At 40.7% G+C, this 72,089-nt stretch overlaps 1 protein-coding gene across 1 annotated transcript; it reads left to right on the top strand.

Annotated features, from left to right (window-relative positions):
* The first annotated feature begins 17,677 nt into the window (after positions 1-17,677).
* On the top strand, positions 17,678-36,100 carry LOC124169346 (zinc finger protein ush-like). Its single transcript, XM_046547932.1, has 10 exons — positions 17,678-18,035; positions 18,971-19,252; positions 20,420-20,587; positions 22,349-22,558; positions 22,771-23,651; positions 26,992-27,642; positions 28,290-28,823; positions 30,067-31,093; positions 33,168-33,391; positions 34,371-36,100. The coding sequence occupies exons 1-8, from the start codon at positions 17,735-17,737 to the stop codon at positions 31,087-31,089; spliced, it is 4,050 nt and encodes a 1,349-aa protein (XP_046403888.1). The 5' UTR covers positions 17,678-17,734; the 3' UTR covers positions 31,090-31,093; positions 33,168-33,391; positions 34,371-36,100.
* The last annotated feature ends 35,989 nt before the right edge of the window (positions 36,101-72,089 follow it).

Here is a 72,089-nt window from a genome sequence, read left to right as displayed (position 1 = left end):
TGTAAGGGAGCAGGGGGGGGGGTCAGAGGAGGGGACCGGACGCCCCCACCATAAACAAAGTGATGCTCAGTGAGTGAGCGGCAACAGGTGATCCATTCATCTTAAACAAAGATTCGAATCGCTGCTCTTCCATTTGTGTGTTAGCTTAAACTCGCTTCTCTCTACACCTGTATTCATCGCATGGAGAGAGAGAAAGAGAGGCAAGCCTCGCCCCTTCCTGTTTTCTCCTCCCGCATTTACTGATGAGTTGGTACTTGTAGTGGAAGATGGGCAATGTATGTAAGGAGCTGTGAGTTGAGGCCACTGGCAGCGACCTTATCTCGAAGATCTCCAGCGACGCGCTTTCTATCATGGCTAATTAATGAGAAGAAGATTAATGCTAAACGTTCAGGTGCCGCATTGTTGCTGAAACCGGGTGATCAGGCTGATCACCAGCCAACGTATTCTCTGCACTGGTGTTATTATCAATTAATTTATATGAAGATTCGTTTATAATGGCACTACTGCACAATTTTGCTCCATAACAGGCGGGAAATTAAGCAAGAACAGAAGTGCCCTACGTTGCCATTTGGAGAAAGTTTTTTTTTCACAATATTATAATAAGACGTATGATAATTCACACCTCAGATGTGTTCTTTGTCGTTTGCCTTTGTGATGTGTTCTTGGTTAAATAGATATGTTTATAAATTTGTCAATTCCACACATCTTAATTCGTTATAACCGCGGCCTGTTCCAACATTACACTGTCAATATTGAATTCGATGAGGCAATGCCAAAAATATGATGACCTTTACTTTCTACGCATCTTTGAAGATTGGGCTATTGAAATCAATACAAAGCTGATATTCGAGAGGTATGGCTGCTATCTTTAAAAACTATTTTACGTCGACTACGATGTGTCAATGGCTAACCTTGCCCCGTAATTGCATGGATGACTCTAGGGAGCATTGGCCGCCATTCCAAGTGCCGACTTACTCTGAGTTCATCGGCTATGGCATCGGAGTAACACTCCGTCTCTTAAATGTGAATGCACTGAAGGAGCGCCCAAAAGACAGCGGGTTGCTTAAATGGAGCAAACGCCGAAAGATTTTTTTTTAGTTTTTTTATTTATTTTTTTAAATTTAAAGGGCAGATTATTCCAAAGCCACATCTCCCATGGCTAAAACGCCTTTATTCTCCTAATATCTTTATAATCGAACTACTTGAATGTCTGTGAAGATTGTTGTATCCCATGCGTCGTCGGGGAGGCCATTGAAATTAATGAGAATGTCATAGGACACATACTGATCGGCAAGTGAAGACTGCAATACGTAGGTTCAATTCAACTCAAATGAGATTAAGTATAGAACGCGGAGCGTTTATTTCACAATGTGGTTGATGGCAGGGGATGCTGCCTCTGCTTTATACGATGAAATATTCATATTTGGGAATTGGGATCACTTGAATGGCAAAGCGAGAGGGGATAGCCGAATGACGCTGATGGCCAATGCGTCAGTGCAATACCCATAGTGCAACGCGGCGAAGCATGGTGCAATGAGTGCCCCCCAGACAGCGCTGATGTCGCACGCGGGTCCCATCAAAGTTTATTCCTGTGGGCGCAGATATGATTGCATGCTATTCGTTTACTTACGTCTTCCATGTTACGTCTTATGTTTGTGCATGCAGATTTCAGGGTCATTTTTCATGAATATAATAAGTTCACAGGTATATTTATCTCTATAAGTAGTTGTAATAAGGCTTGATTACGCTATGCACTATTTGCACTGCGAGTGACAAAGGAAACCTTTTTACGTATGTACCTTGGACGGCTCATCTAAACACATAGAGCTCTTGAACCGAAAATCTCTTTGTATTTTACTGTTCTGTTGCAGTTCATAACAATCCGGCCGAAGGCATCATTTGAAGAGGCGGCGTGCCACGGTCTTCGGATTAGCACTTGGGTATTTTGAAAGCCGTCTATTTTATAAGATATGCAAGCGTATTCATTCCAATCTTACACTTTTTATACCTCAATAACAACCCGTCTTCGTTATTGAATTGTGGAAACATAGTTATTTGTTAAAATGGAAAATATATTTGTTAACCGTAGTTCTCCAGTCTGCTTGAATTGAGAAAACATTTTAATCGCTAATGAAACTATTTCGGAAGATAAATTTACTTTTTAATTCATCGGTCGCACACCCTCCGAGTAGACGTTGAAGGCTTAAGTTGGTTGGTTGGATTGGTTGAAGGGATTAAGTCATCGAGCAAAATATACCAATATATGGCTTTTCGCATTCACTGGCTTATTTTCTTTAATTAATGACGAATAGCACCTCTTTTTCGAATAACTGATTTAAGCCGGAGTTAAATCTCCGCGTGGAATGAATAGCAGAGGTTTGATTCTCTTGTTTCTGCGATAGATATCAGATTCATTATTTTAAAAGAACAATCGAAGAATAACTGGCGAGCGTTGCGTGTTTTGGGGCAATTTTCATCGGCTAACTGCGTGCGAATCTTCGGTTAGCAAACATTTCGTCGCCGCTGTTTGGAAATGACGGCGCGGGAGTTGTTTGAAGTTCAGTTTTGGAGGAATGTGGGGTGTTTTGAGAGGCAATATCAGTGTCTGATGTATTTGCAGAGGTGAGTGTTTGGAGTCACAGAGGAGAGAGCAAACAACAGTCGTGTGTTGGAATGAAATGCGACTTTTGAATGGCTATCTCGCTCTCGGGGAGGCGTACTCAGTCGAACACGCCGACTCCCGAAAAGCAAATAATCACTGTGGGAATTAATCACGCGGGCGCAGCCCCTGCCACCTGGTGGCCATCGGTGAATTATAGCGAGACTTGAGGCTAATGTAGCGAAGTTTGGAAATTGTCCTTAATTTTATGTCTTCCCTTATTATTTTTTCTTCCCAGGGAGAGCAAGTGCTGACATCAAGTGAGCCGAGTGCTTTTGTGGACTGCGCCTTTTATGAGGTTAACATGGTTATCACTGCGTATTAAGGTATCATTTTTAGTCCCTGGCACGAAATATGTTGTCTTGCCAGATAATCTGACGGTTGCTCTTTCATATTTTACAAATATTATTCCCACTTTCATGTTTTTTTGTATCTTCCAAGTTCATGCGCGCTGCGTTTGTTTGTGCGACTCCAAAAAACCGATGACTGCTCGTACCGAGAGATGGGTAGAGGTATTTAACAGTTTGCCTCGTATGGTTCATTTTTAGCGGGGAAAAGTAGTATTCCTCTGCATTAGAATAAATCTTTATGCATTGATTTACTTATGTGCCTTTTGAAACCTAAGCAGATGTTTGCGTCACCCATAGGCATTTGCCTCCCGTCAAGATCTTGCATTTCCTCTGGTGATTCAATTGATCTTTCCATGCCCTCAAACACAATGCTTACCGATTCTCAAAGCCAGACTAATTCGGGAAAACGAGAATCGAGGCTCAGGAGCTGCGATCGTCCTATCAACTGTGCCATGCAAGAAGAATTTCAGAAAAAGGGGGAATGTTATGGCTGTTTCACACGGGGCACGTAAATGCGCAATCTGACATGTGTATGGAGGCACATTTAAAATTTCGACGTGCATAGCGGTGAATTGCCAGGACGCATGCGAGAATACATGGACGTGAGATGGGAAAATAGCCCCTATTTTAATTTCGTTCATACATTCGCGCAATTGCACGGAATAAAGGGATATTGATGCTGTTCTAAACTAAGTATTTACATGCCCCTTGTTAAACAGTATTTACAGAATGTGAAGAATTGCGACATGCCGTTCGTTGAATTGGAAGGATGCCAAGACTTTCTCCTTAAACCCCCGACAATTCATTTGCAGAAAGAAGTCAAATGGATCGTACTCTGCAAGATACGAGGCCAGGGCATTGGCAAATTATGCAAGTATAAATACTCAGCCACTTTGAAGCACGGACCAAGTTAACATAAAAATACCCCTAAGTACAATTGAATTTTACGTTTAGTGTAGAAATACATAGAAAAATTGGTATTCAAATGTTTTTTAATTGTTGGATGCTTTCAGGTTCTGCTGTTTTTTAATGGATTTGAATTTTTAGCACGTCTCCAAATACTGTACATAAATATAAAATAAAAAAAATATCTGTGGTTCTGTAAATAATTCTGTTCCTTTTCCAACGACTTGGTATTTAAGTTAAAGTACTCCAACAAGCCGATAATTTCTCCTTTTCTCATATTCTGAGGTGATCCGTTTTCGTTCAATCGAACTGTAAATAATTTAACTATTTTCTTAACAATTCAGGCAAACGATTAAGAGTCGTCATGGATTTTCAGGAGTTGTATAACAGTGATGTCAATCGTAAAAAATGATACGAGAATTGCTTTTTACATTTTCGCCTCCGTTTTCTGTTTTATTTTTTTAGATTGAGCGTGGACTATTATAGGCGAAGCCAATCGAAGTGTCATTTGACGAACGATGGAATTAGAAGCACCAGAGCAGGACATCGATGTCATTAATCCACAATCTCTCACTCGAGACATATCGCTGCGATTCATCGATCGATTAAAGTTCTCGCTCCAACCATTTGCTATCGGACGGTGGTAAAAAAAAACGGTTCCCTGGTGACAACGGATGACCTAACCCACGAAAAATTGCCCATTTCAATTCAATGGCAAAAATCAATGGATGCCGTCCTCTAATGCAATTTCATGGTTCTCATCGGATTCGAGTGAGAGAATTGCCACCACATGTCAGTAGTTGTCACTATCTCCTGGAAGGCAAAACGATGGTGCTGAAGGATTAATTGATTTGGAATGACACTTAATGGCTTGGTACATTTTATCCTGAAACTTATGGTTTTAGAGATCTAACTTAATAATGAAAAGTTTTTTCGGAATAAGACTTTTCTTCGCTTGCAAGGGTGAAACTAAACAAATTGGATGGATAAATTCTTAATTGGTTCTCTTAATTAGTTGATATTTGGGAAACATATTAGAACCCACTAATTTTACTTCATTATGAATCTACATCCCATTTTGTATCATACACGTTAACAAAATATCTTTATCTTGGTTCGAAGTATTGGTAATATATAGAAATTCACCAATAAGCATGTTGAAATTGTCGATGGTTCCTAGCATACTCTGTTCCAGTGACTTGAAATAGCCAATGATTAGTGGGAGAGCCGATAGTTGTGTGCGTGAGGCCGACTAAACTCAAATATGATGTTGAATGTTAATTTTCTTGGGACAGGCGAACATACGGAGGATTCAACCTTCCCTGAATGTCAAAGAAGGCCTTTCGGGCTTCCAACCGGGTTATCTCTCCCCCTCGTTCCTGAAAATGGAACACAACTTGAGTTCCGAAGCGTCGGCAAAATGGACGGAGGCCGCGCGGCTGGCCTTAGCCTCCTTTGACTGCATTCGCCATCACAAAGCATCAGATCTTGCTTCCCTGAATGTATTTGAAGGTTAGGCATTCATTAGGGGGCGTCCGAGAATTAATTACTTGAGGGGATTTTGGCGATTTCCCGACCCCTCTCGACTGCCTCCCCTCTTAATGAGATGTCTGGAGATTTATTTAACCCATCCACTACTCTCACGTGAGATTTTTCTGCGCATTTTTTTAATAATTTGAATGTATTTTATGCATCGTTTTGTTGGATATATATTTGAAAAGAGTATTATTGACTTAATTATTTGAATTTTTTTAGTCGATACGCTGCATCGTTCGTCGAGTTGCGTCTTTTGGTAGTTGAGTGGTGGCTTAACAATATAAATGGGCTACTTAAGGCTTTTGAGCGACCGCGATAAATATTATTGGGTAGGGTTTACAGGTATTTCAGTGTAGAAATACGTTAAATCGAGTTTTCTCTCAATTTTGCACAAGTTTTAGCGGAAAACTATGTAGCGTGATATTTGCTCCCTCACGGATGAGCTTCGGCTTGATCCCCCGCCCCCCCCCCCCCCCCCGAAAACTCCTGAACGTAATTAATGGAATCCCCCCGGTTAAAAATATTTCCGAAATATTCTCACTCTGCTCATGAAACTCGCATTTCCGTTCGTGAGGGTGGTAGCGATATCGCTCGGGTGGAAGATATCAGCGCCGCCGCGTGGGAAAGGAGCGGAAGCAGCTCCCGCTGCTCTGATAAGTAGGTGCGCGGGAGGCGGTCTGCTATGACGACGGGTTCCGGGAATAAAGTGCCATATAGAAAAAAAATGAAAAGCGATATTTTAAAAAGTCCTCAATATATTTTGTCTTGGCTACGTCCTTGATCACTATACCGCATTCCCTTTGAATTCTCATACTACATTGAATGTCAATCGATTGTTGGGAGATAATGATATTGCTATCTGATTCATGTCTCTTCCGGAATAGGGTGCACGTTGTACGATCATCTTGGGCTCAAATGTCATCATTCATTATTCATATCATGGCTACAAGCATCTCCCTCGTACTCATGTACGCAGTCTCCCTTCTTTCCATCATCCACATCCTCCCGAGGAAAAGAACATGATACGTCGGGTTCCATTACGCGTTCTTCTTCCGTTATTTTTTTCAGGCGTAATCGCGCTAAAACCATGATTGGCCTACCCCTTCAAAACTCTCTTCCACAAGACTATTAGCGTGGGTATTCGCCACCACTGACGCACTGAATTTGATTTGGACGATTGATCGAACATCATTAAGGCCCCAATGTTGTTGATAAGTTATTACAAGTATGTATTTTAGAAGTTATAATAAAGCACCAAATGAAGAAGAAGGATTTTATTAATTTATATGACTACCTTTTCTCTTTTCAAACTGTGTGCGATATAAAAAATACGTGATAAGTACCATAATCATTTTTGCCTCACTATTTATTCCTGGCTAGTTGGTTCCAAAATAATCGGTCACCTCATGGTACTTTAGACCACTTTATTATTGATTCCTGCAAATTTATGGAGATCGAAGATTTTCATTGAATTTTAATACGAGCAAATTTAATTGTGAAAAAAGACGGAACACTATCTCTCATTTGTAACAGAAAATTCATAATTTAAAAATGAAATTCACATCGTATATGTCACATCAGGCGGTTTTCCTTGGGAGTGTTGTAATATTTTTCAGAAGTATTCTCCTTTTCACTTGAGGCTTCCTCCTTGATTGAGTCAATTATGCGAAGCAGCGATATCATCCCCAGCCTCCTTCTACCAATGAATATACGACTTCAAATTCTCTTGATTTAGGAAACACTAGTCCCTTTGTCCTTATTCGCTCGGGCTCTTCTGGAAATAGAGCAAAGAATTGCGGGATGTAATTATGCACGTGGTCTGCAATTTCTACCGATAAATTGGTTCCATTATTCCTAGTGGAATCCAATATAAGAAATCGATAGAAAAGGCAAGAGTTTTCACTCATAATAGGTCAGTACAATATGGGATATTTCTCTTAATGAGAAATATAGAATGGGGTGTAATACTGATTTGGAAATAAAAACAGAAACTATTTTTCTCTATCATATTTTTATAAAATACAAATTGCTGCCTTCTCATCACAGGTCGTGAGAGTGGGTGCATCATGAGCAAAGGACTCGATCCCCAATGCCATTCAATTGCAATTCAATGCAATAAACTTTGAGAAACAAATGCATACGTGTTTTTACGTTGCCTTCACTTATCTCTCGTGTCATTCGCGGCGAAAAATCGACGGCATCGAGCCTTTCGCGGACACGCTGATGACGTCACGGGCTTCTTTCGAGCGGGTTGCCTCACCTCGGGTGCTCTTCGACCTCGCGCATCGGTCTCCCGTGGTTCAGAGTGCGATAAGATTCCATCCCTCGCTGAGGTGTTCCTCCGGCACCCGTAAGTGAGCAGTCATTATTATTGGGCGGCAGCTTTCGTGTGTTTTTTATTTTAGCATCGCGAGAAAATTGCTAAATGGGGAGTGTTTTCTTTTCTTCGTAAATTATCTTTTCATCATATTTATCGTTTAGTGAATTGGGATTTTCACTGTAAATTTATCGTCTCATTGTGCATGTCACTCCTTTCGGTCCGCACTTTTCACTATCGTTCCCTTCAGACAACTCTAGAGTTTGGCGTTTGACTACCGATAGTTAAATGTGGTTAAGACAAGATTTGGCGGCTTTTTTTGGATTAGTATGTACGAATATTCACAGTTATGACCACTAACATGGTGGGACGTCGTACACCATTCGGAGAATTTGAAATTCTTATCAAAATCTTTTGATCGATGACAAATGTTTTCTTGGTTGTCAAAACCTCGTCAAGTCTTCGCTATTATCGTCCGGGCTGATTAATTAACACTATAAAGTCATTTTTATATGTAATCGGTTAGATAGGAATATGGATGACTGGAGTTATAACGAAATCATTCATTCAATACCTGTGTTCTTACTCGCCCTTTGATGGGCTTTTGTTTGCGGTGCGAATATTGCGTGGAGCTTTGCCTCTTTCCTTGGACTTGGATGAGTCGTTGAATGGGGACGGTGAGCGTACCTCGTTTGTTCGGATGTAGGGTCGATTTCAGCGCTGCGGGGTGGCCATAGTTGGTGGCGAAGTGATCGCAGATAAGGGAGGAAAATGAAAGGGGAGGATTTTAATCACTTGATTGATAGGTTGTGATGTTTCGCCAAAGTGGATTTGAATTCCTTTCATTGAATCCATCGGTTCGCTTACACAATGGGGGGTTCGCTCGTGGAATGTTAATAATCTCATTTCGATTGATTCCTACCCACAATGCCTCTCCATATAAGATGGGACGCGATGATTCGATACCATCTCCGTACTCCTTCGATTCTTATGCGAGAGAATTTATTTTCTCCGATCCAGCTAAACGTATTCGGAAGAAGTGAAAGCCCTAGGGACGTAAGGAAAGTGGTGATCAGTTCAGTCAGCGCTGATTTTCAGATGAAGCAGGGACATCGTAAGAGTGATATTCGGGATGTGAATGCTTATGTTAATTTATAAAACTCTGCGCGAAAGGTAGAAAAATTCTCACGGCTCTCCTCCCCATAGGCCTGGGTTCGAGGGATAATCGCAAGAAAAGATTTGGGACGGCATCTCTCCCCTCGGGGAAGCACACACTTCCAACAATCGGCGTGGCCAAGTGCCGTGGCGAGCGCGGCTAGCAGCATCTTTTGATTCGACCACCGCTCCTTCAACCCCTTCACAGATTTATGATCTTAGCTCTTTCTTGTCACCGAGTAAACAATACTGACTATCTCCACATTGAGTTTTTAACATTAGTCAACCTAAATTTGTGCAAGAAGTGTGTTTCAAAATCGATTTGATGGTGCGAAAATGTGTTTGTTCCGGTGGAGGCTTTATTAAACGTTCTTGGTTCAAGAAATACTTTTCTTTTAAAGCTTACTTGAAGAATGCCACCCAAAAAGATGAAATGTCACACCATGAATGAATTAATGAGTATCAAGTAGGAAAATAATCGAGTACTATCATAATGTTACTAGGGAATGCCCTTCCGGTCTCATCTATGACATGTCTTCTCGCGTCCTTCAGAAAGAATCCCGCTCCAAGCAACCCATCCTCCATAGCTGACCCTCGCTAACCGCGCAAAGAGGCCCAACCGTGAGAGGACGGGTGCAAAAGATAGATACAGGAGACTTGCCTGAGAGAAAATGCGTGGAGCAGACTACTGCAGCAGCCTCGTGGAGCAGCCTCTCAAAGGGGAAGACGGGGAAGTTAGTAATTGAATGTGAGGATGGGCAGTTGTGTTCATTTGGTGACAAGAATGAGTTGAAATCATAAATACATGAAGGGGTTGAGGGAGCAGCAAACTGTCGCCACCAACGAATCCCACGCGGTGAAACCCAGAAACCATATATCCGCAAATCAACGCCACGGAACACAACGAGTCAACTTAATTCACCAGTTAAGTGTGAAGTGCGTTGAGGGGCGCGGCCGTATCTTTTGCCCCGGGCGAATATCATCGAGTGAATCTACCTTCTTTCCATCGATTCCCTTTTTCTGCTGTGGATTCCCACTTAAGCATGCACATGTCATCAAATCGTTCAAGGTGCAAAATCCCATCTTAACATATGTTCTGCACGAGACGAGGATCTTTATTGACCACTCGCACTATTCTCCACAGTAAAATGTCAAACCTCTCTTTCTTAAGCTTGAAATCTTGATCCCCTTATTCAAAGCTAGTCATGAATTCATAGGCGTACGCGACGCATAATGACACTTAGACGACTCGTGGTACACCTTATCTCCACCTGCCGGCGGCAATATCAACTAGCACTGACCCATCCAGTAAAAGATGAGTGTGTGAATTAATTATTTCCATTTCCAATTATTCCTCATTAGAGAAACCCACAAAACGCGATTTTATTTATTTATTTATTTATCAAATTGTCCACATACAGCATAGTTTGCCATTTTATAGTGGCACAGTATAACAAACATAAAAGCACAAACACAATCAAACATAATTAATTTAAATAAATAACAATACATTGAAGTAAGAAGCTCTTTGACCTTAAGAGCTTACATTAAGGTAGGAAAGAGCGCGGTTTGTAAAGAAGTGGTTTGGAATGGAGAACGGGTCAATGTGATCTGGAAGGGAATTTATGAGGGAAGAGAGGCGGAAGAGGATGGAACGTTTGGTTAGTGACAATCTGGGAATGGGCACATGGAGGAGCGAATGCGTTCGAGTGGGTCTGCATGGAACTTTAAAGTTTAGATTGGAGACGAGATCGGGACAGTCAATGGAAGAGTTTAGAATGCTATGTATTAGTTTTAAATCAGATTTTAAGATTAAATTTGGAATATTAGATATAGAGAGAGTGTGCAAAACAGAATCAGCGGACATATTACGAAGATGAGGGGCTCTGCACTTAACTATATTAGTGAAAAAATTTGTCACACTTTTAAGAGCCAAAACATTGGATGGGGCTGAGATTGTCCAAATGGGGGAGCAATACATTATAACGGGAATGACAATAGTTGAAAAATATGCGCGTAATGCTATCGGGTCTGCAATTTCTGAGAAGCGGTAGAGGAGGCCAAGGAGAGACATAGCTTTGTTTTTAATTTTTGTAATATGCTCACAGTAATTTAATTTTTGATCCATTAAGACACCTAAGTCTTTGATGGTGGAGACTCGTCTTAGGGGAAGGGAGTTTAAACTGTACCTGAAATCATAAGGGAACTTTTTTAGCGAAATGGAAATTATGTTGCATTTATTAGCGTTTAGGCGGAGATTCCAGGTGTTGCACCACTCTGAAACCTTGTTCAATGCATCCTGTAGGCTATGGCAGTCTGCGATATTGTTAATTTGCTTAAAAATTTTGCAGTCATCTGCGTAAAAAAGGGTATGGGCTTGAGAGGGATGTACAAGGGAGGCCAGATCGTCAATGAAAAGATTAAATAAATATGGCCCGAGTACACTTCCCTGAGGTACTCCGGATGTTGTGGGTGACCATTGGGATGAGCAGCCAGGAAGTATTACACGCTGGCATCTATTGTTGAGGAAAGAGTCCACTAGGTTTAGAAAATTTCCATGCAGGTTAAAGCGATGAGAGAGTTTGTGAAGGAGAAGAGAGTGGTCAAGAGAGTCGAAAGCTTTCGAGAAATCTAAGAATATTGCGTCAAGTTGAGCTTTATTGGAGATGGAAACGACTGCATGATGCTGAAAAAGAGCTAAGTTGGTCAGGCAGGAGCGTCCCGGTAGGAAACCATGCTGATTATTTGATAAAAAAGGAGAAGTGAAGTGGTAGAGCCTGTTGAGAATAATCCTTTCACAAACTGAAGACAGTATCGGAAGTATCGATATTGGGCGGTAGTTTGAGACTTCATCTTTAGGGCCATTTTTATGTATGGGAATGATGTTGGCAATTTTCCATTGGGAGGGGAAGGTGCCGAGGGAAAAGCAACGGTTCAGTAGGAGGCTCAATGGAAGAGAGAGGGAGGATGCGCAATGTCTAATTAGTTTGGGGCTCAAACCATCGGGACCAGGGGCACGACGGAGAGGGATTTTGGAGAGATACTCAAATACTTCTTTGGGATCTGTGATAACGTTAGATAGACAATGGTCACGAATGGGCGTGGGGATGTTATCAATTTTATTAGAGAGAGTAGATGAAGGAGCTAAGCAATCAGTAAAGAATTGATTGAATAAGTTTGGTCTATCTGGACCCACAGCCTCGAGATTGTTATAGGTCACGTGAAGGGGGATGCGTGGAGACTTTCGGCGACTATTCACAAAGGACCAGAATTTTCTTGGGTTGGAGGAAATGGATGAACACATGCCCTGAACATACTCCTTGTGATCACGGCGAATTAGCGTTTTGGAACAGTGACGAAGGTTAGTGTATGTAGTTCGAGTTTCCTCGTTCGGGAAAGACTTATAAAGATACCAAGCACGATTCTTGTTTCCAAGTGAGCGAATGGTATCTGTTTTGAACCAAGAGGGGAATTTTTTTGACTTAGGTTTCACAATGGGCACAAAATCTTTGACCGCACTCTCAAGGATTGAGTAAAGAAAGTCCACACCTTCTTCCGGAGACATAGAAGCAAGGATACCCCAGGGTATGAGGTCGAGACAGCGATTTATGTCGTCCCAACATGCCTTCGACCAAGCAGGGAATGGCTTGGGGGGCGGGGTAGGAACCCCGCGGTGCTTCTTGGAACGTTGGACGAGGAACACTGCATCGAGGGAGTCGTGGTCGGAGTCGAAAATCTTTCGCCCGGGGGTGACTGACTCAGGGGCAATGGTCGCAAGAAGTAAGTCCAGCGTTGCCGCATTTCGAGTTCCGTGTAGGCAGTATTGAGGAAGGCCAAGAGCATTTACAAAATTTTGAAGAAAGAAATCGTCATGGGCGTTGGTTGGACAGCCGCTTGTTGGGTTTTTCCATTGAATTGAAAGATTAAAATCACCAACCAGAATTACAGGACCTAGGTTTATAGCTCTGAACACAGAATCTAGGCAATGTTCCAGAATAGTAATGTCACTGTTAGGGGGACGGTAAAAGCAACCAACATAGATTTTACATGCCTTAGAGTGTTCACCTGAGACTAATGACACCTCACTCCATATAATCTCACAGTCCGTTTCCAGGTCCAGGCGGCGTTTTGATGGATAGAGATTGTTGACAGCAAGGAGCACTCCTCCTCCTCTTGACGGTCGATCTCGGCGATAGATATTGTGGGAGTTCACAAAGGATAATTCAGCGTCAGGGACTGAGGGGTTTAGCCAGGTTTCAGAAAGGGCAATGATATCAAATTGGGAGAGCTCATGGGCGTGTGTGTCACAGTCGCCAAGTTTGGCCTTGATGCTTCTCACATTTTGACATTTGAATAAGACATGCATTTCCATTTATCAGCGGTATAGAGCCTGTGAATAGTCTATTCGACAAAAGCAAATCAGAATTATTCCCGAATCGCAATATTACTACTTCCGAAGTTTTAATCGTGGCTGTGGTTAATTGCCGTAGTTTAAGAAATAAGATTCCCGAATTCCACCATTTAATTCATAGTACGAAGTGTAACGTCATTTTTGGAACAGAAAGTTGGCTAACAGATGATGATTCAGACAATGAGATCTTCCCAAAATCGTTCACTGTTTATCGGAAAGATAGAATTAATCGAGTTGGGGGCGGAGTTTTTATAGCTGTAAAGAATTCAATCGTCAGCCAAGCGATAACCGTAACTGAGACCAGCGTTGAATCTGTGTGGTGTTTAATTAAATGTCCAAAATTCAAAACTATTTTATTTTGTTCGTATTACAGACCACCTAACTCAGATATAACGTCAATGTTGGATTTTCAAAATCAAATAAACAGCGTAGCATCCAAGTATCCTGAAAGAAACTTGATTGTGGGTGGAGATTTCAACGTACCTTCTATAGATTGGGAGACTTATAGCTTCATTCCTGGTGGGAGGGATAAAGTGATCTGCGAGGCTTTATTACACACTTTCACATCTAATTCATTGTTTCAAATAGCATCCGCACCGAACAGAGGAGAAAATATTCTTGATTTATTAGCGACAAATATACCACATCAGGTAATAAACGTTGGCACTGTCGAAGGAATAAGTGACCATAGGGTAGTAACTGCAAAGTTTTCTCTAAATACCGGTGTAAACTTTAAAAAGAGCGTAAAGTTTTCATTTTTAAAAGAGCTAACTTTGATGGGTTTAAGAGTCATATGAAAAATGCTTTCCCCGAGTTTCAAGAATCAGTATTAAAGTTAAATGTAGAGAATACTTGGAAAGCTTTTCTTTCGCTCGTAACTTCGGGAATAAATAGCTACATCCCTAGTAAAATAGTAAAAGAAGGCAGAAAACCGAGATGGTACGACGCGGAAGTGAGAAAATCATTGAGGCGACAGAGAGCGTGTCATGCTAAAATGAAAAAAGTCAGCACGGATTTATCCGCTAATGAACGCGAGCTAATAATAAAAAAATATAGGATGACTAAAGCCGCCACGAAGGAAGCGTTCAGGAATGCGTTCACGAATTTTAAAAGAAAAACACTAGTAGAGCAGTTACAGGATAACCCAAAAGCATTTTGGTCATATGTTAGGGAAGTTCAAGGTAAACGATCTACCGTATGTTCGCTGAGAAACGACAATGGAGATGTGTTGACAAGCAGTTACGATAAAGCCAATTTATTAAATTCCTACTTTAAGAGCGTGTTCACGGAGCCTTCCGAAAACTCACCCGAGACCGATGACAATCCCTGTCTACGTAAGATGCCAGCTATTGACATTAGTACGCTCGGAATAGAAAATATATTGAAATCGCTTAGTCCAAATAAATCACCTGGTCCAGACGAAATCCCTTCTCGTGTATATAAAGAACTAGCCTCAGAACTTGCCCCCTACTTGCAGTTAATATTGAGTAATTCCATCAAGCAACACGAAGTACCTAATGACTGGAAAATCACTAATGTAACGCCTATATTTAAAAGTGGAGACAAGGAACAGCCATCTAATTACAGGCCGATATCTTTAACGTCCATCTCTTGCAAAGTCCTTGAACACATCGTAGTCAGCTCGGTAATGAAACACCTAGACGCGCAAAACTTATTAATGGGAAATCAACATGGATTCAGGAAAAGCAGATCGTGCGAAACTCAGTTAGCGCTTTTCGCCCCCGATATATTAGTCTCCGGGGAAGACAACATTCCAGTAGACGCGATTTTTCTTGATTTCAAAAAGGCATTTGATAAAGTACCCCACGGAAAGTTAATAATAAAACTGAAATCTTATGGTCTAGACGAAGATGTCATTTCCTGGATTAGAGAATTTTTGAGCGACCGCGTCCAAAGAGTAGTATTAGACGGTGCAGTCTCCAATGAGGTTAGAGTCACTTCTGGCGTTCCTCAGGGTAGTGTCATTGGCCCACTCCTATTCCTTCTTTATATAAACGACATTGGCGAAGTAGTGCAGAGTAAGTTACGATTATTTGCAGACGACGCTGTAGTTTACAGAGAAATTCGTTCCAGCAAAGATATAGATGAACTAACGAATGACCTTGCTGCTATCCAAGCTTGGTGCGATGCTTGGCAGTTAGAATTAAATTTGGAAAAATGCGTCGTAATGAATTTCTGGAAGAAGAATAACTCCCTACAGCGTAACTATGTCATTCGGGGCACGCAGTTAAAGGCAGTTGAATCTGTGAAATATCTAGGGGTTAGACTCAATAATGATCTATCGTGGAATAAACATATTCGAGAAATAACCGGTCAAGCTAATCGTAAAATGGGTTTTGTTAAAAGAATATTAGGAAAGTGCGACGACAAAGTGAGAGAAATTAGCTACTTTTCCCTCGTTAGACCACATTTGGAATACGCTGCCAGTGTTTGGGACCCTCATGAAAAAGGCTTAATAACAGAGTTAGAACGCGTGCAAAGAAGAGCTGCCAGGTATGTGAAAGGTCGTTACGATAGTCTTGTTAGTGTAACTGACCTCTTAGATAAACTCGGATGGGAATCTCTGTCGGACCGTAGATTGAAAAATAGACTAAACCTTTTAGATAAATTCAAGAGCAGTGTCTTTTCTGACGAAGTTAACCATATCTTGCGGACGCCAACGTACTACGGAAGATCAGATCATATAAATAAAATAAGAGAGATAGATTGCAGAACAGACAGATTCCGAATGTCATTTTTTCCACGATCAATAAGAGATTATAACGGCAGCAATAGAACGCGTAAATAGATTGCATGACTTGTAGTGTAGCCTACTAACCTATGTAAAACTTACTGCATGTTTCTGAATTTCTATTCTATATTCTATTTCTAACAGCATATAGTAGTATAGTTTGTTATTATTCGGGACGTTTCTTGGACGGTGTGGTGTGCATGTGGGAGTCCAAATGCATGCTGCATGCTGGTGATTGATCACCCCCTGCCAAACACCCTAGAGGTGGCTCGCAGGGTAATTTGTAGATGTAGATGTAGATAATAAAGGTGCACTTGAGGGACACGAGAAGGGCCAGGGTTAAGACTGACATCCCCTGAGAGTAACACAATGAGGAGTATCACCATTCCAGCGTGAGGGTAGCGCGGGAGTTTTACCCGGGAGGGCTCAGGCTCTCGCTGGGACCTGGACCGAGGGCCTCTCGGGCCAGGAAGTTTGAAAACATTCTCACTCCCTCTTGACATGTTAGCTTGCTCCAATTCCCAGCATCGCGTCAGTCCAATTGAAAAATGATGAATATCGTATTTCAGAGAGACAAAGGCACTCATCTTATGCTCCACGATTACCTTACCCCACTATCACTTTTTCTCATTTATTTTTTCGGAAAAAATCAAAATAAATATGGATCCCTCCCTCAATATTTAGTATTATTCAGCCATTCCTGTCAATATTCACCATAATAATTCACTATTATTCGCCTTTTATTTCCGCGCCTTATCCTGTAATTCTAACATGCAGTTTTTTATACTTTCTCAATGTAATGTTTAACTTAAAAATTCAAGTTTCCATTTAAATGCATGTATGATTGATTATTTTGCGGAACGGTGAAGTAAGTATGTATTCCCGCCTCATTTTCTAAAGTAATTGTTTTAGTTTTTTTCTTACGCTGGACCGCCTCAATACATTCCTTGAATGCATCACCTTGCAATATTCCGTATGTATTTTTACTCTTTTCAAATATTTTGGGAGTTTGGAGCCGGGCTTGTGTACTTATGGGCATGGGCGCCTTCTGAGGAAACAGTTCCCATATTCCCAAATTGCATTCCAGTTTCCTCCGACACATTCTCGTTCCAATGGATTATATTTTCAGTCTAAAATTGCATGCCTCCTCGCTAGCTCTGAATAAATTTTAACAGAATCAACTTTCACTCTCAAAGACATAATTTTCCTGACGTGACGTGAATTGGAGTTAAAAACTTCTAAGGAAGATTATGAAATAGTGAAAATAAACTGAAAGCGTCGTAAATGAGGATTATCTCCTCGTAACACCTGCCCTGTGTGGAGAAGAAAGAAATGTATTTCAATAATCCCAATATGTATCTTATTTCCAATGAATTGAAATGAGCTTTTGATGCGTGACAAGCGTTGTGAGTGGTGCAATATACTTAACATTCTAATCCATGCTGTGCCACATTTCCGTAACGAGCTTTGCTCAGAAAGGTGTTTCAATCTATTTATTTAGTTTCTGTCTCCAAACCATAAGCCCTTCTTTTCCTTACATCTCTCATGGATCTCTTTCTTTTCTTTTCTTGAAGGCGAGGAGGGTGAGGAGGCGTGGGTGGAGGGTGAAGGGGAGGGGGTAAAGGGCGACGATAAAGGAAAAGAGGAGATGGAGGAGGAAGAGGAGGGGATGCAATCACCGCCAGAGGGTCCAAAGGAGAAGGAAGGGACCACTGAGGGCTCTGTTGACCAAGAAGAAGAAAAAGGGTCAGCGAAAAGCAGCGTGTGCAGCAGTCATCAGAAGATTAAAGTTGAAGATGAGGAAATGGAGGTGGAAGTAGAGGAGGGAGAGGATGAGGAGGAAAGGGGCAGGAGGGGGGAGGATGAGGGAGATTCGGGCAGCCAATCACCGAAGAGGACGAGTAGTCGGGAGAAGGGTTCGAGCCCTGGTGTCGTCGTCGCACCCTCTGGTGAGTATTTGGCATTCGGACGGACTGAATTGAACGTTTTCCAAAGCACAGTGAATCCTGATCCTAACCCTGGGTTATTAATCGCGAATATAGTGTTTGGAATAATTGTACTCTTCTTTTCCATTGCCCCTTTATTTATTTCGTAACTGCATCCCGCTCCGAAGATGCAGGGTTCTAGTGTGTCGTGACTTTACTTTAAAAAAACTTGCATGCATAATATTTCACATGTAAAAACTAATATAGAAAAATTACACATATTGTTGTAAATTGTTAAATTTAGGACAAATTTCGAGTCAAGAGACCCCATAAATGTCATTATGCGTTATAAAGGTGCCATTTTTAAAATTGACCGCCGTTTCGAATACTGAATGGTAAAAAGATGAGTGCTGTGGGCCAAATCGGTTAGACTGGTGTCGTGGAATTCCCAAACAAGTGGAATACATATCTCAATGTGAAGCTTTTTCCCTGAAATTCTGTCGAAAACGATGAACAACTTTTGGGCCTGGCTACTTAACCTCGCGCGTTTAGTGTGTGAACTATATCCTGTGGTGATGAAATGGCTTACGCCTCTTCTACCCCAACTGCCTTGTACATAGGTCATGCATAGGCCATTGCGAACTCTGTACACTGCCACAAAACCTCAACTCAAATCTTTTTCGCCACCCACGCTCTTATTGTGAACTTTATAAAATCCTCTCTCCATATCTTCCTCAATAAGTGGATAATGTCGGAGTGAGTTCCTTCCCTAGGCTGGTACATCAAGAAGTCAAAGGAATGAAGACTTTGCTTTTTATACAATCTGAGTCATCAAAGTTTTTGTTCCTTCAACTCCCATGATGAAGGATTTCCACCAGGTCACGCCCGCTACTATTAGGTAATTACTCTTAGGTATTTCAGCGTAATAGAAAGAGATTTCTTCTTTTATTCCAATGCAGAGTCTTCTGAGGCCCCAACATCACCCCCAGTGACTCCATCATCACCTTCTAAGGCCCCTTCTTCGCATTTAGGGGTCCCATCGGCCCCTTCTTCACCCACAACGCCCCATTATTCTCCTCCGGAGGTGTCTTCTTCGTCCCCAGTGGAGCCATCACCGCCTCCGGTGGCCCCTGGAGGCCTCCGCCTCGTCACCAGCCTCGCCACGGACCCCGCAGGGCCCTCTTTCCCTGGACCCCTATCGCACTACTTGCTGCCCTCGGGTCCACTACACCCCTCCACCGGTGAGTACGCATATATAGATACAATACTATTCAATGTGTGTAGGTGTCAGAATATCATTCATAGCCACCTGCATTGGTTTCCATCAGGTATGGCATTTGCAATTGGATCAGAGTCATGAGTGATTGGCGATTGATTCATTCCTCTTGCCAGTGTTGTAACTATGGGGGATGAGGGGATAGACCCCCCCAAAGCCTCAGACAGGCAAACACATTATCTAAAACTATTGTCTAGTTTTGGCGTATAATAACTGCATCTTCCTCTCTAGCAGTGCTTGTATTCCAACGGGTGCAGCCCAAAGTCACTGAAATCATAAAGCTCTAATTTGAAATGAATGGATTTCTCAAGGTCGTACTTTAGAGTACGACCTTGAGAAATCCATCCGTCCATGTAGCTACAAGGACGTATGGGCTTTCGAATTTCATTTATATTATAATTATACGCGGGCGCAGAGGGACATTATTTGCTATCAGTGAAAACGACCACCAGAGTGCCAACTAGTAGATACCTTAGTTTACCACCTTTTTACACATTTGAACTTCCTTATCTTCATTTTTCATTGACTACTTTTAATACTATTTAATCAAGGAAAATATGCTATGCTTGGCATGGATGATTTAAGGCCAAAACCTGTGTATAATTGACCTATATGAGCGAATGATAGCTTAAGGCAGTGGCGTAACTAGAACTATCCTTTGGGGGAATTGGGGTTGGCTGGGGGAGGGGACTCCCTCCCCAGGACTCCCCCAGCCAACGGGGGGTCCGGGGATAAATTTTGCAAATGACGTACCTGGAAATGCATTTGACATCATTTTGGCACTTGAAATTTGGGTTTCAATCGTAATTCCGCGGGAAATCAACACAACAGGGATAATATTAGTGTTCTATAAAGTTTTCTGAGACTTTGTGGGGGTGGCGGGGGGGGACGATATATCCTCCTAATCCTCCCCAATAGTGACTCCACTAGCTAAAGGCATTTGTGTCATCGCCACAACTGCTGTCATATTTTTTTCTAGTTTATCGGTGTATGTAAGCTGAATACTGCATGATTCAAGTGTATAGCAATTACAGCATTCAAGAAATGGTACTATGAAAATGGCATATGATAAAATGGACCGATTTATTCTTTCCGCTTCAATTCAACTGCATCCTGTTCTCTCAATCGACAGCTGCCTTTTCGGTGGCTGCTGCGGCCGCGTTTGCAGCCGCCAACCGCCTCATCTGCCTCCCGCCCTCAGCCGCCGCCCCCAACGTGACTCCCGACCCACCCACTCCGGCCCCCACTCCGAGGCAGACCGGAGGCCAGACGAAAACGGAAGCCAGCCAAGTGCGACAAGGTAGACGCAAATTGTTATTTCGCAGTTGCCTCCTTCCTTCTAGCGGATGTTTTAGCAAATAATCAATCACTCTGAATTCACGCTAATAGTAATCGGGACGGAAAGAGGTTAAATGTTCAGAATCACACGATTTTGTTTGGGCCCAAGGACTCCTATTTGCATGGTTTTACTCGGAACAGGTCAAGTTTGGAGTGATTTTAGCTAAGCATGTCATAAATCCTGCAGCATTATCAGAATTTTACTTTGTAAATTTGTTTTCGTAGTTGTTACGGTACTAGTTTCATTCTTTCTTCCATATATACCCAGTAGCCAGCAACCGGTAAAGAATGTCTTCGAACCCTTGCATGTGTGATAACTATGAAATGTATTGCCATTGGCGATGATTGGTTCGTATTTCTCATGTATTGAAAACGATTCATGCTTGTTTTAAACGAAATAGCATTCGAAGCAAACTGTTATTGCCAGCATGGTATTTTGGAAAACCTAGTGAACAAGTGCGTCTCTTCAAGTACTATTTGCAGTTCCCCTGGAATGGTGTATTTACGGTTGGAATTATTGAGTGACATCGTCTTATGACTGGCATCAGTTGTCCCACAAGGAAGCATAATAGGCCCTCTGTAGTTCATCATATATATAAATGGTCTCTTCTGCCGTGTAAACTATGTGATTTATAATTAATTTATTTTACAATTTAAGGTAGGCTGTAAAACACGTTTATTTTCAGGCGATGCTGTTATCTATTACTACATTAATGATCATCCTAACTCGTAAATTCCATCATTGAATTTGAACAACGTTCATCCGTGGAGCCAAGAGTGGGGGTTAGAACTTAGTCTGAGAAAGTGCTCTGCACTGGCGGTGGATCTCTTGAGTCGGTCGTCCAACTATTCCAATGCACATGCACACGTCCAACTATTCCAATTTGTATCGACATAAAGGCGGCAGATGATGTGAAGTGTCTTGTAGTTATTATAACATCAAACCTAAAGAGGGGAACTCAGATGCGAAATAATTTAGGCAGAGCTCTAAACAAGCTGGTATTCTTCAAACGTGTTGTGGAAACATATTCGGTTGGAAAAGTAAAAGGAAGGTGCTAATTCACTCTCGTCCGGCCGCATCTTGAATATGCAGAACATGGATGTATATGTGACGCAAAAATGACAAGGAAAAATGGGAAAAAGATCCTATATTCATCCTAAACATGGTAGCAAAATATGCCCCCCAAATAGTTTCATTAATATAGTTTCTCGGAGATTACGGGAGGAAACCTGAAAACACAATCTCATCATCATGCGCTGCCGGAAAAACCTTTGGATCGAGCTCATAGAAAGTGTTCACTATGGCGTGGAAAGATAGTTGGAATTTCAAACGCTTTTTTCATTTTATTCTTGTAGACGACCCGCGGGATATCATTGATTGCGTTGATGCGTGGAGTAATGCATCTTGTGTTGATAGGTGGTACCAAAATAATGCGCTTATAAACTATCCAATGTCCATTTAACTGATACGTTATGGTTTTACGGGGAAATATGTGTAGTCTTGTTTAATTCTCGTAAAAATCAGAATTAGCGACTGAAGAAGAATCAGAAAATAGCAGGTATTTAGATAAAGGTAAAATAATCAATATCGTCGACTATACCGATTTTATTTAACTACCATGGGTGCATGGCATTGTGCGGATACAAAATCAGGATTCGTTTGATGGCAAATGACGATTATGGCGTGTTCCCCCTCATCGAAATGGTCTCTTCTTCTTCGCAGTGGCCGTGTTCGTGTGTGCTCCGTGCGGAATCAAGTTCAGCAGCGCGAGCACCCTGGAGGCTCACCAGACGTACTACTGCTCCCATCGCCACAATTCTGCAACCTGCCCCACTCCTTCCCCCGCCTCCCGACCCCACCCACCCCCTGCCCCCTCTACAAACATGCAGGACGACGAGAAGTCGTTGAAATCACCGGAAACACCCATCGGGGGTAAGTCCGACTAAATGTGCTATATCTATTGCTATGAATGATACCACATTCAAAAGGCTAATGAATCTTTTAATGAGTCTTTCAATGAGTCATTTATTGCTCGAGGCCATAATAATAACGCAATGTAAATGAACTAGCCATTCCCGAGGAAATAAGCATTCCTATAAGTATTTGTGATCAATGCTTTTCAATGTTTTTTTTTCACTTTGCAGCATCCTCTGGAGGCAGTGAGACGGAGGGCACTCGGCCCCTGTCGGTGGAGGAGCGTCGATCCTCGCTTTCCGAGGAGGGCTGCCCCCCAGCCAAGGCGCCCCGGACTATGAGGGCCTTCCCCTGCCCCCACTGCTCTTATTCTGCGGACAAGAGAGCCAGCCTCAGCCGACACATGAGGATGCACATCGTCCCCACCTCCACTGTCCCCGTGTCTGCCGCCTCCACCCCACCCCCACCTCTTCTGGCCAACACCACGCCCCCTATAGTCACCCCCACGCCACCCACAGTCCAAGTGCACAGCCTATTGCAGCAGGGCGTCTCACCCGGGAGCTCCACTGTGGACTCTGCCTCCTCTCCAACCCCCGATCGCTTACTGCCCCTCGACACGGACAATTACTGCAAAGAGTGTGACATCCGCTTCTCCTCCGTGAAGACTTACCGCGCCCACAAGCAGCATTACTGCTCCACTCGACACTTTGGGGGCAAGCCGACTTTAGAGACTGCCCCTGCCGACGACAGAAGTGGTGAAAAGGCAGGAGACCTCAGCCGGAGTCCGGTGGCGGTTGAATCAGGGCCTACTCCAGGACTTCAGGTGAAGCAGCAGTTGCTGCAGCCGCCGTTCGTGGCGCTGCCCACCAGTCCAGTGGTTCTGGTCCCGTACGCTTTCCTACAGAGCGCTAGTCTCGTCTTAGCCGGCACCCCCGCACCCAACGGCTCCTGCATTCTGCTCCCAGACGGCTCCCTCAGGCCTCTTTCGCCCATTCCAAGACCCTCACCATCCCTCCAAGGGCCCTCAACAGCTGCTCCAGGGCCATCCTCTAACAAGGGGAAGACTTCATCGGACTCCACTCCAACGCTCTTAACACCCAGGGTCACTCCGGTGAGCTGCGAGTGCATTTAATGCTTCGATGTGGTGTTCTTATTCAAAATCACATGATACTTGAATTCGGTTCACAAAGAGTATGAAACTTCTAGAATCATGTGAGTCGGAACTAGCATTATAGAAGCGTTTATGAATCGCTGGCATCGGATCTGATTCTCTTTCCCTGTTATGAATTAGTGTCTGGATCAATATTCTCCTCCGACTCTACAATCTGACGCCAAGTTATCTTGGTTGTCTCTTTAAAAACGGGTGTACACGTTAAAGCAACTCGAGAATCAATTGCACCTCCTACGAGTGCAGAATATTAAGCTCTAAAACCGACCGAAGAAGTCAAACTAGACCCGGCGAAGCCACAAGGTAATTTTAATAATACCTACAGTGTGATCATGGGGTATTTCTCGGGGCTGGAAATATAAACTCAGAACCGATTTTCGATTGATATACGTTCGATTTTGTCTTGCAAAATCCTTTTCTCTCGAATAACTCAACTTGAAGAGGATGATCCTAGATATTTTCTGGGAAGAGCGGCTTTCTTCCGCCTCCCTTCTTTCAGTTGTTCTGCAATGCGAGGTGTGAGGTGGAGTTGGGAGTGGAGAGGGAGGACACTGTAAGGAGAAAAAGACGAGTCGAGATTCGCATCATGCGTATGAAGTGCGTGGCCTCATCGTTGCTATTTAATTTGTAGCCTTTCATCATTAAATGGATGTATTATGGTACTTCCTTACGATAGATAAAATATAATAGATAGGCAACGTCTGACGAATCGCCCTGATCAATTAATCCGGTGCCAGGATATGCGTTTAAAACCCTGATATCAATTAATTTAAATATTTAATTAATATCATTGTAACTCATGTACAAGAGTTTCGTTAGACAGAAGCGCTGATTCACCTTTTCCAAGTATTTCATCAAAAACTGGCGTTGTTGTCTATTTTATAATTTGATTGAAAACAATAAGGGATAGTATCTGCAGCGGTGTCTTAAACAGTGTGTTCAACGCCCGAAACAAATAAATGCCAATTTCTTTTTACGGTTACAAAATTGCAGATTAGTAGAGCGATACAGAGTGAAATAGGGGATTGTGGAGCAACGCGAGACGGCAAAATTTAAATCTCGAAGCAAGCAAAAAATGAAAAATCGAGCAAATAGAATTGTTTTAATTGATTATTATAAAACAACAAGATTTAAATTTCGCTTTAATCGAATATCGTTGTGAGATCTTGATTTTCCGATCCCTTACTTCTACTACCCATTTTATTTGCTCAACACCAAAAACAACAGTTAAGCCTTTACATTGGGTTTTATAAACAAAATAAATTATGTAAATATAATAATAACTAGTATGAAAACAATCTCATAAATGAAAATAATTTTTAACATATACAATACTTACAAAAAATGGGTATCAAGAAGAAAGTATTTGCAATTGGCTATTTACATATCAATGTGTTAGATTGCTTAAGAAAACTTGGTGTTTCGGTTCTAACGCTCATGAAAGTTTCATCGGAATAAAAAAGAGACTGACCGGAGTTGTGTCATATCAGAGCAGGTCACGGAATAATTGAAGGAGAGATGTAATGAATAGCATGAGTCGTCGTTAAGGTATCAATCTTACTACCAATCTTAAGGTTGTAAGGTCAATTTCTGACATAATCACTTTTTTTCTCCACGACAAGAAAAAGGTTCGCATACTATGGTTTTCATCTTCAGAGGCAAGTCACTTGAAGTTGTGTAAATATTTTCTGTGCACAGGAAAATCTCTCATCTGTCGTGCGGCTTTTATAAAGACTCACTGAATTTCACTATTAGGCTTTACTGTTATGTCAGACAGAGCTCTAGGTAGCATAGGATGTGTAGTCCACCGTTATGCCGCCTTTGGTGTTCATTCAACATCAGCAAATTATGTTAATACGAGAATATTTTACTGCATTCCTTGCCTATTCTTCCCTAAAATCTTATTCTTGCCTTACATATGTTCCTTAGCGTACGATAAGCTGCTTATCATTTTCTTCCGTAATAAGGCCATAAGAAATAAAAGATGCAGTGTCCAGCGTGATGCGGTGGAAATCTTTGATATTCAGCTTAGTAAAACCACTTGTCTGTTTCCACACTTTTATTTTAACCGATTATGGTTTCGGCAACTCGTGCCATTATCAAGGTACATAGCCTTGGGTGATAAAAAAATTGTCACCCAAAAGGATAAAATGGTGGTCATTCAAGGCTTTGTACCTTGATAATGGCACGAGTTTCCGAAACCATGGTCGGTTTAAATAAAAGTGTGAGGAAACAGACAAGTGATTTTACTAAACTGAAAACGATAAGAAACAGATAATTCTCTTATTTTTTGCCATCTAGGTTTGGTAAAATTGAAAATATCAACCCTTAAGTTTCACCGGAGTGGCTTTTAGACTCATCGTTTACATCTACGAAAAATATGAAAAACAAAGGGAACAGTTTTATGCTCGACTACGGAAAACGACTAATGAATTAGCAATATTTTACAGCAATTATAAATGTAACAAATTGAAAATTTCACGCAATAACAAAGCATGGTATAATATATTTGAGAAATATGATTTGAACATCCCAACGCACCTCGCGCTGTACAATTGTTTCGGATTGCGGAGGCAAAGTGTGTTGATCGCTGAAATTGTCTTATGCCCATAGACCTAATGGTAATTCGTTATTTTATTACGTCACAGTATTTCGCCAAGTGTAAGAAGTTACCCGATTTGAAGCGATAGGCGGGGAAAAAAAAAACAGGAAGAGCTGCGGAGAAAATGTTTGCTTCGCTTCGAGGTGCCATGGCGAAGCGAAGACCCGGAGGGGCGAAAGAAGAACGAGAATCACCGCCCAGGCGAGCGGAGACCTCGTCTGGCGACGCGATTGGCCTACGAAGCGCGACGGCATCGGTGTCGACTAATAGTCGTTCCAATCAGAAAACCTTTCGTTGATTACATCGAGCAGGTCGTCGCAGATTTAGTGAATTAAGCTTTCCGTTTTAATATTTATAATGAAAACATTTGCTTTTTGTTTCAAGAGTTAATTTGGAAATCTACCAATGGTAGCATGGTGGCGTATCTAGAATATATTCCCGCGCAGATTCTCAGTTATTCCCTCGGAAATATTCAGTTTCGTTCGCATGATATATTTTATTCGCTCCTATTCTTATAATTTTTTAAGGTCAAGTGTCGATTGCGTCAGATTTGAAGGGGAAGATTGAGCTAAGAGGCATTAACAAAAATCTTTAATTGTTTGACGAAAAGAAATTTTTCCAATTATTTTGGATACAAGACTCAAATGACCCGTTTAAATTTACTTGTTTACCCGCCTGTAGGTCTCCACACCCAAGCCAAAGGAGGAGTCTGCACCCACGGCACCATCTCCTCAGCCACTGCATCCCGGAAGCAGCCCCGCACCTCTAGATCTCAGCCACCGAAGAGAGGAATTCTCGAAAAGTGAATCTCAGAGCGCCCGGACGCCCCATAGTACGTTTTCCACTTCCTCTAATAGCAATAGTCAAGATGGGAGGAGGTTCGTGAAGCAGCCAAAAGAGGGGCTGTCTTTTGAGGAAATGGTGGCTCTCCAGCAATATACTCCGCGGATGTCGCCACCGTCGGACCCCAAGGCCCCAATCTGTGGACCCCATTCGCAACAATCGCCATCTGCAGACTGCACCTCTCCTGTTTCCTCCACTTCCACGGCATCGTCCTCGCCTGGTTCCAAGGCGAGGCCCTCGAGGCCCAATGGCATTTCCAAGGAGGGCCCTCACCCGCAAGTGCCCCTCCCGGCCCCAACTCCGCCTCCCCCTCACCCTGTCGCACAACAGTTTGTTGGAGGAGCCCTCGAGGGCCTCGGGGTGGCCAATTTCCTGCTGGCGGCGGTTGCGGCTGCCGCGGCTGCTTCTGCCGGCCCTGAAGGTATGGCCAAAGCGGCAGCGGCGGCGATTATTTCAGGGGCGGGGAACGTGAACAGCACTGCAGGCCAGGTGGGTATCGTTGTAGTTGTAGTACTAATGATATCGTGTTATTTGGTATGACCAAGAGTAACCGTCTATTTTCGGATGTCTGAGGATCTTTTTCACGCATTCGACAGTTTTCATTTGGAATTAGGGTATATAACAACTCTTTCCTATTTAGTTTTTTATGCAGCATAAAAATTCCATGCTCTATGAGATCTGCTAATTAAAGTCTAATTCAATTTCACGAATATCATATTTAAAATAAAATTTGCATAAAATTTAAATGAAATTTTACCTAAGCAGTCAATACTTATCCTTGGATGATGAGCTAAATTTTTAATGAACAATATTTTGCTACGCACTTCTTATCATTTTGAATTATTTTGTGTTGCACATAGGATTTATTGATATTTATTTCTACATCACATGGCTCATGGAGAGGCGGAGCACTACTGTACTGATTAAATTCAACTAAAATGATATCTGATAAATTTACTCTAGCTACTCGAGTGTAGCTCCGCTGAGAAAAAAAAGGAAGCTCTCTCTCTCTCTGTGTTCTAGTATTATTCAATGATGTGAATCTCAAATGGTGTTATGAGGACACATGTTAGTGCTAGTTAATTCATATTTGGTCAAAGAAATTCATTTTACTGATTGTAATGCTTATTTTCCAGAATGGCCTTCCTTTCCTGATGAATCCCGAGTTGGCCCTTAGGATGTTAATACCACCCATGGAAGGATCCAGGCCCCGCACACACACCCCCGTGGCTCCCGCACAGCCCCTTGGGGCCCCCATACTGCCACCTGTAGCCCCCCAGATCCTCGTGAAGCAGGGCGTGTCCAAGTGCGTCGAGTGCAACATCGTGTTCTGTCGCCACGAGAACTTCCTCGCACACAAGAGACACTACTGCTCCGCGCGGCTCACCCCACAGGTGGCAGCACAATCGCCGTCAGTGGGAGGGGTGGGGCAGGAAGATGAGTACCCTCCGCCCCCACAGGGGGGGCAGGCGCCCGGGGCCATTCCTTCATCCCCCAACACGCCCCTGCTTCAGTTCATCTGCGTGGCGTGCGGCGTCAAGTTCACTTCCTTGGACAACCTGCAGACCCATCAGACGCACTACTGCCCAGTCAAGAGGGACAATGGGCCGCAAAAACAGCTGTCCCCTCCCACCCCTGCCGACAGGATCATCAAGTGCCCCAAGTGCAAGGTATTTATATGATAGTATTTAGTATATTTGTTGTTCTCTTTCTAGAGTGGACGTCCCTATTCCTCCAAAACACCAAGGGCTAATATCGTGCGAGCTTCTTTCGTGATACCATCTTGGCAACAATAAGTATTGCATATATGACTGAATAGGAATGTGCAATTATGGAACAGGCGAGTGTAATATCATACAAATGGTGTACTTTGTAAGATATCATAATACGCCAGGAGCATGGACACCGAAGGCAGAAAGTAACTTAACGAGCATTTTTCTTTCCCTTCTTACGCTGTCTGGATATCAGCTGGTTGTAGTCAAGCTGGTGCTGGTGGATTAACAAATGTAACTTTTTGATTACAATCTTGATGTAAGAGCACAATTTGAAATCCAACGAAGTGTTTTGAATCCTGCGTTGTTCTTTGCTTGATGGGATTATATATCTCAATTTGGATGACGAAAAGAGGCTGGAGGAGTTCAAGGGATAAGCGTGGAGGGGAATGAAGATGCATGGACGTTTTGAGGGAAATGGACTGAGAGCGCGCGGAGGGAGAAGAAACTCGGGTCGTAGAGGGCGTAAGGAAGACAGAGAAGGTTTCCGAATGGATCGGCGGTTGACGGAATCACGTTTGCACACATCTGGATCCATCCCTATCCTGTTTCTTTGAATTTTTCCTCTCAGCTTCGGCCTAAATTCAATTCCCTGCATTGTCCTTACCGTTCATTTTCGTCTTCACCATTGTTTTTGTGCCAACCATTCGGGCGTTTAAGTCTCCCTCCTTTAGGAGTAAATATATGCCCGCTGTGGAATCGTTGAGTGTAGTTCTAGTATATATATTGGTATTTGTGCAAATTGAAATGCATATTTTATGTTCCAATTCGCCGTATCCATTGTTACCTTCTACTAAAGACACAATACTTAGAATATAATTGATTTATTTCATAATTAATTATGGAGTCAATAGCCTTTTCGGTACAATTTTGTTTACGGCAATTTTCTTGCGGCAGAAATTCGGTCATCTTTGCTTGCTAGCCTAAATTATCCATGGCATTTTTTCAAATTATGCATCAGCGGAATGTTTAATACCAAGGCGATGTCACAAAATGGGTTCGCTGCGTGCGAATGATTACCGCATCATGATACGTTTTGATAATTTAAGCCTTCCATTGGACTAATACCGATGTGGTGGTCATTTTGTTTGCATGCCAAACTCTTTTTAAATGTTTTATCCTTTCTTCTTTTTCCTTACAGGTTTCTGTGGACGAAGAGGCGCTCCCAAACCACCAATGCCTATTCCATAGTAGCACCACGAGCAGTAATAGTAGCAACAGCAGCAGTACGGGCGATGGGTGTTGGAAGTGTCCCTGCTGCTCCGTTGTCAGCCCAACGGCGAGCGCGGCACAGCGCCACCTCGAGTCGCACGGCGCCGTCAGGGCCTTCCGGTGTGCCGTCTGCGGCTACCGCGGCAACACGCTCCGAGGAATCCGCACCCACGTCCGATCGGCCCACCCGGAACAGCAGCGCCGCGACGGCCGTGAGGGGCAACACTCTTCCCCATCGGAGGAGCACTTGATCGCGTGCATCCTGGAGGACGAGATGGAGGTGGCGCCAATGGTTCCCGTGGCCACCACCGACGCACTGGCGTCACGATCGACAACGCCAGCCACCGACTCGGACGACGCGAGCGGTGCAGGCGGGGAGAGGATGCACTACTGTGAGGTGTGCGGCTACTCGTCTACTTACAAGGGCAACGTGGTGCGGCACTTGAAGCTGGTGCACAAGTGTTCGAATCCAGGTGGCCCAACGGAGGAGGGGGTGATGGGCCCAGGCATCGTCATGAGAGAAAATGAGGACTCGCGGTCGCCAGGGCCCAAAACGGGGGACCCTAGTGTGAACGGCCATCGTGAGGATGTCGAAGATGACGATGATGAAGACATGGAACTGAGGGCAGAGTCACTGGTGAAAGTGGAGATGTTGGAAGTGGATGAGGAGGAATGCCAAAGTGACGTCAGGTCAGAGGTCATTGAAGAGGGGGTCAGCGTGAAGAGGGAAGTGAGTGCAGATGAGGATAAGCGTTCAGAAGACGATGACAATAAGAAGGGAGAGGGAAAGGTGGACCCCAAGCACTGTCGCTCGTGTGACATCACCTTCAACTACTTGCCCTCGTTCATCGCGCACAAGAAGTTCTACTGCACGAGGAATCCGCCCGGGGCGCAGAGGGGCAACGATGTGCCCGGGGCGAGGCAACCTCCACTGCGCAGTGAACACGTGTAAGAAGGTGAGTGCTATTGAATTTTGCGGGAACTGTTGAGGTTATGTTTGCGTGGTGAACTACGCACGGAAGCCCTGCATTTATCGGAAAGTTCAGCACTTACATTTGACGTCTTGTCATATTTACTCAGAAATAATTTAAACATAAGGCAAATGAAAGTTAGGTCGAATGTCTGCTGTATCGTTTGGTTGGTATTGTATGCTGTTCAATTAGTAGTAGTTTGAGACTTATTCTCAATCAGAATAATTGGGTGTTTAATTACAAATATTAAATTGTTAAAGTCGCGAAAATCTTGAATATACAGAGTATTTGTACCTTGGTTTGACTCACTCCATTGTGAGCATCATTTGGCTTGGTGAAAGATGATGTTCATGGAGGGGCTTGTTGGAAGGGGCTTGTTTTGTGACATCTAGGCGACCTATCCTTGCCTATGTATAAGTAGTTTGGTGCATTGGTTATTTGTGTTCAACGTTTTGAAGCTCTGATCGCATATGATACTCTGGGACAAGTGAGTGAGTGAACTGATGTACTTGCAAAATATATAGTGGTTCTCGCACGCCAGGTTCTGTCATTGTGCAAGAATAAATGCGCATAAGTCGTGATGGTGCGCTTAAATTAAAGTGAAGTTAAAGCCTAAATCACACGATCATTTTTTTCGTCGCGTAAGTAATCACTATCTTGATCACTTTTCCCGTCGCGAAAAGCGATCACTCTAGTGATCATTTTTCTGAATCACACGGTCACTCCCGCCGTCGCTTTTCGCATCATTTCCTAAATCACAGCTCGTTGTCATAGGACCCGCATTACGAAAATATACAGCGTGTTTGTTTATCTATGTCGTTCCCACAATTGTCAAACGTTGCGCTGCAATCGCTCCAAAGGGGAATGCGTTCCGATTGGCTGATATGGGGTTTTAGTGACGGTTTTAGCCACGGAGAAAGCGACCGGACTAGTGATGAAAAATAGCGATGGGAATCCTCATCGCGATCGCGAAAAACAATTGCCGGCGACTATCATTTCGCCTAGTGATCGCGATAGTGATCACTTTCGCGACGAAAAAAAAATGATCGTGTGATTCAAGCTTAACATTGCATTAATCCGTAGAGTTCCATTTCATTTTAGCCTTTAATGCCTGGATGTAAAACTATACCTTTTCCTTTAAACTGCTCTGGAGTGTAAGTTGTGTCCATAATGTTTCCGTTCCGTTAAATTATGCATATTAATGTCTTTCTTATCCCGGTGGAGGGATATTCTTTCCGCCATGTCATATCCAAGCAATATGTGCTTATTTTAATTCAAAATGGTTAAACGCTGGGTAATCATGGATATATTGCAATATTATGTATTTATGTCCTAGCAATTAAAAACTCATTTGCATTATTCAATTTCACGCATTGTTGACAAATAATCGAACCTATTGGACTAGGACAGCTTGGGTTGTAGGTAATTGCCACACCACTATAGCAGCACTGCTCATTCTCATACGCTTATTATGAAGGGAATACATTTCATTGCGTACATTTTTCTCATTGAAGGACTGCGGCCCATGCAGCGAAAAAGGTTAACAATAATGTTGGCAATTTCTTCGGGGAGATATGAATTAATAGTCCTTATCTTACTAAACTTAATCAGCCATACATTACCAAATATGAGAAGACCTAGCAGTAAAGAACTATCTCCTCGTATCCGAAACCTTTTATGAGGGAAACACAACAGCTGTTCATTAAAGTATGTATTTAATGCTCGTCTAAAGAGTCTTTATCTATTAGCCCTTCCATGCAGTAGCTTCTCCAGTTACAAGAGAAAATTCGGCTATACCAGGAACTTTTTAGCTACGCGAAGGCAGTTATTCTATTTAGCTGTGTCATTCTTAACCTGAACGAAGGCTTTTTTGTTGTACCTGTACCGTTTATTATTCACTATGCATTGTAGGTAATAAATAAACTTTTCACGGCTGCCTAAATATAGACGTATGCATATTATAAATTGAGCAATTGATGGTTAGTTTTAATTCTTCTTATTCACTACTGTACCCAATAGAATGGCTAACCTGGCAATTCTCCCCATTTATCACTGACAGCTGAATGTTCGGAGCCAGTGCCGTTCTCCGCACAACACCAGCTGAATTGGAATCAGGCTATTCTGTTGGTCGAGGCGGCAGTGACCAGTTGTGGCCACATCGCACTCACTGGGCATTCTGGGAATGGCGACAGTGGGAGTCAAACTGGCCGCGAAGGTGATTTCTGCTCATCGCTTTAAGGAGACTGCTCATTGCCAGATCATTTCCATGCTGTCAACGAGCAGGTCAGTCAGTTTGATCATCGCTGCATTGCAACCATCTACCACTGTATTACCCTGAATGCGTTTTGTCAATCGACCGTACCCAAAGCAATATGGGCCTAAGCTTATTTGAATTTAATGGAAAAAATGTGATTATTCGCTTTTTTATTTTTCATCGCAAGGGATCGGTTTATTCTCTACAGGTGTTGGTGTTTTTAACGGCAAAGGAAAGAGCAATTATCTGTGGGCTTTCGGAAGTTATCCAGCTAAGTACCACGCCGTTCTTAGATCGATCGAATTTTTAACAGTTTCGTTTTTAAACAGATACGCAGTTAGCTTATTTTGATCTGCAATGACGAATGCAGATAATTAAAAAGTTTTCTCGCTCCATCATTATTTTCTATTTCATTTTTATCTTTTTCATTTCCTTTGAAACGACGAAAAGCTGTACCAAATAAGCTCAATCAGTCAACGAAATATTTGTCAAAAATGCTGGGCAAAAGTGCAAGAATATTCTGACCTTGTACTTCATTCATGTTTTTTTGCTGTAGCTAACTAGAGAGAGATTGAATTTATGTTACACAATTCCAAATGGAGATTTATTTATCTTATGAGTAGGTTCTACCCGCATATATTTGTGGATATTTATGAATGTTTTTCTATAACATTAATGCTATCGCATACTTTTATTCTCTGAATTACGTAAATCTCACTAAATGGCACTCCGCGTTTAGAGCATCGACGTCTTATCGCGATCATTTGTATTGAGGTACAAGCACTTTTAAATGCTTACTTATATCGCATTGATAAAAATATATTTACGTCGAAAAAATCTCGCTAATAAATTGTGGAAGACCATACCAATGTTTTGTTATAAGAAGTATCGGTGAAAATGCTGACAAAAACACGGTGCTTTTTAAATGTTTTCTCCAATTTGCTCAAAATATTCTCGTTGTTTTGATGATTTGAATGGCTACAATGTCCTTGTTTACTTTCTTCACAGGGTGGGAATAGCGATGGAGATTGGGTGCATGGTGCCTAGAGGACCTCTCTTGGGATCATCCAGCGAAACGGAGCAACGACGACACTCCTACTTTGGTGATGTAGTTGGAATGACTGCGCGCGCAGCTTGTATTCCTGCATCGTTAACTGCGACCAATGAGTGTCATGAAACTGAACGGAAATCCAGACTCCGGTTAGCTCAGCTCCGATCCACGTCGTGTTATCCTCATTCCGAACGGCGATCTTGGTATCAACAGGCGAAAGGCTACATGGATTTTAGGTCACCACTGGTCACAGACAACCTCACTCTATGCTCGACAAATTAGTTCTTCAACCGTTTTTTGGTTTATTTACCCAAATCTTCAATTCCATAAAACATTTCTTCACAGCTTTCTTGCCGTTGCCCTTGCGGTGTTTTCAAAATACAAGGACGCTCTGAATATTTTTCCTGCACGCTTCTGAATTACAATAAAATTTATTACTTGGACACTGAGGCTAAGTAATCGTTGAGGAAATCGGCTGACTTCAACCAGTTGGAATTATGAGGTAGTTTCCCTTAAACCTTTCACTAGATAGGCTGTGCATTGTAATTTAAATCCACAAAAATAAATGTAACTTAAAAATAAATTAATAATATGTTAACCCAAAATGAAATTCAAAAATTAAATACTGGTATTCATTGCAAGAAAATTAATTTGGATTGAGCCAAACCACAATTTTATATTTCGAATGTAATACGTGTTTAAAATACATCAATATAAGAAACATGTTTAGTAAACTCAAAAAGTTGTGCCATTTAAAGATAGTATTGGGAAATTTGAATTAAAATGGTATGAAGGCACTTAGACATTATTTCGCTTGCTTTGAAACTCCTTGGTAGCGTGGTAGACCTCTGGGTACCGGGTTCAAACTCCGGATGAATCTATCGGACACCCTCAGCATATTCTGGAGATGCGAGGTTGCCCATTGAAAGTAGCTACACTTATACCTTGGGAATTCACGTGCCTCTGGCGTGCTCTGTGCTAAACTGTCCGTGACAGACTTGGGTTGAGTCACTGAGAGATTATTGAAAATACCAATGCCAGAAACGTGTAGTGTTTAAATGTCGCCATTTAGAAATTCCTTAAATGTGACAACTTCACATTCCATTTCGGATTAGGTATCCGTGAGAATTAGTTCATCGCAGTATCAACAGATGTGAGTGATAATGGAAATCATTGGGTGCACCTCCACCCATTATTAAACAAGCCGTGTGAAAGTGAATTTGGGTGCTCTGTGAATATCGTTGAAAATCGCATCGTGCATCGTGATCAGCTGAGTGCGAATGAGTGCCGTGGGTTCTTCTTTATTTCTCGCCGTCTCTTTGTTATGAGATGTGTTCAAGAGGCAAAAGTGTCTCTTGATGCAATACGACGAACCAAGTAACCAGTGACTCTTTGTTGGGATATTGGATATTGGTGTTCTATGTTTCTCGGTTAAATTATTGTCTCGCTTTTTTGCAGCCGAGCGACGGACATATTTCATATTGAAATGTAAAAACGTCTCTGATATGCAAATTTACAATCGTGTGTATTGTACTGTACATACATAGCAACTCTTCCGAAGAGGTGATGTGTGACGCCTCTGTCATATCCCTCAGGTAATCAATAAGAATGTAAATACGGTACGTACAGGTGTAAATATGTGTGTATGTATGCTTGTTTATTAACTAAACGTACCTTTATGAAATAACAATAATGGTTTCGTCATTCGGAAGTACCTGCTCATGAGTCAATAGCGGACTTATTGAAGTCATTAATATACTTGGGACTGTTCCGTTCGAAAATATTCATGTCCCACTTGGACGAGTCATGTTTTAATAGTAGCTACTTAGGTTATACTGAAGGTTATGAAAAAATTGTTTTTTCTCCAAACATACGAGGTGAACATTGTAATTATGGTTTAAGATAAATATTAATAGCGTAGAAAGGAAAATTACCCATTTCTGCGCTCCCCTTACCACGACCAACTTGACTCTGCTCAAACCTAAACGTAGGTGGACGATAAATTATATGCATATATTAGTGTTGTGTCTCTAATGAATTCGAACGTAGTGATTAATTTGATCCTATCTTTTTTACACGACATAATGTTATTTGGCATGCTATGGGTGCTTATCTCACTACTTTTCAAGTGAACGGTCGTTCCATTTGGGCTGTATTATGACTGATTGGCAATGTGATAGTCTATTCAGGTAGGAAGTCATGTGCGCCGTGGACTTCATACCTCATCCGTGATGAGAGGTAAGTATGGCTAGTAAGTATGGAGAGGTTGTGAATTGATAACGCATAAACAGCGTAATGATAAATTTATTATTTATTATAGTACTGGCTGACCCGGCGAACTTCGTACCGCCTAACAATCAATGAACTTACAGTTTACTTACACCATTTATAAATCAAGAGCGGCTGTATCGTTTTTAATCATGTTTAATTTATTATAATAAAATAAGGATACAAATTCAATAAAACTACGTAAATGAGTACCTAAATTGCTTGTCAGAAAGACATTTTCTTTATTGAATCTACATAGGGTGAATCGGAGCACGTTTACGCGGATTTTTTTCAACAAATTTTCTTACGTTTTAGCTTAAGAAATTTTGGGCATTGTGGTTTAATAAAGCAGTTCATGAAATAAAAATTATACGCATTCAGTTGTTGGCTATTTTCGTTATTAGCTGTAAAAAAATGTTTTTAGGTCCAAGTCTGTTGCATACACTTGGCCCATTCAGGGGGCAGGTTTACACGACCCCAGATCGACGCTTGACTGATGCTCAAAATCGTGCAAGAAAAGCCCCTATGAAGCAGCATTCGCATTAAATGACTTAAGGCGCGCCAGTTTGTAGTATCTCTGTTTGAAAAAATGCACTGTGTAAACGTACTGCATGCGTAAACGCACCACGGTGAGCCCTACACATTCGGGTTTAATGTCTTGCGTCAAGCACCTTCTGAGAAACAACAGTTTTTGTTTTGTTATCAGGTGCAAGATGAAGCGGATGAAGCTAAATAAATATAGTGAAGCAAAGCAGTGACGCAGCGAGGGGAGGTTTTGGGGGATAAACCCCCCCCCCAAGAGCTTAGAGAATTTTTTTATGAAAGATTTTGTTATTAATATTTGGGGGACGGATGACTAACAAACAAAACATATTTAACTATTCACACAGCCACAAAACCCACTATTTTGAACCATTTATCTTAAAAAATGTCTGGGGGAAGTGCCCCCACACTTCCCGCTTACCTTAGCGAGTGTTCTATACCCTACAGACCCGTGGTATTAGCTACGCCCAAAACCCCCTATCCTCGCTACGCACTTGAAGCGAAGGAAGAAATACAGAGGATGGTTTATCGACTCGTGAACATAGCACGCTAAATTGACCATGAGAAAATCATGGGTTTTCATTAGCACATGAGCACAAACAACACAAAAACTGAAAGAATGACCATGCGATTTTTTAATCGTTATCACGAATGCAACACGAGTTGTAAATTGAATACGTTTAAGCTCAAAAGGGCATATGAGTTGAGATCATGGAATCTACGGAATGAGGACTTCCTAACCTTTGAATTTTCCTTTGAGTAAAGTTGCGTGAATCACATTCATCACCAATTTTTTTAATGATCAAACACGTTCCGTTGGATAGTTATGGTTGGTTTAGGCTTCGAAAGATCATGAGCACAGAAACTACATTTTTCTGTAAATCGTGCCTTGGTAAGCCAGGTACGTCCAAGGACTTAAAATATTCAGATAGATAGTTGGTGATTTCGTCTTCGTTTGTTACACATTTAAAAGATTGGAATCCATGCAGAGTACGAACTATTTGAATTTACCTCGTTTTAGTCACCCTCATCTTCGTTCTTGCTCGCTAAATCAACCATCTTTGATTCTTTTGGTGATCAATCGTATTCTGGAACTCTTTGTTGATGAGCTCACCTTCCGCTGAAACTAATTTGCAATCATTCCAAGGAAATGAGTTAAAATTACTCGATTCCTCGACAGGAACACGGACATTACCGTTTGTCAACAATTGCTTGGAGATTTGTTTACAAACACGAGAGTGAAGTGTCAACTCGAGCTGGGCCACGGCTGGGCTTACAATCAGCTCGAATTAAATTTTTTAAATGTAATTTCAATTTAATTAATATTTTGAATATATTTAGTAATTAAAATGTTATATTGTTACTAAATTCAGTTATTAAAGTGGTAAAAACAAAACAAATTATTTAATTTGTAGTTTTGACCGACTTATCAATTGTTGTGTTACTATAACTCCTAAAAGCATGCCCATAGGAAAGAGATGAATTTATTTTGTGACATTATCCTTTTTTTAATCGCCTATATGTTAACCCCGCCTGAGACGAATCCAAAGAACCAAATCTCATTGAAATCGGTGCAGCCGTTCTCGAGTTATAAGTGTTCTAACTAACACGATTTTCGACTTTCTTTTATATATATATTTTATTTTATATATATAGACAAGCCCACAGATTCTTAAACGTGCCAATGCACTATAAATCAAAGTTAAATAGGGAAGTTATGCATGCTATATGCCGTCGTCGTAAGAAAGTTATACACTTGAAAAAGTGCATTTTCAGCTCTTTTCCACTAAGTGAAAGTTTACCATTATGACTCGACGAGTTTCAGCGAAGTCATAATTAAGATCGTGCAATAATTTACTGAATTTTTTTCTTAGTGTGGCGACGAATAATTTAGCAGTCATTTTTTCTTAGAGAAACAGCAATCGTACTTCTTTTCTTCTGTCTGAAATTGCCATCAAATCTCGCTAAACATTGCCTTGAAGCCATAGGTTTTTTTAATTTGTAAACGTAGCTTCATTAAATCACTTACGAAATAAACAATACTCGCAGCAAGTTTAGAATATCTGGGTCGAATTTGATAAAGTTTGGGCAAAGTAGCTTGTTAATAAATGTGAATCTGATTTTAGAAGTATATCCAAGGTTTTTTTTATATCCAAACTGAGATATCCGTTAATTGTAGGTACACATTATTCACCAAATGCGTGACTGTTGGGACCATCATTAATTTAAAATTTGCGAAATGACAAAATGGGCGAAGAATAAGTTCCTACGCAATAAGCGTTTGATTGGGATGGTTGAAAAAGTAACTATTTTGGAGTGAATTAAAAAAGAGTGAATTTCACTTTTATTACCTTCCTAAAATTGAAGGTATTTTAATGACCATACGTTTTCTCACCTCGGAAATTCCAGTTTACCGCGCCGATGCCGTGAAATCACGGCCTTCACTTATTTATTTGGCAAAGTTTTGAGAGAATCCACTTTTTATGTTCATATTGAAAGGTAACAAAGCCCTCACCTTGGCTCTCTAATTGAATTGATTCGTTACTATATACGTTGACGAAAAAAATTGATGGAACTACTCAAGTAGCCCTATATTGAGCACATATTCCAAGTCTGACGAATTTAGCGACGACATTTTGAGACTGTGATCATTTTAATTCTTATCAAAACAGTTATATTTATTTGGTGACCAGCTGGTTTTTATATAAGAAGATTCTACCGATTAAGGTAGGTTTCCATGGAGTATTCGAGAAGTGATCTGGGAGCCTCCCTTTCCTTCCAGCACTGCCTTCTTCAATTCACTATAAGGTCTACTCTCTTTCAATCTATCTAAAAATCCTATTCTTTTCCTTCATAGGATGTAAAAAACGGCATAAATGAGAGAAAATGTATCCTCACTCAGCAGATCATGAGCGAAGCTAACTGCGGTATAGAGGTTTACTCCCCCTTCTTAATTTAATTTATTGATGTATTTCGTTTGCTGCTTGTGGAGCATGATCCGTCTATCCTCGTAGGGTGCCTTAGCAACGCTCGTGCACACAGCCAAAGGCATTCACGAAATAAGCAGAGGATAGCTGGATAATTTATGATGAGTGACCGCAGGGATATTGTCGTCAAAAATACTTCTTGATATTTAGTCAATAAATTTATGCTAGCCACATTTTTTATGTCACCTACGGTGTTTGATGTTGATGCCATTTTCTGTCTGTGGAAAAGTATAAGAATGAATGAAGAATGAAAGCGTAAGCCTATCAATTCCAATAACTCAAGTGCAACGTTAGAAATCCAAAGAATGGGGTGGAAGGGTGAACAATTTCCTTGTTTTTGGGTCAAGCAATGCTTAAAATGCTTACATTTGCGGGGAGTTCAATCAAAAATGGCCGATAATGTGCATAGGTTGTACTTGAATGCTCCACTATTTAATAATACCAATTAAATAAAATGAAATGGAAAAAATTTGAGACATCTCTCAAGTTGAAGTCTTAAGGCAATGAATATTGAACTTATTAATATGATAGAAAAAAAAATCTCTAACTTATCATTGAGGTAGTATCAGTTGATCGTTGCCTTATAGGTGAAGAAGAAATTGGGGCGACAAGGCATTGGAGGGGGGTTGAATCTGTGACGCTGAGTCACCTTTAGTCTACCGCGGAGAATGGGCTGGAGTTGCAAGGCGAGGTTTACCTTTTCGACCGGAGTGCGAAATCGCCTGCACTCTTCGTCTAGTACCTATGGGTTGTTTTCTTTCCTGTGCGTTAAGTTCGTGCTGTTGTAAAGAGGCGACCAGGAGAGAGCATGCGATCGCACATGCCATTCCCCTCCTCCTGTCGCCCCCCTCCCCCCCTGTGCTGCCACCTCGGAAAGAGGAGGCAAAGCTGAGATCGACAAGCGATTGCTCAGTTGGCCAGCGACCTGTCTCATGGAATGCATTATGCGTGCTTTCCAATTTTCTCTCGTTTCGCTTACTCGGACCGTGTAATCTCGAATCGCCAGTCTTTACGCTCATCGCTAAGTGTAGTGTAGCATCAGCTTGGGTTGGTGAAGTGCCTTTGTCCTCAGTGAAGGAGTGTGATTTCGAGCAAGTGACAACATGCCTGGTTTCGTCTCTGGCCATCCAACATCTCACTTCTGTTTCTCTTCGTCTCAGTGGACAATTACTCACGTTCTGTCCAGTTGTTCCACTTGGATGACTGTATCAGTGGTGGCGATTTACTGTGAAAAAGAGTCCATCATGTAACATAGGATACCGGTGGAATCAGTTCCAACGTGTCTCTTCAGGTGAATGAATGTCGGCCTTTCCGGCGATAGCGGTCATCGCGAAGCACCTTAATATGCCTCTCTTAATTTTTCCCTACTTCTCGGATTATTCCTCTCTTTGAGTGTGCGAGTGTCATGGGCCATATTGCATTGTGGGAGTCCCGGGATAGGAGCTGAACCTTGAGATGTCTTCCCTGCAAAAATTAATGGATAGATCAGGTTATGCTGCGGAATAGAAACCGGATGATGCTGCCTATAGAATAATAGGAGGATGGAATGCTCTCTGGGTCGGAGTGTGGTGTTGTCTTGTGATTGGCGGATTTCGACGCAAGCTGAGCAACCCCAAACCCATTCTCAAACGTGAGTATACATTCATGCTCTTTCATTCACTTCCATTCTCTTTGCTGTGTTGCTTATGAATGTGCAGTTGCTGCCATGCTTTCATCTCCCCATGCTGTGTCACTCTTCAAATTTCACTTTCTCGATATGAATCCCGACGGTTCTGTCACTAATAATTACTTCGAACGGGCGGAAAATAAGTAATATTGGTTGTTTTCACTCTCAGGGTAGTTAATATGTCAAAGCGGAACTGGTCATTTAGCCTGCAACATCGGTATGAGAAATGAATATTATACTAAATTATTGTCTCGAATGATTTTTGAAATTTCAATCCAGAATCAATTTAAGATTAATCGGCGTCGGCTTTTGATACTGGTTTGAAAATCAATTTTTAAAAATTATTTTTTTTTTTCAAAATTAATCAAAAAATCGGAATCAGTATTCAAAAATAGTAATTAATATATGCTGAAAGACGGAGAAATATAAGAAAATTCCGCGTTGCGTTACGGAGAAGCTGTTGTAATGACTTCCAAAATATTAGCCAATGGAAGCACTAGAGATGACAACTGAATACGGTTAAATTTATTTTTACTCCATACTATCTTAAAGATATTAACCCTTGTTAACACGCGCTTTTCATGTGACGCGGTGGCCAGCAGGGTGGGTAAAAGGTCGGTGCAGCTTAACAAACATTAATAAATAACGCATTGGGAATATATTCGATACTTGTGGAAAGTTAAAAATTTAGGAAACGTAGAAATTGATTATATGGAATTAGTGAATAGCTCAAACTTTTTTAATATTCTGCCATCATAATTGAAAACTTGTTGGTATTTGTATGTCTTTGGTTTACTTGACAAGAATTAGTGGTCACAAGTAGAATTTCTTACAATTTTATAAATATCTTGAACCGATATTTTCTCTGCGCAGTCTCGCTATGTCGATGATGGGATCAAGACGCCTTTGGACACGAATTTTCATTCACAGCACCAACTTTTTATTATAGTTTGAATCTCGCATGTACGACCATATTCTTTATCCTCGCTCTCTATAGTTTCGCCGTTTCCCTGTCATTTCTAAATTTTTTATAGTAAAAACTCTTTCGTATGTTTTGACAATTTCTTTTTCGGGAATTCAATCGGCGCATATTAAATGGTATAGCGGTAATTCACTGGCTTTTCTGCTGGCATCGCCTGGCTTGTCAGAGAGGCTAAAAAATATGGAAAATACAAACAAACCACGAAGACCATTATAAATTAGGGAACAATTTTATACGGATTTTTGTTTTCAAATTTGAAAATGCTTGTAGGTATGCGGTCCACATGGCAACGTTTCGATCGATTGGGCGTCGACCTCTCCACGGCAATGAATGTCTTTGAAAGAGAGGCGTTGGGGTGGGGTCAACGGAAAACAAACGGCTTTAGCGCGGAAGGGAAAAAGTAGGTCTACCTCCGGTCAGAGTGTCCGGACAGAGGTCAGACATCACTAATCAATGGAGAGGCGACTTTGTAATGCGTTGGAGTGGCCTTCAAGGATGAGGGTTTCATACCTATGCTGGTCGTTAGCGTCTGCTACCTCCTCATTTCATTTATCTCTCCATCTCTATCCATCCCGCTTATGGCTCATTATACATATTCATATATGGCTCATTATATACATTATCAAATACCATATCGTGCAATTCAACTGCCTGCAACAGGATTTCATTACATCATGCATACCTTAATTACGAAGCGCAAATAAAAAAATACGTGAATATTGTGAGGAAATCAATTCATTCTCTCTCAATTTTAATTTGAAAAATCATTGAGTGATCACATCATACCTAAAGTTTGGAAACCGCGAACGCGTCGCATATTGAAGATGGGGAAAAGACAAGTGACCGTAGGCCTATCTCAAATACTTCCATTTGTTGTATCATCTAGGAAAATATTATTTTCATTTTGATATTGGGCCATCTAGATAGCCAAAATATGTTAGCATGAAAACAGCACGGATTAAGAAAGGGGAAGTCTTTTGAAGCCGAGCTAACTCTTTTCCTTCAGGATATCCTGCCCTCGGATGACAGACATTGTCAAGCTGACGGTATAATTTTAGACTTCGTAAAGCACTCGTTAAGGTTCCGCATTTGAAGACGATTTAAATTTAAGAACATACGGTATAGATTAGCACGTATTAGGTAGGATTAAGGATTTCTTAAACGTTCGTGAACAGACGGTAGTTTTGAGTGGAGTTTGCTCGTATACTATTCACGTTACCTAAGGAAGTGTTATAGATTCTCTTTTGTTCCTACTTCACATTGATGATATTACCACCGCGGTTACGAGCAAAATCCGCCTCCTCGCAGATTATATGGTTGTATGCAGAGAAATATATGGCCTTTACGATGGATTAGCGTTAGAGAAGGACCTCGTTGACGTAAATTTATGGTGCAGTACTTTGGAGTTAGAATTAAATAGCGGAAAGTGAAGCGTATTTAAATTTTGTGAAAAGGATCTATCTTCAAGGAGGAGATACTCCGCTAACGAGGCCGAACTGTAGAATACAGAGCTCGTTAAATACTTTGGAGTCAGCATTACTCAGGATCTTTCTCGTGGTAAACATGTACGATCAGTATGGTGGAAGCCAACCGTACATTTGTGAAAAGAATTCTCGGCAAATCCCATTGAAAGAAGAGGGGGATGACCAGCCTGACTCCAGTAAGGCGTCACTCAGAACATGCTGATAGCGTTTGGGACCCTAATGAAGGATGATAAGTGAAATCAATAGAGTACAGCGGAGGGCGGCCATATTTGTGATGAGTTGTTACGACAAAAATGGCAGCCTTTCTTAGGTTAAAGGCGAGTTAGGATGGGTATCTTTACAGGAGCGTAGAGCGAAGTGTGGGCTAAATTTAGTAAATTTGGAGAACATATTTTTCTTCGAGGACGTGAAACGTAGGTACCCTAAGGTTACCGTCGTAGGTACTATGGTAGAGGCAATCACGAGAAAATATAAGAAATAGACTAAAAACAACTGTATTTAAAATTACTTTATTGCCTCGTACTATCAGGGTTAGCAACAGTTTCTCGATTAATAAGTTAACGGTGTCACTAGCTACGACGACTCATTACATGTTTTTATTTTTCCATTGTAGTCACCTTGCATTCATATACTATCGGTATTAAAACCGTCGATAATTTTTGCCTTTGCATGAATGGTGAGGCACAATTTCTAAGTATGCTTAGCCTTTTCGTGAACGTGTGGTTGAACGTGGGGATTATCTTGCATGCCGCATTAGGCCGGCGCTTATTTTTTCAAAATGATGCGATTTAAAGGTTAGTGGCCTCAAAATGTGCGAAATGGTGAGAAAAAATTGTAAAGAAGTTTCAGGCTCGTGCGACGTCGGATAGCCGTAGGCGCCTATAAGGCCTTAATGCATTTATTTAGAATATTGAGTTATTTCGGCCAAGAGAAAATGCTTTCTTAAGTGAACGTAACATTTTATATTTCTCTGGAAAAATGTTGAAGCGTTTAGTCGTATTCTTTCATGGTGGAACGCTGCCTCAAAGGCGCCCGCCCCCATGCCACCAGCCGCGCCGCGCGTTTCTTGATTCGAGCTACACTCCTCAGTCCCGCGGATCCTCCCTTCTTCCCCTTGTATGCATTGCCGCATGCTGGTGATTGATCATCCCCTGCCAACCACCGTGGTGGTGGCTAGGCTAGCCGGGTATCACGTGTATTTAGACTTAGGTATACCATCGTGTCCCGCCAACACCCACTCGATGCAAGAGCGATCTTGCACCAGTTACGGAAGTCTCTCTGTGCTAACAGATTGCGGTTGCTATGAGATGCGGTGTGACTGCATTACTTGTGAGCCGCGCTGAGTTGTACAAGAATTTCAATACGGTAAACCATATTTATGTTCATTCACTTCGAAAGAGGATCAAATATGTTGAAAGGGTAGAAAATGTTTGGAGAAAGAGAGTACTGAGAACCCAAAGAGAGCGGGAGAGGAAAAAGAAGATTCCAGAAAGGCATTTTAAAAGAAAATGGGAGAAATACATTGGCCACATCACAAGGCTTTCAATAGTATGCACGATAAAAGAGTTTCGGGTGCTGCAAACTCACTTCACTTATTTTTAGGCAATAGTTAGCCCTCTATAAGCATCCATAATTCATTCTATGAGACAGGAAGTATCATACAAAACAACGCACACAACGAACTGAGGAAACTTTAAGTACATATCGACCTTGACGTATTCTTTACACTTCCATTTCTTTTTTTAAGAAAGCTACTGAGGGCACTCGCAGGGTGTTGGTGAGAACATACACTGGTAACGCCCTTGAAGCAGCGCAGCGTGGAGGTTGCCATGTAGATTTCGATGCACTGCATTTCCTAAAACGCAGTACTTTCAAGGGAGACGTAAAGAGAGAAAGGAATTTTACAGTAACTCATGAAATGTCCTCTTGGTTTACTCCATTTACGACGATATGAAGTTAAAGCACTCCTTATCCCATTTCTTCTTGAACACGCGAACTAACGCTAACATGGGAGTAGTCTTCAGTCTCCGCGAAACATATGAATGAAGACGCTCGCATTCCACCGCTCTCAATTGGCCAAGGTCACCAAGGAAAGAAGTGGAGAGCGAATAACAAGATCTGACAAATCACAGTGCCGGGAAGGAGAGCCGTTTACCCCCCCCCCCCCCCCACCCACTTCCGCATCCAAGGTGGCAGACACCGGCGAGCGAAGGGGAGAGACAGAGAGGCGTTCAGGATGAGTCATGGCTTCCGATATTTACAGGCCAAGGTATAAATTGAAGGAATTAAATAATTTCAACCTCTAAAGAGGTGAAAGTGGGCCGATTTTTAAACAGATTTCCTGTGGGCGGTTAGAGAGTTAAATCATTATGAAGGTTTCCAAATGTAGCCGCATTTCTCCCTATTTGGAAATTGTTCGGCCTGTGCATATAATGAAGTTAATGGTATTCGTGGCTACTTCCCCTCCATTTATCGCTGTGCCATCGCAAACGGAGGGGAGGACACAGGATTGCCACACTAATAAAATTCATTGAGAGTGCACCCTCATAGAACAACTCGGATGGGAATCTGTCAGGTCGAAAATATGCTACCTTTCAGTCTATGGTCTGAAAGAGATTCCCATTCGAGTTGTTATAAGAGTGGTCACGTTCCTGGCAGCTCTTCTCTGTACTCGTTTTAACTCTGTTTTTAAGCGTATTCCATAAAGTTAATGAACACTGGCAGCGTATTGTAAACGGGTTTTAAGAGGTAGCACGTTCCAAATATTCTCTTAACAAAACCCAATTCACGATTAGCTTGACCTGTTGTTTCTCAAATATGTTTATTCCACGACTGATCATTATTGATGCTAATTCATAAATGTTTTACGATTCTACTGTCTTTAATTGGGTACCCTGGATGAAATAGATTTGTTGTGGGGAGTTAATTTTCCATAAATCCTTAACTACGTTTTTTTCACCTTAACTCTTGCTGCCACGCATTGCACCATGCTTGGATTGCAGTAACGTCGGTCGTTAGGCCATCCCTATTTTAAATGCAACGGATTTCCTCGTCAACTGCAGTGTCATCTGCAAGTAATCAAAGTTTACTGTCTACTTTTTCACCAATGCCGTTGATATAGAGAAGAAAGAGGAGTAACCCGATGACACTACCCTGAGGGACGCCAGAAATAACTTAAACCTTGTTGGAGTCTGCGCCGTCTAATGCTACTCTTTCCACGCGATCGCTAAAAAATCTCTTATCCAGGAAATGACATTGTCGTCTAGGCCGTAAGATTTCAGTTTTATCAATTACTTTCCGCGGCGCATTTCGCCCAATGATTTTTTGAAATCAAGAAAACTTATTCTTCCACATTCATGCAGGTGGTGTGATCTCCCGAGAAGCATGCAACGCACCATGTAGCACAAGACTTGATGACATACACGTTTTAAGAATGAAAGATTAAGTAAAGAGTAATATAAACAAAAAGTATTTCCTTGTAAATTTATTACAAAAAAGGCAGAACGCCATTGCCATATAATCGCAGCGTTTCCAATATGTTACGTAAGTTAGAATGGGAATGTTTACATGAGCGTTCATCAAAGTAAAGGCTAAATTTACTTCGTAAATTCGAAGAAGATGTTTTCTCAGACGAACATATCCTATGTTTACCTTCGTACTAGGGTGGACGCGATCGCGAAAAGAAAATAAAATAAATAGACTGCAAAGCAGAGAGATTTTAATTGTAATTCTTCTCTCGTACTATTAAGGATAGCAACGGTGTCTCGATTCCTGGAATTAATGGCGTCACTCAAAAAGGACGATTCATTGCAATGTTTTATTTATTTTTCTTCGATTATTTTAACATTGCATGGATTTGCTATAGGAATTAATCATCGAGATTTTTCTTTGTTTCAATATGAACATATAGTTTGGTATTATGTGTAACCTTTTTATGACCGTGCGGCGTGCATGTGGCGGTTATCTTGCACGCTACATGTTGATGATTGATCTCTCCCGGTCAATCACCCTATAGGTGGTTTACAAGGTGTTTTTTAGTGAAGAGTTCTCGGGATCGCCACTCCCGATCCCGAAAACTCTTCACTAAGTCTATTTTCCGGGAAAGTACGAAATCTTTCTTCTCACGGTGTTATGTTTGTGCAGATACAAGAAAATTACACAGTTGATTTGATTGTGTTTGGGAATAAGTATTATCCTATTTCCTTTTATCTTATTTATATAATCTATTGCAATTTACTTGGACTCATGTTTCTTCAGCGCAAGTTAAAATCCTCCTCAATAGGAGAGCCTATTTTCCTCAATTTCTCACCTTTCATTTTCAGTTTAAGTCCTGAGCTTTTCATTTATTCATTCATTTGGGTTACGTATCTTCCTAAAAAGGCGACGATGAAAGTGATTCTCCCCGGCTCTAATCAAGACAGCCGGACTAATCCTGATTAGCACCAAGATGCGGAATTCTCTCCCTCTCGATGTCATCCCTCCGTCTACCCACGAAGAACTGAGGCCGCTTGGTCGCAAAGAGTTGGTCGCTCTTACTGCCCTTTGCAGAGCACCCTCCCAGTCGTGTTCCCCTTTCGAGCTCTGCTCTAAGCTGAGTCATCCTCAGAGGAAGATTGCTTTTTCTGAGAGCGTCTGCCTCTATCGATTTGAGGGTGGGCGAGAAGCATTTTTCCAAAGCGTCGTAAAGTCGAATGGGCGAGAATGAAGAAGGTGACTAGACATTAGAGAAAACATTTTAAAATAAGTAGTAAAGGATGGGTTTGTAACCCACTGCCCTCGTAATGCCTTGTCTCATGGTTGTATTTTAATTCGATGAAAATTTTGATCTGAAGTGAATATCAGTCATTTCGCCGGTATTATTACTATTCGGTTTGATTATAAACAGGTAAAGGTCGACGGGCTGCTGGGAGGGGCGTAGCCAGGAATTTCGTCCGGGGGGGTCCAAAACCAGGGGGGGAAATTTTTGGAAAAACGGGGTACTAAGTATTGGGTTTTAAACTAATTTTAACACTTTACATAATCGAAAAAAAACTTAATTTGATAAAGAAATATTTTCTTAATTCATGATTTTTCAAAATTTTGTTTTCTTTAATGGAAAAAATTATCGGGTTTTTACATTTCAGAAGAGGGGGGTCCACACACCCTCCCCCCCCCCCTTGGCTACGCCTCTGGCTGCTGTCGGGTAAGACGAGATTTGAACTGGGTTGACGCGGAGATTATTCGGGAGAGGAAGTTGGGTGGGAGGCGTGTGGCCCATTGTGGTCGTCATGATCGCAAGTCCCTCTCGTTCTTGTGTGCGCGTGGGGTTGGCCCTTTTTCAGCCGCTGTCATTCGGGCCACGCTCTTATCGGAGCTTGCATCTCCCTAACACAGGTGCCTTATCTCTCTCCCCAGCCCAATATCCTACTCACCACTCATTCTCTTGTTAATTTTCTACGATCACACCCTCTTACTTATTTCCATGTCTTTGGTACTTACCTTCCATTCGCCACTCCTCCTACTGAAACTATCACCATTTTCACGGAACAATATAGTTCTCTGTGACCTTCCATTTGATCTTAGTTTACCATTGTGGATTTAAGGTGGAGCATTGAGAACAGAACGGAAATTCCTCAAATATTCTGTTTTAAACAGTGAAAAATGTCCATTCTAAATATCATTCATCGTGTAAAACGGCATTCAGAAATACGTTACCTAGATTCGGCCTTGCCTTGGAATAGTGAAATTACCGAGTGCATGCTTCCAAGAGAAAAGCGCAGAATGGGTTATGTTAAAATAACGTGTATAAGTTAGAGAACGTGTGTATAGAGAGAACTTGCAAGGTTTTGCTACTGCCATTTCAACCCACGCATCTTATAGTTAGCCAATATTGTTCCATAAATACATTTTTCTTACAGACGAGCGGCCCTAATTTATTGAACTTCGGTGAATCAAAGACAGGGCATGGATTCAAACGCAGCTTTCCACGTGCCATTTTGATATAGGGGTGCGTGACGTCATATGTGCCCTCATATTTTCTATGATTTATAATATTAATATCTGGCTAAGCGCATAAAATATAAAACTGTTGCAGAGAAACCAAATATTTTATAATATCTAAGTAACATCGTTGTAGCAGTATGAGCCATGGCTGTTGGAGGGGGATGCGTTAATTGTAAGTTGATGTTATCGACGGCATCTCATTCATTTAAGTATGTAATTAGAACAATTTTGAAGTTTGCTAATGTCCGCTATGCATTTACACGTAATAACCCAATACTCTATTTCTTCGAAGATGCCGGAAAATTCGTCGTTTAGGACTGCCCATGCTTGTATTTTAAGGTAAATACCAGTGAATACCACTTTGGCTAGCTGCTAGGAGATTTCTACTAACATCAATAGAGTTATTTTCAACGTGGCAACTCCCATTGATATACTGATGATAATCACAGTGCCAGTGGCTGTAATGCACAAAGTTTGACTAGGTCGAAAAATATCGGTCAAGAGTTATCAATGTTCCATCGTAATTGAATTGTAAAGAGTGCTATTACGCTGTCGATAAATGTCTGAATGTAATGTAAAAATAGTCAGTTGCGAGTTCACCTCCGCTGTTCACCGTAGATATGACATTTCACGATCAAGCTATCAAGATCAAAGCGGTGTGTAAAGTTTGTTTTTCTAGTAAATTAATGTTATCAACGAATACCAATGAGAAGTTCCCTTGTGCCACTTGCGTGGGCTAATTTAAGGCTCTAAATCAGAGAATAAATAGTAGCTTTCATCACAACGAGATCTGTGATTGAAAGGTGTACGCAATGAATATAAGTATGGTCGTGCCTTCCAGCTTTTCATTATTGTATATGAATTTTTCCCACAATATTTTTTTACGGTGTACTCTTGTATACTATTCGTGGATTCACCTAAATTATTGACATACGTTGTAGCTTGTGTGTGTTGGTAGAGGAACCGATTCGCGATCTCACACGTGAATTGTGTGCAGACTGTTTTGCTGTGAATTCGTATTCGTGAAACCAAGCAAATGGTGAAACTCTGTCACATTATCATTAAATAAAAGTTTTTTAACAATAGGTGCAAGCCCTTTGTTTCTTTAACTTCCTATTGCTTTTAGAGTTAGATAACTGCCTAAAAGCTATTTTTCATTCTTTTAGAAAGTGCTTTTCTTATGCTCTCCGAATAGGGTGGTTTCCTATTTTTTTATTGCCTAAATCGAAAGATTATTACTCCTGGAGTACGTATTTCACGCTTTTAGATTTTTAAATGACGATATCTATTTTTCGCGATTTAATGAAAAGTGAAAAATTTCAAGCGCGCGAAAACGCGACGCGTAAGTAGGAATGATGGGAAAAAGTCCGTGCGACGCATTTCTGGTTCCCCCTCCCGCCTTGTGAGGTGACCTTGATCGAGGCTCTGAGCGCTGATAGGACGCAGGATGCTAGTGGGTAGCTGAGTACCTTGCTGGCTGGTAGCACTTGGCTTAAAAAAGGCTTATTAATACCTTATCAAACGAAGAAAACTTTCCGACCTAAGCCAGTTTTAATAGGTGATTATTAAGACATGTTTCCTTGAGCTCTGTGCCTCATGCATGCATTGGTAACCTCAGACGATGCATAACTCCTATCCACTCGTGTAGAAACTAGGTCCCTGTGACGTCACGTGGAGTGGAATCGCATGGGCGCCAATCTGGTCTTTTTCAAATGAGGATAAAATTTGACCCTTGCCATTCGTCTAAACCGGTATTTCAAAAACCAAATAATTTGTGTATTATGAATACACTAATGGTGGGTAACGAATCGCAATCAATGCCTTTCGTTTTCTTTGATGAAGGAAACTACCCTATTGGCATTAGGTTTTCAAACCCCGCTACTTGCAGGAAAAGAATGCAGAGCAACAGATTATTTGTTATACCATAGGATTTAAGTATTTTTGTCTGTGGTTAAGGGTCTCCAGCTAAGTACTCGTGATGGATGTTCAGTATTTTCAGCAGGAAGAGAATCGGACCACCATAGGACGGATGGGACTATCTTCTCCGCAAATGCGGCGTTGCCAAATTTAACGGCACGGCTCGTAAACTTAAGAGGCATTGGTTATGCCCCAAATTTTCCTCCTCATGGCCCACTGCAACAGTAAATGCAAATTTCTTTCGTTGGAAAAATGATGAACACTTTTTATCGGCGTATAAAAATTTGTACTTTGATGTTCAGGACTCAAGCAGTACTAATTAAGAGTATTACTCATGACTGAAAGCTGAAAATGCGCATCTGACGACTACCGTTAAAACGATCTCAAAGTAAGCAGTAATTATTGTAGCATTTTCTACGAGTCTACAGAAATTTCAGGGAGATAAACTATTTATTTGGTTGAAATTTGCTTTGATGACGTCACTAAATAACCAGAATCGTTTTCTTTGGCACATGATTACGTATCCCTTGTGCTTCGTGGAGCCTTTGGGCCCTCGCAACGGCACTTGTGACGTTAGACCCACCCGAGTTGATCACGCCCCCTTACGAACGCCATTTTTCGCTCTGTTGGAATTTCAACTTCGATTTTTTTTCAAAAAATGTGCAATTTCTCCATATATTATTAAATATTAAGGAGCCCTGAGCTTCTTCCATCTGCAGGATAATTTTTACCTCCTTATTTTCGTCATAAAAAGCATCATCAATATTTACTCCTGGTGAACGAATAACTTTAAATATTTAACCGGAATCACCTAAATCTTATCCCTTCGGAATTTGCTCAGAAAGGGGAGAACTGTAAGGCTATATTTTGTATGTTATCCATAAAAACCTTGCAATGGCTATGTAATGTGATTGTTAGGTTGTATAAAATGGGCGGAATGGGTAGTTGCCATCATATACCTCCTCAATCCAGGACTACCACTTACTAAAATCTCGAATGATTTATGGTCATGGCCGTGCTGGGCTAACAGGACGTATCTAGGTACGACCTCCAGCCTGGAAATCTTTGGCGCCCACCTGTAACGAAACTGACAGATTTTACAACCAGAGTTTCAACATTGAATTACATAGAGTAATGGAGAGAAAAATCAGTGTTTCAGAATAAGCATTACCAATTCACAATAATACTGGTAATACATTTAAGCATGGGAAGCGTTAGTTGAGCAATAATTTCAAAGGCAGTCAAGGCTCTAATCATTTTAATGGGGAGACAGTGACATCTGAATTTCCATTTATCAGAGGTATGGAGCCTAAAAATAATCTATCCGCTTAGAGCAAATCAGAAATAGCCATGAATTGCAATAATTCTAGTTCCGAAGTATTGATTAAAAATTAATAGCGGCTGTGGTTCATTGCCATAGTTTAAGAAATTAGATTCACTAATTCCACCATTTAATTCATAGTACGAAGTGCAACGTTGTTATTAGAACTGAAAGTTGGCTAACAGATGATTCAGGCAATGAGATCTTCCCAAAATTGAATTCGCCTTCGAATCTGTGTGGTCTTCAATTAATTGTCCAAAATTGAAAACTATTTTATTATGCTCGTATTGCAGACCTCATTACTCAGATATAACATAAATGTTGGATTTTTAAACCCAAATAAACAGCATCGCATTCAAGTATCCTGAAAGAAACTTGATTATAGGTGGAGATTTCAACGTACCTTCTATAGATTGGGAGACTTATAGCTTCATTCCTGGTGGGAGGAATGAAGTGATTTGCGAGGCTGTATTACACACATCAAACTCATCGCTTCAAATATTATCCGTACCAAATAGGGGAGAAGGTATTCTTGATTTTTTAGCGACAAATATACCTCATCAGGTAATAAACGTGAGAACCTTTGAAGGTATAAGTGACCAACTGCAAAGTTTTCTCCAAATACCACTGAAAATTTTAAAGAAGAGCGTAAGGTTCTCATTATTGAAAGGGCTGATTTCGATGGGTTTAAGAGTCATCTTTCTATTTTATTATTATCATCTAAATTATTCTACCCTTTACATTTAACTTTATTATATATATTATTTAACTTTATTATACTTACTATTTATATTATACTACTATATATATACTATACTAAACTTTATTATACTATATTTAACTTTATTATATTTATTATTATTATCTATAATAAAGTTAAATGTAAAGGGTAGTTGGAGAGCTTTTCTTTAGCTCCTAAATTCGAAATAAATAGCTACATGAACTCCCCGGTGCGCATTCTACGTTTTATTTTGTTTTTACCTCATCAGCGAGTAAATAATGAGGTTTGCTGCAATGTTATCTTTTTCTGCCCCTTCGAATACGTCTCTATAATTCACTGTGTCATCATCTTTATTGATTACCTTGACAGAAATATAAGATATTGGTTAATAAACATGAGGTGTGCCACCATATAATGACTTTCTCTCATTTATGTTACCACTTTCACTCGCTTGTTATAGGATTTCTTTCCTTCTATCATCATTTATTTGCTCCTTTAGCATAAAAAAGATATTTTTGATTAAATACGAGTTTTGCCGCAATGTCATCACTTTATCTCACTCTGAATAGGCAACTTTTATTTCACTCAATCATCATTTGGCGTTTCTCTCGACATAGAAATAAGATATTCTTATTTAAATATGAATTTGGCCGCAACGGTATCAGTTTCTTTCATATGTAATAGGCAACTATATTTCATTTTATCGTCAGCCATTGATTCCCTTGACAATAAAAGAAGATATTTGTTAATAAGTATGGGGTTTGCCGCTATATTACCATTTCACCCAATCACAATTTCTTTACTTCCTCGTCATTACACTTCTCTTAACTACACCCAGCTCCAGATTTTCACAACAATTTCCTTACTTGTTCCTCTAATATAAAATTTACAATTGCTTTTGAATCCTACGTTCACGTTTCGTGGTATGTGATTTTCGTCAGCTACGGTGGCAATGGCATAACCTTCCGTTGATAACATTTAGACGGAACTTACTTTATGACAACTATATTACCAAATCATGAATAAATAGCAATATACGGAACCAATATGTAAAAAAGAAACTACGATCTCTAGGATAGTTTCAATAATACATTCCAGTAACATACAAACTATATTGTGATGTTGTAATATTGTTTCCATCGATTCTGTAGGTACAGCATTACTACCACACATTACATAAGCATTGTTAACAACTTATCCAATATCGATTATCTTAATCTAACAATAAGTCGGAATTTCCGCAAATAAAAAGATTTAAAACGACGTTAACAAAGTGTGCCAATGAGTCTTCACTTGTTTTCACCCTTCTTTCATTGGTGGAGACACTTCTAACTTCGGATATGTTCGGATTTTCCCTGTTTGGGAAGGAGGGGGAACCGTACCGACTGGTTTGAAACCACTGAAAGTGCTGTCGTCGGTACGGAAACCGTTGTCGGTACGGAATGATGTCCAGTCAGTGGGCTTGAACGGGAAACCGATCGGTGCGGGACCGACTAAATACAAAATACGGCCCCTGTTCGGCTACGGGCATGAATTAGTGAGACATAAATGGTGAGTCCAAATATGAATCTAAAGAGAGGAAAAACCTTGCCACCGAGCGGGAAGGGAAAAACTCCGAAATTTATGAAAAACTATTATGAAATCCGCTCGGCCTTTTGCTCGTCAAGTTTGACTCCAACTTTGGTAGCTCAGTCGCGTCCGCGTCCGTCCTCGTCGGCTCTCGTTGTTGTGAGGGCAAAGGATGCAGGTCACCTCATGTGCCAACCTTCCAAGTTTTCACCGACTCGGCCACATCAGTTAATTGGGGCTCGTGGGTGTCTACATACTTTTGAAAACGATAGTACGTGTATGTTTAGGAGCGAGTGCCCTTGGGTGAGAGAGAGGGTCTTAAACCGCGAACGGAAATGGATAAGACACTTTTATTTACATGCACCTGCAGTTATCACTTATTTTTGTGATGGAGGATGACATTAATGGATGAATCTCGTTCATAATTTAAATAAAACGACTTTGAGAGGGATTATGGTATCAGAGATGTATTATGGTAAAGTCAAAGATTGATTTGTCCTTCAATTGCAAGGAATTTGGAAGTAGTTTCAGGAACCTCATCTCCATTTCACGGTAATAACGGAATGGAAAAATTGATGGAATTCATATTGAAAGTGAGAGAGACGGTTGGAAAGTACGTGGGGAGGGCGATATGTATAACATCCTGAATTATGGAAAGAGGGGTCGCAATTTTCCAAAAAAAATTATTTAAAAACGTGCTTATTGTGGCACGTTTCGACCGTCAGCTCATCGTCAAGTAAAAAATGAAAATTTTGAGATGTTTTACTTTGTTAATCAGGAAGATAGATCATCAAAATGAGAGATGGGAGGAGATAAAGGGAAGAAAGGGGGTGGTTTGTATAGGGGGTGGGTATGAGGTTTGGGGGAAGAAAGAGGGTTCTTTTGGGTTTGGTGTGAGGGGAGAGGAAGATCAGTTTGCACGGGGATAAGATTTAATCCCTACAGAAGTCATTTGCGTTTTAAAAGATTAATGTGCGAGGAAGAGGTGGGAGATACACTATATAATGAATAAAACGAGAAATCCGACGCGTCGAGAGGATCAGTGGCAGAATTAATTATATGAAAGAAGAGGAGGATTATAAGACTAGAGGTTTATAAAATGATACAAGAGATAACTCTTCGGCGGCTCAGAAAAAAAACCTCCCCCGGGATCGCAAGGATCGCGCGATAGACCGATGACATATCATGGAAAAAAGTGTTCCGCTTGCTCAGATGGGAAACCCCCCGGTCAGAAGCAGAGGAATTGTGGAGTGGAGGGAGGAAGAGGTGCTTTATTGTGGGGTGGATTGTGTCTTTCGGTTCTTTGCCGCAAGAGAGGCAATGTTACAGGTTTTGGCACACTCACAGTCGCAGGTCTGGATTTCCGACTCCCTCGAATCATTAGGACTGTCATTGGAAGTATTCTCGAGTACTTGTGGTACGAGAGATAAGTAATAAGGCCGGTGTGGAACCTGGATGTCAGTTATTAAAAATTCATATGTGCTAACTGGCTGCGAGATTATCATTGTTAGTGACTGGGCATGATGAACGCGTAAATTTTTCATTGATTCATACTAAGCCGCCATCTATTGTGCCTTCTTTACTTTATTGCTTTATCCACTTCTCATTTTTGTATAAGGAATCATATATTTTTTGGGAATATTTAAAGTTATGGACGTAATCAAATGGTTCACTGAAGAGACAACCGGTGGAATAAAACGGCTTTTTCCCTACATTTGAGTTAATAGTTGTTCATTGGTTTCACTCACTAACTGACTCAAAACGTGGATTGGCCTTTTCATAGTTGAGGGTAGTGGTCACCCCGAAATCAACATTAAGGTGGGCGTTAAATTCAAACCTTTTGTCTTGAGACCAGTTCCGTTGGACACCTACTGCATCGAGGCCTTTAACGCGTAAGAAAATGAGTTATCTTTTTGAGGAGCAAACTGAAAGTGAAAAGGGTGAAGTTGTTAGCATTCTCCTATCCATCTCTCCCATCGGCGCAAACATATTCAATTTCTGAATGGTATTTTTTAAATTGCACTGTCTCTCTCCTTCCTGACTTCCTCCCAAGTCCTTCCCTCCAACATTTCACTTTGTTATTTACATCTTGAGAGCTAGGCATCACATATATCTCCACGGATAGGAGAGGTTTCACCAGCAAGATGTCCCTTGAACTACGTCAGAGCTCATGGCGTCAAGAATCGCATTATGCTTACGACCATTCATAATGTGGCGAATCTAGTTCAGTACTGTTTCGTTTAACCCGCATGACTGTAATGTGTGTGAAAGTATTTGTGAGTTAACGTGTCGAAAGCTTTTAAAAATCTAGGGATAATGAGTCAACTTGTAATTTTGATTCACCGGATTTGAGAAAGTCGTGAAGAAAGAGCGCGAGCTGTGTTTCGCATGACCTACCTTTTTGAATCCCTGGAGACAGTCATGCAGGAAGTTACGTCTGTCCAGGAAAGTCATAATACTGCTATCAACGATGTATTAGTGTAAATGCCAGTAGTTGAAGTTAATGAAATTGAACCTTTATTCATTTGGTTATGTCTACGTTCTTTTGGAAATATTGGTGCAAATTTTTACATTTTCAGTCGATCGGTATCTTTTCTTTAGAAAATAGCAGATTTTTTTCGTAATGACAGGCAGCCGTAAGATCTCGTCGCAATGCTTTTAAAATTTCTTTAAATTATACGGGTTGAGATGTGAAGCCATTTGTTTATGAGTTCTCAACGAAGAGCTATGCAATATTACAATTTTCATATATATATTGTTATATTTATAATTAAGTTTATTTATGAAATTATTTTGGAAAATACATTAAAAATCTGCACTTGTGCCTATATTTGTTTTGAAAACCAGACACTGAGGGTCTTTTGGAGTTAAAATAATGTGCAATATGCATACGCAAAAAACTAATAAAATTTTATGAAAATAACAGCCAAAAAAAGTAATACCCCTTATCGCACTTAACTCGTTAATTTCATTGAATAGATGCTGGAAATGGAGTTCTTTAGAGACTGGAGACTGTAAACAGTAACGCAGTCTACACAAAAAAGTAGGCATCACGAGGACATCGCTGCGGAGGCTTTATCTCATGATTACTTCGTCGCGTTGAAAATAGTTGCCCATTACGTAACGTGTCCTCCCCTCCACCCCCTCCCCTCTCTCGGCGAAGTCTATGCTCCCACTTGCAAGATCTAGCCTCTGAAGAAATGTGCTTACGTTAGAAAGAATTTAATTGCCATGACAATATTTCTAATCCAAGTGAACCATATATTTTCCCTCTGTCCATGAATGTCAGTACATATCAACCAAATTAAAATAAATTTTTAGTGTATTTCAAATATGTCACTGACGCACCATATTTGGCAATTAAAGTGTCTTTGCGCACGTTAGGGTTTGTGCTACAATGGAAAATCAGACTTAGTGATTAATTTTGAAAGGTCTCTTTCTTCTACGTGACTGATTTAAAATCTTGAATTAGTTACACCCTCTGCACAATAATTTACCACTAGAGGACCACGAATAATTGGTAAATCGTTCTTGGATGTTCATCCCATTCATTCATTCTCGCATGGGCACAATAGTTTTCTTGAATTAGTAGTGACAAAATTTGATATAGATACCTTAGTCATGTCTTTATGTTTACAGAAAGCCTTCTTCGGTGGATCATATTTTCCCTCACATGTCCTCATACGGCGTATCACGTTATCCTTTTCACACCTAGAAAAGAATCCGTCAAAGAATGACAGGCCTACCAACTCCTCACTCAGGTACCACAAGTGGTCTGAAAACCTCTTTTGTACTGCCTTCGCTATGTCCAGGTTAACACTTTCGTAATTAACAAGTCTTTTTAGGAACTGAGGGTCACTGTTGGGAGCAGATGCACCACAAGGAGAACCACATCTTTTTCTTTCTTCTTGAATATATTAAAATCTGTTCCACCAATAACCGCATTTCGTGCTCCTCTTCGATTGCGTAAGAATTTTACTTCTTCATCCAAGCACATTTATCCGTGAGATTAACTGCACTTTCCTCCTCGCGCGTCAAAAATTCAATGGTACCTATCCTTGAAATTTCAAACAAAAAATAAAGTTTTGTTACGAAATATTCTCTTCTCTTCATCTCCACGGTAGTTCCCGCTCTCTCTTTATGCCATCGTTCATTCATTCTTTGCGTAATTTTTCTAATTTTTCAATCGCCTTATTTTCCGTAAAATCAGGAATTCTCGCGCTGTACCATGGATGAAACGCGTTTCTTACGGTTTTTCTCGTCCTAAGTCTCATACATTTCAAACCCATTAGGTGATAGAAAAAAACACACATTACTACTCTCACTGTAGGTAACTTTGAGCTAAGTGTTTCTTCGCTTCCTTTTCCAACCAGTTCAAGGCCTCGATTTAGTCTTGATTTCATGCCTTTCCTTGTTGGCCTATTCTTAAAATGAACGCCACGTGTATTCATGATAAACTAGTTATTTCACCATTATTCTCCTTAAATCCTAAAAAATTTGACACTTCCTATCCTTTGCACACTAAACACACTAATTAACTATTTCTCCACATTGATCTACATCCGTGAACTGACTGCCTCATATCTTCTTTCTTGAATACTTCTATCTACTATTGGAGCCCTGGAAGCCCTGCTCATTTCCTTCGTTCCTTTATAATTCACAGACACAATTGTATCACATTCTTATAATATTTTGTGCATAAAGAGGACATAAGAATTTTGTACATAAGAATAATCATGATAGAAGAGGAACAACCTGTGCAATTCTGTACCACTAGCATGTAAATATTGTCATCAGGAGGAAAGTCTTTGTCGAGGGAGGAGAGGGGGTGGAGGGGAAGTTTCTAGTAAGTGGTGCGGGCCGTACCTCAGCGGCGCCGCGGTGCGGGGTGTCGCCCTGGGGGGTGGATTGCATTACGACGGACGATATCTCCTAAACGCTAAAAAGAGGTCAAAACAAACAGAAAATCGGCCCAAAAGGGCATTACTTTTACGTTTTTTATACGAATAGTACTTTTTCGGCCCCAAAAAACTCAATTGAGGGTCCTCAGTACTTAGGGCCCTTGGGGCACGGGTTGCCGTTATTTTAAAGTGACCAAATTTTAACACGTGAATATAGACCTCATTTGGATCATTTTGAGACTATGAAAACATAACTTTTCCCAATTCTGAAAAATGAGGGCCGGCCTACTCTACATTCAATGAAACACTTCCATGTCTTAAACGCTTTGATATTTATATCGAAATATATACCTACATAAATAAGGCATAGAAATCATAAAAATCATTGAAAGAAATCCGAGTTTGCGTGACCCGATCTACCCAATGTGGATTGATAAAAATATGTTTATAACAAGGCATTAACATGCATGCATGCTTATTTTGTAGTTTCGTAGTTTTTTTCTTAATTTATCATAATAAGTCAAACATTTTTAAAATAGGTTCAGCCTCTCTTGATTTATGAATAGTGTAACCAAACTGTTAATTAATAATTAGGTGGTACGAAGTTCGCCGGGTTAATATATTTTAAAATATTTGTAATATAATATATTTTAAAACTATTTTAACAAGAGGATAAAATTAAAGACGTGCTTTTTATCGGACGCTGGTAAATATATCTTTCCCATGAAGGTCATATTACAGCCGTGAAAGCCTGCAGGAAGGACTTTTACAGTCAAAGAAGGCACTTATGGCTGTCTGTAATTTCCTATAAATTTGTTTAACTCCTGTTTTTCCTTCAATATGCAGTTGCATCGGACATGAACATTGCTTTTAATTTTCCTCTGCTCTCATGGAAATGCTTTCATTCCCCAACATAGTGGGATAACCACAATTTAATGTCTCTTGAGAATAATCGCACGCCTTTCGGAAGAGCCTCACCTTCGCATTATTCATTCATCTCCACGAACAGATGGGTTCCCAGGGCAACTGTCTCCCGGTCTCTTCCATTTCCTCTCACATTTTTATTCGACCCTTCCTTCCGATGTGTTCCCTGAGTCTACACCTTGAAACCCAGTGACCTGCTCCTTCTCCTGAAGTACTCCATTTCCAAACAGCATTAGCCACATCGCAATCACCGCCGTCTTCATAAGGATGTTCACACGAAGACACGTGCCTTCCCAATGCCATCCCTCCGTTCCCTTCAGCCTTTGCTCACTTCTCTCACTCCATCCATCCCTCTCTGCCATACAAGCATGTATATCACCTTGTGCTCTTTTTATGTTTGACCTATCCGCCTTTTATGCTACCCTACTCATACCCTCTCAACGCACTCTTTAGCATCGTATTCTCCCTTCTCTTTTTTTCCGTACATATTCGTCGCATTGATCTGTAATAATCGCCCAAAACATCAAATTTATTACATCAAATATGCACGATGTATATGATTTTCTTCCTCACTGCAATTAAAATTTGACGAAACACCCTATAGGCAATTATTTTTATCTCATCAGACTAATTAATTAAAATCATGCACTGTAGGTATATAAAGTTTACTTTACATGCTGAAATTAAAATAAACCTGAAAATATACAAAAAAATTGTTTGCTTCTCTTTGTAAAGTTACTCCTCCTCTCCCACGTAACAGGTCGCAAACATTTTCCATTTTTTTTTCTCGTGCAACTCATCAGTTTAAATAAGACACGAAACAACCACATCAGCAATTTACCACAATTATAAAATATATTCCAACTTAGCTTTCGATATTTCTACATCATCTCCGCGGAAAAATGCGAGCATTTATTTCAATATGGAAAAATTCATCTCCATCTCGCTTTTGATTTTTTACACATCGACTCTTCCCTCACTGATTCTAAATAGCGCGCTCGTACACAAACCAGCCCTCAAGTGAAATTTTGTTTTCTAAGCGTGCGTCATATTCCTCCTGCGCCACCAAGAGGTCTTTCCCCGGTTCTCCTCCTCCCCCTTCTTTTCTTTAATTCCTCTTCCTCCTATTAGCCCTAGACTCACCTAGAAACAAATGCATTCCTTCATCTCCATCAACACTGTAATGGTGTTTCAATTGCCATGCCATGCCATTGTCTCCTAACTTCGCACAGCCGTGGGCTGAGGCAACTTGACATCTCAGATATACAAAAACTGCCCGAGATGCTACAATTTATTTGCACTTAGTCTTTCGAGCAGAAGTTTTATTATAACTGTAGTGATTTTTCTGCTTTAGTTTAAAACAGCTACTAACTTTACAAAGCAATGAGATGAGAAGCTGTTGATGCTAGTGTTGAACATTGATATGCTGAAATTTCACTACGCTATTTATGGTAACTGTTTGTATAATCTATTTTCGCGATGTTCAGCCGTTGGTGGTAATCGGTGCGTTGTGCGTTGTGGTAAGGGGCTTTGTCGAGTTGGAGTAGCCAGGAGGCGAAGATGCCACTTCTCATCCTGATAACCTTTTAAACTACAACTTTACTTTGTTCGCCCATTGAATCTCCTGAGAATAGATAGTGAGAAAAAATACTGTTTGACGGTTATGTGAAAAACGTTAACGGCATAATTCATCACTACATACTTTAGCATTCCCTCTTTCCTCAATATCCCACCCCTTGGAGCCCTCTTTAAAAATGAAAAAATCTTACGCCGTCGTGCAAGGAATTCTTGAGCGTAAGAGAGGAAGTTCTGGAGTGGAACGGCAGAGATAAGATTGCTGCGGAAGATGGGATAATACTAATGACTCGCTGAGGAAAAATCTGGGCAGGAATAGGAAAAAGATATCCATTGCAGCGTTCTTAAAGATTGTTGCTGGGAGAGAAGGAGTACAGGGATAAGACATCGGAGAAATGCTCCACAGTGAGAGAGAGAGAGAAGTATCCGATTGTGTTATTAGAGTTTATTTAAGGTGTAACTGGATTTATAAGAGCAGTGGCAGCACTGGCAGTAAAATGAGTTTGGAGCGAAAAGTGTGGGCGTTAGAAAGATGATTGCGGTGACGGTGTCAAAATGTATTCGTCCAAGAATTTCACTGTAAGGCAAAAAGCAGCTAAGAGTACCAGAAAGACCTTCTTGATGACCTTCTGAGTTTATCATTTTAGTCTTTCAAATCAATCTTTCGCCGCAGAATATCACCTGCGCATGATAAGAACAAGTTCTCATGAGAAAGGACAAATGTAATTTGCGTCGAAATACTGTATTTAGCGTTTTCTGGCTTTGATAGAAATCCAGATCCACGTTTTTAATAATACCTCGACAATATTGGCATAAATTGGGAATAACAGTTCAGTGTATTACTGGAAGTTCAAAAAGTATTGAATCGACGGAGTGGGACCTGTTTAACTACATCTCAGCCACTATCCTTTGCTCGCATTAAAATTCAAATGAATAATAAATAAAAGCGAACAAACTATGTATAAATCCACCAATTTATTTTTAGGTACCAAAAAAATAAATTGGTGGATTTATACATAGTTTGTTCGCTTTTATTTATTAGAATGAACCTCCACAAAGTTGAGCCTGTTACGATAGAGATTCAAATGAATATCTCCAGTAACTTTTAAAAATAATTTATCGGTAATTCTGAACGGACTGAGTGCTGCGAATAAGGGTACTTACTTATTGTTAAAAATAAAATCCCATCACTAATGTATTTTTTGCAATTCTTGTGATCAATTGAGACCAATTATAAGTAAGATTATGCATCCAAATAATACATTGGCATGCAGCACATTTGGTGTTCATAAAAAGAAAAATTTGACTTGCATCAGTAATTGTATTCATTTGGCAGTTTGATATAACATGATTGACAACGTCTAAATCAGTTGTTGGAGCAAGATTTAACGTTAAAGCCCCAGTATTTTGATTTCTCGCCACAATGACCAGCAAGCAGCGATGAAATACGTCCAGACTGCTACGTCCAAGTAATTGTTATCTTCAAGAGTCGGAGAGTGGATACGTTAAATGCGTTCAAATGCATAGGGGCGTCTGTCCTTATTGCTCCGAGGATGAGGCTGGTCTGAGGGGTATTTATCGTTTATATTTCAGTCGTCGTCGAAGAATAAATAGATCCGTTTGGACTGAATATCAATATTCACAGCTGCCAATAAGGATTCACAGTATCAGTGACAGACGAAGCAATGAAAACTTCAGGAAAGCGTTAATATGACTATAGACGAAGTAATGCTGGACACTAGGACCATGCAGGAAGTGAAGAATTCATACTCGAGTGCGTCTTATGTTCAAGGCAACCTCTGCGGTCGGTAGAGGTCAAGAATAAGACATGGTCTGGCTTCACGCGGTTCCCAATCCCAGAGTCGTCTGGCGATGAAAAATGAGTAAATATGTGATATTATGAGGTAAATCCCATTTTTCACCATTATTAACTACACTTGAGTTAAAAATAAGATCACTCTAATGGAATATATCGACGACAATTTAACTATTTTGAAGTATTTTCTTTATTTAAGAGGGTGATGGGCATTTTGGGCATAGTGTTCGGCCGCTGACCAGAAGGTCCCGGTTTCTAATCCCTGGTGAAGTCTAAGGACAGCTCAATACCGAATTCTTCGAAGTCGCGACTTGTCCGGGGCTCTGACCTCTTCAGCAAACCTGAAAGCAGAGTAATGAAATGAAAAAAAAATATTTTATTCCACCATTTTATTTAAAGGTAGGACTAGTTTCGACGCAGCAGCGTCATCATAATGTATCCATGACTGATGATGACGCCGCTGCGTTGAAACTATTGATACCTTCAAATAAATTGGTGCAATAAAACAATAAAATTATTTTATTATTAAAACGAACTTGCATGAAGTCGAGCCTGACACAATAGCGATAAACTGGAAGTAGATCTTAGGAAAGTAGAACCATTACATTGGCATGGATAAATGGAAGTTCATAATCACTGTTTTTATAAAAAAAAGTCGACCCAGTACTGAGGTTTTCATTTAGTATTTACGAAGTGTTCTGGCAGTCTACACTCCCTCCATGGACTCCCCTCTTTAATTCTCAACATTACCTTCTCCCTTTCATTCCATCCAAGAATCCCATTCTCTTCCCCTCCTCCTAGTTTATCAACATTCTCCGCTCTTAAACTGTTTCGAACATCTCCTCCCTCCCCGTTCAGTACTCGCTCCATCCACGTCCATCTGTCTCCTGCATGCCTCATCTAGAAGCTACCTCTTCTCACCCACCATGTCTAGCACTTCGTATTTCTTCCTCTTCTCCATCCTTTTCACCCCTCTCCATTCTTCTCTAGACCCACGTATTCACAGCCTTATCTAGTCCCCCTTCCTATGTGTCCATATTTCCGTACCGTAGAGCGCTACACTTCAGATCAGATTCTTCAGTAGCCTCTTCTTTATACTGTTACATAACGATCCAGTCATGTTCCGTGCATGAGCGCCTCCTAAGCTAATAAAATTCGCTTCCTGACGTCCTTACTGCTGTAGTATCCGTTTTCCCTAATGTTCTGCACAAATATTTGAATGGCCCCTCCTGCTCATGTAAGTGCGCCACTGCATTTATCTTGAGCTACAAATTCCAAGCTCGCGATTCTTCACGGAAGATATTAACTTTATTTTCAAAAGATTTAATGTAAGTAGTTAAGGCGTCGGATGTAAGTTTTTCAATTTCACAATTGGCTCTGAGAGAGGAGTGATTTGAATGGCGATGCAGAGTGCGAAATCTCCCCCCCCCCTCTCTCCCTCATCTCGCCCCATTTAAATATTCCTCTCCAACTACCCTTCCTATAATCCCTTCTCAATCCAGTATTATCACCTCGCCATCTTTCTGCCTCTCTCCTCACATCCACCGTCAACGGCGCGGCGGTGCCATCACAACAAATGTTCGCCGCTCTGCATAGATTCCTTCCGCATCCGCTTTCTCTTATATCCATTCCTTGCCCTTTTATTTGACTCATTCTCGTTTGTCTCTCCGCGATTCACGCCTGCATACGAACGAGGAAGAGTGTGAGAAAACGAAGGCTTCCATGAACCTTTAGCAGAAGACGGGAAAACTTAGTTGGTGAGGCATGATGGCCCGATAAAACCAATCGTAGAAGGACGAGTGGGAGTGAAGAAGGGCAAGGGACGGCCCCGAATGAGTGGCAGAGGATATGTTATGAAAGATGCAAAAGCGAAGACATTCTTCGCTATGGAAAGACAAGCGGATAGGAAAGAGGGTTGGACAGATTTATCAAATCAATCCTGATGTTACCTCCTCATAACATCTTTAATGAATGTAATTACGATTTCCATACAATCGCGTCTTATTGTTCGTTTCTTGAAATTAATAGGAGACTATTTTAATTTTGCTTCATCTTAAAGTACGCGTTATCAAATAAAAACTCCCGTGCGTTCATGCACCGTGCTCTTTCGTTGGATGTCATGCCGATTTAGAAACAATGGCAGCGACAATGATGAGAAGGCATGATCCAGGGTCGGTCAATGGGTCTCTGCATCGGATATCTCTGTTCGTGTCCACATTGGATGACGCCTCTGCATTCTGAGTGCGGGTGTGGAGAAGGCGTGGAGCATGGCTCCCGCAGATATGACGACATGGGTGTGGGTGCTGTCTGGCTGAAGATGCCGTGACCACGCAGATTAGGGGTAAGCGAGGAGGCTTAAGAGATTCTATCAGAGGACGCTGTTTGGGATATGATGAGGAGATTCGGGATTTGGGAGAGAGAGATGTCGCATTTTATTGGCTGCTTGCCTCTGGTGTAGAGTGGTGATAGGATAGCAAGATAATGCTGTAGCAGGGGCCCTTTTGTCAACCTACTGAGGGCGAGATGCGGATGGAAGAGGGTGGACACCCCCTTCTCTCTTACCCTCTTTCCCGCCAACCCCTTTATCGAACCCTAAAAGGGTTGGATATCGAATAGCACACAATAATCTTTGGGGTAGATCTTGGCATCATTTGTGAAATGGCTAGAGTCGACTCAGGCATTCTATGGTGATAGTTCTACATTATCGGTTTAAATATTGGCTATTTTACTCGGTTTAAAGTCTGATATTGACTTATTTCGGTTGAGAGACAGAGATTGATGAGAACTACATGGAAATTGGTTGATATTAAAGTCACTTGTATGCAATATTGTCTAAATATTCCTATGTAGGAATTAATGGCCACATTACTTCAACTTAGGGATATAAATTAATGAAAATTCGCAATAACAAGTTTTTTAAATAACATCGTAAATTTTTGTTGCCATTGAATCACTAAAAAAGGTATGGCACAAGTTTTAGCATGCTGAATTTCGAAAAATCCAATGCGGGCAATTTTTGAGAAATTTGTTCAACTTTGAGACCAAGCAATTTGTTTACAAAAGTAACCTATGAAAACTTTTTCTGTCAAAAAATGAACTAATACATTGAAAACAACTACAAAAAGTGCCGAATTCTGTACCCAAAATAACAATTTTGAGGTTTTGTCCAGCTTTTTTCGATTCCAACCCACTGCACTGTGCGGAGTCTGAGGCTGCCTGTTTACCCACCCTCCAAATAACCTCCCCTCCGTTGCTGAGGATTCGCCCTCAGTTTGCTGAACTGGGCGTGGAAAAAATGGCCGATTCAATACACACATACAGTGCATATTCATCGGAGAAAAAAAAAGTATAAAAATAGCCAAGGTTGCAAGAAAAATTGTACATATTTTCTTAAAATAATAACGATTAAGGGACCCTTAGAGAATATATACTGTGTAGATTTGGATTCAAACTTAAGACCCCGGATTCCCATAAAGATTTTCTTGGGAGTTGAACTAATTGCGTATTTAGAATAAAGTTTTCGCACCTAAAATCAAGTCAGACATTTAGAACTAATCCAGGTTCAAGGAACTTAATAATTTTTCTTTGTTTTCCGTACCTGCCGATATTATTGATTGCAAAATGTGTTGACCTCTGCTATTAAAACATTTATGTATCTTTAATGCGGAAAAGGAATGCAGCATAGTGCCTTCAAGGGTTTGTAAGTAATTGTCGTTTCAGCTCATGTTGAGATAAATAATTAGTAATTTCCCAGAGAAATTGATATATTACATATTAAAATATAGCCTTGATGAATCCAATTTCTAATATTATATTACAAAATCATACTTGCTTTGTTCGCATATAATAGTGAGATTCTCAAACTGCTCCAAAGCTCCTTTATCGCCTTCATTTTTTCTCCTCAAGTGACACTTCATCTCGTAAATAATTCGGGGCATTTTTCATTCCGATAATTGAATACGCGTCTTTTCCATTGAATCTGAGATTATGCGTTCGGCGAGAAATTGGAGGAAGTCTTCGATGGGGAGAATAGTGAGTGAGTGCCCTTCATCTTAATCGTCTTATTTCCCCTATTAATTTTAAGTCTATGAAAGAGGGCGGATCAGCGGGATTCGAAAATTTATTATAATGGGGTTGATAAAAGAAATTGGAATACACGGTCGCATATCGCCCCAAAATCCCCGACGATAAAAGAAAAATCGGTAATATATACGAAAATCGCTGAAACGATTCAAGCAAATTCTCCGCCCAAGAAAATTTAACGATGTGCAATAAATGTCTTTGCTAAGCTTTTGACTTTATATATCTTATCTATTGGGTTTTATTTTATTCTCATGTCTTTTCCCCGAAAAAATGCAATGAAATAATTCGGGGAATAATACAGATTGTCTCTGCGGTAAATATTACCTATTACGAGTTACAAGTAAAATTACCAAATATACTGCTCTGAGATAAAATTCGTCATTGAAATAGGTATTGAGTAACCAGAGGATTATCATTGCAGAAGACGTAAATATTGGTACTTGTTGTTGCTATTTTTTCATGTCCAGCTGCAGAATGTATTAGCTGTTTTCCATGAATGCCAAATGTGTAATTGTTGCATATTTTGATTATTATTCTTTGAAATGGATCTCACTTTTTGACCATGCCTGACATGCCTTCGTGACACAATAACCCGTTTTCAGGAATTCGGACTTGAGCACTTTTAAACATTTTTCCTTTATTTTCCCAGGAAATGGTGCAGTAATGGAGGATTATTTCGATCAATTACAATGTGGCCATAGAACGTTCATTTATTCATATCGCTGTGGTATTCGAGTCATCAGAAAGTAACGCATAACACTAGATTAAGCCTAACCTTTACAAATACTATGATGCTTTATGAAATATAGCTTATGAGAAGTATCATTAATTTTCATGTAACAGAGATAATGTCAATAGCGTTAAGTTTTGCAGTTACTCAAAAATATCTTTGTGCTGCCGATGGTGAAACCATATTTTGTCTCCAGGAAAGCTTACTCCTATGCCACAAAAAGAAATTTAAGTGCCTAAAATTACATTTCATTCAAAAAGTAGCCAGGCACAAATAAAAATGAAGTTAGATCTGTATATAAATGGAGTAGCATATTATAAAAATATTCCAAAAAGCAGTATTATAACGTGAGGGCATTTAAGATATAGTGAATGAGGGCTTCGCAAAAATGAGGGTATGTTGATGGTTTAGAATCGGATAAAATGGATCCAATATATGAGTGGTGGGAAGAACGGAGAGTAGAAGAAGAGACCAAGAGGGAGGACTTTAGGAGAATTAAGGGCAAAGGGGAGGAAAGCGGCGATGCAGGTTGGTGAGGGTGGAAAAGGTGGAAGGGGTTGCAAGAGGAGCTGATATAGAGGCGGTGAAAAATCGAGCAGTCTTTAGGCGCGAGCGAGGGGTGTAGAAGATAAAAGATTTGAGAGAAATGCCTTCAGAGAGGCAGGATGAAGTGTTAGTGGCGGATAAGCGATGGAAGTATGGATGGAAAGACGGACTGAGAGAGGGGAGATTAATTATAATTACCGCATCGCAAAGATTAGAGAGCGGTTATGAAATGGAATGGCTCGGATACTGGTTGCCGGCCGGCAGGAATCACGGAAAGAAATAATATACTCGCAGTCTGCGTAAAATTAAAAAAAAAAATAAAAATACTCGAGACTATCATCAGAGAATATAACGGTTCGGGGCCAAAATATTCCTTCTCAAAAGATTGCCTTACCCAGACTAGATTAGATCGCCCCAAACCGACGGTAGGATTTCTCTTTCAATTCGAACCTGAAAATATTAGCTGGTCTCTAACCTCTTTCTCATTATTTGTCCCTTCGCCAGGGCGTTCATTAATTGTTCCAGTTAATCAAGGTCGCTCCCACCAACCGGTTGAAAATACATCGGTCACAATATCCCGAGCGATCCCGAGTATATTTTAAGCTAATAAAGTCACTCAGAAAGCGAAAGATATTGCTCATCCTTTGACTCTGGAAAATAAGTTCGATGAATTCCGATCTTTTTACATGCCATCCGTCTTGCTGTGGTATGGTGTGAGTGAAACTATTTCAGATGCCCACTTAAAGCGTTCATAAAAATTAACATCAGAGCTACTATCTCATACATGTTTGACCAATATTGTGTGCTTTTTCCAAATCCTATCTAATTTTGTATCGCATAAGGCATGTAAGTAATGGTCTTGCACAAAATTTTAAAATAATCAATAATAAACAAAAAAAGAGTTTCAACGTTACGTTGAAATGAAGGGACGCCCTATGGAAATATAACACTAAAAATGAGTAAATTAATGCAATATTCCACATATTGATCCGCATTGGTTTCCATTAAAATAATCCCTTTTTTAGAAACCTAAGTAGCCTATACTTCAATAATTTCTCGAAAAAATTTGAGATGGTTGTCAATAATGAAATGGGTTGACTATTTTGACTCATATTTTGATCACCTCTTTTAAGATTGATATAACTGCAGCTGTTTTTACTACTCGCACATTTGGAAATTCAGCAGTGTCCTTGCATTAACTCAACTTACAAGTATGTGCGAGAGCTAGTGCAATAGTTTCAATTACTAAATTTATATGATACCGCTGGTGTCGTCAATTCCATGAGAGACCATTTCTGAGCAGTTTTATCGTATTTTCTATTAATTTCGGTAGAATAGAATCAAAGAAGAATGATTTAGTTCTTTTCACCCTACAACATGGATTCATGAACGCAATCTTGAGCGTCTTGCATAGATTTGGCAGATTTTAAGACTCCAGCAAAATATGAATTAGATTCATTTGCTATGGTTAGTTCGTCGACTGTAATTTTGTCACTAATTTTTAAGGGCTGATTGCTACCCCTGGTTCCTGTTATCGAGTCATTTCTTTGGTAACTTTCCATTATACTTTTGAATGTTTGTGGCAATTTGTAAATCAATTTATGTAGTGATTATGTTCTGTTCCTACTCATTTCTCAGGCTCATAATTTTCGGATGTTTTT

This window comes from Ischnura elegans, chromosome 12 (genome assembly GCF_921293095.1).
Source record: "Ischnura elegans chromosome 12, ioIscEleg1.1, whole genome shotgun sequence".
Taxonomy (NCBI): domain Eukaryota; kingdom Metazoa; phylum Arthropoda; class Insecta; order Odonata; family Coenagrionidae; genus Ischnura; species Ischnura elegans.
The sequence above is the reverse complement of the archived record's forward strand: the minus strand, read 5'-3'. Positions and strand labels throughout refer to the sequence as shown.

Coding starts and splice junctions, on each gene's coding strand:
- LOC124169346 (XM_046547932.1), top strand. CDS start 17,735: ATGGAGGAGGAAGAGGAGGGGATGCAATCACCGCCAGAGGGTCCAAAG. Junction 23,652..26,991: donor TAACACCCAGGGTCACTCCG/GTGAGCTGCGAG, acceptor ACCCGCCTGTAG/GTCTCCACACCCAAGCCAAA. Junction 27,643..28,289: donor TGAACAGCACTGCAGGCCAG/GTGGGTATCGTT, acceptor CTTATTTTCCAG/AATGGCCTTCCTTTCCTGAT.